Source organism: Diabrotica undecimpunctata, chromosome 7, assembly GCF_040954645.1.
Source record: "Diabrotica undecimpunctata isolate CICGRU chromosome 7, icDiaUnde3, whole genome shotgun sequence".
In the NCBI taxonomy this organism is placed as follows: Eukaryota; Metazoa; Arthropoda; class Insecta; order Coleoptera; family Chrysomelidae; genus Diabrotica; species Diabrotica undecimpunctata.
This window is the reverse complement of record NC_092809.1, coordinates 20,148,790-20,220,878: the sequence shown is the minus strand read 5'-3', so window position 1 is coordinate 20,220,878 and position 72,089 is coordinate 20,148,790. Positions and strand designations below refer to the sequence as shown.

General features: G+C 33.3%; 3 protein-coding genes across 3 annotated transcripts; 2 read left to right on the top strand and 1 right to left on the bottom strand.

Annotated features, from left to right (window-relative positions):
• Nucleotides 1–18,601: 18,601 nt before the first annotated feature.
• On the bottom strand, nt 18,602–43,302 carry LOC140446303 (CCR4-NOT transcription complex subunit 6-like). The gene is made up of 4 exons (XM_072538840.1): nt 43,174–43,302; nt 22,609–22,927; nt 18,861–19,036; nt 18,602–18,618 (listed from the first exon to the last, which is right to left on the bottom strand). Exons 2-4 carry the CDS (start codon nt 22,917–22,919, stop codon nt 18,602–18,604), a joined length of 504 nt encoding a protein of 167 aa, XP_072394941.1. The 5' UTR covers nt 22,920–22,927; nt 43,174–43,302.
• On the top strand, nt 39,689–46,724 carry LOC140446302 (uncharacterized). Its single transcript, XM_072538839.1, has 2 exons — nt 39,689–40,421; nt 46,456–46,724. Exons 1-2 carry the CDS (start codon nt 39,689–39,691, stop codon nt 46,722–46,724), a joined length of 1,002 nt encoding a protein of 333 aa, XP_072394940.1.
• A 4,537-nt stretch (nt 46,725–51,261) lies between these two features.
• LOC140446206 (uncharacterized) lies at nt 51,262–61,033 on the top strand. The gene is made up of 3 exons (XM_072538743.1): nt 51,262–51,540; nt 55,069–55,540; nt 60,243–61,033. Exons 1-3 carry the CDS (start codon nt 51,410–51,412, stop codon nt 60,513–60,515), a joined length of 876 nt encoding a protein of 291 aa, XP_072394844.1. The 5' UTR covers nt 51,262–51,409; the 3' UTR covers nt 60,516–61,033.
• The last annotated feature ends 11,056 nt before the right edge of the window (nt 61,034–72,089 follow it).

Below are 72,089 nucleotides of genomic sequence, written 5' to 3'. Positions count from 1 at the left end.
TTTTTATGTGTTTAGATTTGTGTCATTTGTGAACAGTACGTTTATAAAATGTAAATCTGAATCTGTCAAATATGCCATTGAGACCCAATGTTTATTTTCGCTTAGAAAAAAGGTAAAGATTTAAATAAAAGCAACTAGTATTTCAGGAAAAAACGGTTCTCTAGAATGACATACCTTTAAACGAGGCAAGTTATTTAAAATATCATCAAAGACCTTATTTTTCGTAATCGTTAAATATACTAAAAAAAACTCCTAAAACGTAATCTTCCTTATTCTCTCTCGACGTTTCTTGGTTGTCCTTCGGAAACATAATCGTTAAAAATTAAAAGGAAAACCTCCACAGAATTTTAATAATGTTCCTTTCATCTCGACAAAATGCGAAATTCGGAGTTTAAAAAAAAGTTAACAAAGCGAATCTCTGCAGACCGTCTACAAAGCATTCCTTATCTGAAAATCTCATTCCCTTCAAGGATTCCATTGTCCTGTTGCGCCGGTACTCGCTCAGAGTTTCTAACGGTCAGATGGACCAAGAGAAATTTATAAAAGTGTTTGCCTGATATCATTTTCTCAGTAAGTTTTAAGTAGATATTTTATTATTCTTAAGATGCAATATTAAAATAACGTAAAAAATCATATGTCAAAATAATTATGGGTATTTCCAATTATACGAGAAGAGGAATTATAGTAAAGTATGTACAACTAAAATATAATTGTACAGTTTCACAATTTACGTTAACATTGAACTTGTGCTATTAAACAGTACCGGCTTGATATATTTGATTTTTACGTTTTAGAAAACGATTTTAGTAAAATTTAATAACCCTTGCATGCTCAATAATTGATTGACTACTTTTTAATATTGTTTAATGTGTAAAAATAATATGATGTTGGGAATATGTAGTTCAGGAAATGAAGCTCGAAAAAAGTTAAAACCTCGCAATTTTTTCGTCCTGCATGGATTGAGTTGAAATTTTAACAGAAGGTAGCTGAAGGGTTTTAGGGGTGAAAACTACCCCTAATTGTCAAAAATTATAAAATAACATATTAAACCTGAATATGGGTAAGGTTTGGTTTGAATTAGTTAAATAATGATTATTTTATACTTTTGAATAGAGTTCCATCATATTTCAACCCTTAAAAAGCAACCCTTGTTAGAGATTAATGTAAAAAAATTACTAATTCTAAAAAAATGATTTCGCCTTGGATCGATTTGGATAACAATTTGGATTTAAGCTCAATTCACCCGCTGCTTTATAGTTTATGTCATGTCGATGAACCCTGATTGTTCTTAGGGGTAAAAACTACCCCTAATTTTGAAAAATTGTAAAATAACATTACAAATCTTAAGATGAGTGAAATTTGGTTTGGATTAGTTAAATAGTGATTTTTTTATACTTTAAAATACAATTTCATAAATTTTCAACCCTTAAAAATCTATTGTTATGAGTGCTATAGGTGAAAACAATTTTTTGCCAAAATTTTGCAACTTTTCAACTTTTGAAAATCACCCTTTACAACATTGCAGTTTTTATAAACTAATTTAATAGATATAAATTGAAAAAAGTAGAATTAAATGCAAAAAAATTTATCAACATAAAAAGGCACCATATATTCTTATACATTTACATAAATAGTTGAAAATATTTACATTTATAGGTAAAACAATTATAATATTAAAAAAAATTAATTGGTTTTTTACCGTATTTCCTTCATTTTTAACGATAGAGTGTTTCTTCAAAAACGATTTTGTAGAGGTTTTTAAGAGCTACAAGGATCTGTGAATGAAATCTTTTTGGAACCCTTGGTTTTTAAAAGGGGTGAGTTTAAAGGGCTCGAAAAAGATGGTGCTTGATCGTAAATCGATGCTTTAAACGGCTATATCTCTCCAAATATTCATTGTACAACAAATCTAAATAAAGGAAAATTTTAGTCATTAAAAAAGCTACAATTTAGTACATTTTTATTTTTTTTCATATATTCAGTATTTTCGGGGATATTTAAAAAAAGAAGGGTAAAAAATATGAAATTGTAAATCGTTTCTCGCTTTAAGCTGTACTTTTTCTTAAACTAAGCATTTTAAATGGGTCAAACTTCTTGGACGTATTAACAATACATGTACAAAGAGAATTGCAGAAGGGTGAAGATCGATTTTAATTATGGGGTTAGTTAGGGGGTTGTTTTTATCGATTTTTTCGTAAAAAAATGAGGTATTGACCTTATTTTCATCATAACTCACTCAATTTTTGAGCTAGAGTTTTTTTTTTATGATAGGTCTATTTATGCTCTTTAAAAAAGGTTCTATGAGTTTTCTTCAAAAAATGCATCATTTTCCCGATATTTGACTTTGAATCTTTCAAATTTGGCATTTGAAGAAAACCGCTGAACATTGATAGACCGTATTTCGGTTCCTATTATATCGCAAAAACATTTTAAAAAATGAATTGTATTTGTCTCTTAAAAGCTACAAATTTGTTCTCTACAATTTTTTTGATAAAATGCACCATTTTCGAGTTATTCGCGAAAAATCGATTAAAAACGTCGATTTTTTCGTCTAAAAGTTGTTACTTTCAATCGCGAATAACTTGAAAAATATCAGTTTTACAAAAAAAATGTATAGAACATTTTTTGTTTAGAATCACTTTTTTAATCGAAACCTGTGGTTAAAACGTAAAAAAAAATTTTCACCCCCGAGATGGGGTGGCAACCACCCCCAAGGCTTTGGCGCACTTTGGTTTGATATAGATTTTGATCCTTAGGCTATTACCTACCGTCTGTTAAAATTTCAAGTCAATCCACGCAGGACGAAAAAATTGCGAGGTGAAATGCTTCATTTCCTGGACTAATGATAACAGCTAGTGTTATGATAGTTGTATAAGAAACTAGTCAATTTAATGTGAAAGTTGAAAAGAGCTTAGGTAGTCCATTGCAACAAGGCCTTATCTATTCTCATACGTTCTGGATGAGACTAGAGGTCAAACCCCCTATGATCTTATTAAGACAGAATTGAAGCCGGCAAGAGGGCGCTATTTTCGGCGAAAAAAATAAGGGGGCAAGAATTTTAAAATTAAACTTAACTGAATACAAGAAAATTTTGAAATATTTCGCTTACGTTAGCTTTATTTATGATTTTTATCATGGAATAATGAAGTTTGGGATTTCCTTTATTAAATTAAACTTGTAAGCAAGCAAAGCAATTGTTTTATATGAAAACAATCATAAAAAAAGGTATCTATTTGGGTACTACATCTGGGACGAAGTTTGTAAGCAGGAAATACTTGTTTGACCGCATTAAAAGGGAAAATTTGATAACTAATTTGAAAACAAAAAACTAAATTGCTTAAAAAATCTTGTCTAACGATGACTACACTAATGACCAAATAGGAATACTGAAAACCAATTTTGCTAATTTCAAGTAAGATTTAACGAAAAGATGGATCGAAGCTCATAATAAAGAAGATATATTTCAAATGATGAAAAGGTTGCCAATATGAGTCCATAATACTACTCACAATCTTAGGTAGTGTTTTATTATTTTTGTTTTTTTAGTGTACCGGTTTCGAGGCTTACAATATATGCCCATTATCAGGCCATAGTACATAGGTATTTGTTCTAACAAAAACTATACGCTAAAAACAACATGAAACAAACAATGAACACCTAATACAAAACAAAAGTTAAAATCAAAATTAAATTACCTCACTGACTCAATTGTAATGTGACAACCCCCTTCTACTTCTTATTAAAAAAGAACTTAAAAACATTTCAAATAAGAACATCCAAGTTCACTTTTTATGGGTGCCTTCTCATATCGGAATTGAAGGTAACTAAATTGTAGATAAACTGGCTAAAAACGCACCAACTAACCCGATGTCCGAAGAAAGTAATATATTGGTACAAAACGATTTAAAACCATACTTAAAACAAAAAATAATTCAAAAATGGCAACAAACTTGGAACAACACTCCATCAAGGCTATACGAAGTCAACAAACATTCACATCTTTGAAAACCAAAAATAAAAGACAGGAGAGAGCAAGTCATACTTACCCGTCTCCGTATCGGCCATACACGACTTACTCATGACTATTTATTACAGCGCAAAAATAAACCAGTATGTGAAGTGTGAAACAGTGTTCTAACGGTAAAACATTTTTTAATACAGTGTCCCAAATATAATAGTGAACGACTCAAATATAAAATACCCAACCCCCTAAGAGATGCCCTAGAAGAAAATACAGACACCCGAAAAATATTTTCCTATCTTAAAGACTGCCAACTTCTTCAAAAAATCTAAAACGTACATTGTAACACACAAAGATATTATTATTATTATTGTAAACTAATGTATATTTCACTTATATATTGTATTAATCTAAATACGCTAATGACCCTGCGTCATTCATTCATTCGTTCAAAAAAAAAAATTGCCAACAACTATAACCTTAATTAAGTAAATTAAATGAGAAATGCAAAATTAATTAAGTGAGATAATCGGCACAATATACAATATATTCAGACATCAGTCGCATTGGCTATAACAACTAGTCTGATGTTGTCAGCACTGTCAACAGAGAATCATTATTAGATGCATGATACACATACTCAGTATCCTCAAAACGTGAAAACGTTTGGGCAGGTGTCATAGGTAATCATATTCATGATCATCATCTAAAGCCCTTCATGGACCTTGACCTGCTTCAGGACGTCGTTCAATTCCTCCCTATCAAATGCCTTTCATCTTCATACTTTAATGCAAACTGTTTTGAGATCCTCTTAGTCGTCAAGATATCTTAGTGTATGGCTTCCTCTAGTTCTACTTCCTACTGGGTTTTGGAACATAGATATTCTGGTAGGGTTTCAAGAGTTCGTTCTTGACACGTGACCAACCCATCTTATACAGTTTATCTTTATTATTTTTACTATATGTGGATTCCTATAGTATACATCCTATAGTATAGATCCTGTACAAGTCAAAATTGAACTGAACTGAACTAGGTGATGATATTATTGGTCCTACATTTGTAGATGGAAATTTGACATCCGAAAAATATTTAAGTATGATTAGAGACGAAGTTATTCCTACGTTGGCCAATTTATATCAAAATCTTTCCCAATATAGATGTACTATAGAGTGGCCAGCTAGATCACCATACTTGCGCCCTTGGATTTCTTTATGTTTATCTCAAGAACAAAGTATATGCAACACAGCCAACTAGCATTGCAGACTTCAAAGAGAGGATAACTAGAGAAATATGGAATATGGCGCTTCAAATTTTAAACAAAGTTGTGGACAAGTTTTATAGGAGACTGTGTTATTACCAAGTGGAGAACATTTTAAGCATTTCTTTTAAAATTTTGAAGGAAATTATAAACAATTTCAAAGTTTCACCTTGTATTATTCACAATAGACCCAACATGATAGATATAACTCGTTGAGATCAGGATGTTAAGGATATTTAAAAACATTAAAATGTACACGGTGTAGCTATAAATGTAAAAATTTATGGAATATGCTTGACTTGCGTGAATCACTCAGTACATTTAAATGTATGTTTAAAAAGCGCATGTTTAAATGTAAAATTTAAGGGGTCCCAGAGTTTTTTACCCTGTTGAATGCTGTAAACAACGAATGCACTAAAAAGGGCTTAACAATCAACGCAAAAAAAAAACAAAATGGATGGTGGTCGGAAAAATTAATATCGAAGACTCAGTACTAAGATTAGATAACAAAGTCCTGGAAAGGGTGGAACACTTTAGATATCTGGGTAGCTGGATTGACTGCAGCGTTGAAAGTGACGAGGAAATTTCGACCAGAATAGAACTCACACGGAAAAACTTTATTAACTGGCGTTCTCTATTATGCAGTAGAAGTCTGTCGTTGACCACACGTCTAAGAGTATTGAAATGCTACGTCTGGTCCACACTGGTCTTTCTATGGATGTGAAACCTGGACAACAAAAATAAAAAATCTTAACAAATTAGAAGCGTTTGAGTTATGGTGTTACCATTGCATGCTCAGAATCCCGTGGACAGCACACATATCTAACGAACGCGTGCTAGAGACCGTGCACAAAGAGCGAGCATTGATCAACATCATGAAAATGAGAAAACTCGAATACTTAGGTCATATAATGAGAGGACCTAAATATCGCTTACTCTGGTTAATCATTCAGGGCAAAATCGAAGGAAAACGTTGGGTCGGAAGAAAACAACTGTCCTGGCTACGTAACATTAGACAATGGAAAGGTCGAACGGTCGAGGAACTGTTTCATCTAGCTGCCGACCGAGAATCATTTCATCAGCTTGTCAATATGACGATAACCAACGCTTGAATACAAGCACGGCACACAAAGAAGAAGAAGAGTTTTTTATTTTTTTTTTTTTTAATTTTATTTAAAAAGTGGTGTTCACACTGTATAAAAAAATTGCTACATTTATAATTTATCTAATGATACCTTTTAATCATCCAATGCATCTTTTTGTCGAAGAATTAGTGCAAGTAGATAGCACACACAAGATACGACATAATTACCAAAAAATTTTGAATTTATCAAATTTGTTGATTAACTGGTTAATTATGAATCTCACTGTACAAAATAACCAGTAGCATCGTTATTAAGAACGTGGGAGATTAGATTTTTTCTGTGGTTTTTCAAAGCAAACTGTATGCTGGAATTTAGCGAAAATTGGATCCACCAGTCAAATTCAGATAGGAAGCAAATAAAAACTATTTTCTAATTATGTTTTTGTTAAAAAATATAAATCTCTAAACAACCTCTTTCGACAAAATTGGTTATCACAATAAAAGCTCAATAAAACAAATAAAACTAAAATATGTAACACTACAAGTAAGATAATTTCTAGTTTTCGCAGTAATGTTGGTTGTCTATTCAATGGGCGATGTACTGTACATGCACACATCACAATGACCACATTTTTGTGATGTAATTATCTAAATATGTACATACTTTCTATACCGTTTATTCATGCAGAACGCGTTTGTGTTTTTACCATGTTAGGGATGGCACAGAATAACTAAAACGATTAAAAAATAAATTTAAACTTATAAACAGGTTTTAAAATAGTTATATAAATATGACAAAATCTGTTTACACTTAATATTGAGTTTCAAAATATAAATCAATTATTTGTGTATCCGTCATCTCTTATATTTTTTAAAAGAATGTTGATCAACTTCTAAGAACATGTCACAAAATTTCGAAACAAATTTTAAAAGTACATATTATGAGATTAATTAAACATCGTTGTAAATAATGTTTAATATGAGACATTTCAGTTCTTTCAAGTGGTATCTGTTTTAATTATAGAAACGATATTTAATTAATTTTTAAAAGACAAAATCATTTGATATATCTTATTTGACCTACCTTAATTAAAATGTATAACATTATATAAAATATATAAAAATGAGAGAATTGAAAATTGAAAATATTAGAGAGAATGGAAATGGAAATATTGTTAGGCTTTTTAAAATAAAGTGCATAAGAATATTTTGGATGCAATTTAAAGGTAGACATACATCTTGATAGTTTCTTCTGAACACTAAATATATTACTATTACACTGTACAGTACCAGTTGATTTGGATGGTAAAGAACTGATATTCTTATTGCACGCGGAAGTATTTGAGTGTGATTTATGTCTAACTTTAAGATCTTCACTTAATTTTTGTATGGGTTTATACAGTATTCCATTTTTATTAAATTCATTGTGAAATTTAACTCCATTAATCTCCTGTACGTTTGTAACACTTTTTATTTTGCTTATGTTATCGAGAGACTTCTTTATTGTACGAGTGTCTTCATTGTAGTTCTTATAATTGTAGAAACTGTAACCATTTTTCAGTTTAACTATATTATGAGGATACTTAATGTCTTCTAATGATAAAGGTCTTGTTTTAAATCCACAACAACTACAATTTTCGTTTGTAATACTTTCTTTTGAATATTGAAATATATTTCTTTCTTTAGAAAATTTTGTTGTATCATTTTTACTCAAATTTAATTCTGTAGATTCAGATATATCCATAGTGAATAGATGAACAATATAGAGATTAATTTCACAAAAATATAAACATTTAACAAAAATAACTATTTTTTACAACATTTTGACTAAATATATTATTTATAAGAGTGGACAAACAGCACGTCAATATGATTACTAATAAATAAAGATAAATAACTTTTATACAATGTTGTCAAACTTGTAAGAGGAACACAAGATGTTTTCCTAAATTTTTGCCGAACCACGATGACACCAAAACAACAGAAAGTGATAAAATCCAGAAAAGTGTCTGAAGTGTCTGTGTGTTAAGTCTAAAATTTTCTGGTCAGAAATAGGATACATGTGAACAGAGGCAAAACAAAAATATAAGTGAGCATAATGACAACAGTAAACACTAAACAAAAATATAAAGATATCAAAAGTATAGCTAAACGAATATCCAGAGAAACACAGCGAAAGTGACGGGAAATAAAGTTAGAGGTGATGGAAAATTACATGGTTAACAACTATATCAATCAAGAAGATAAGAGGAATAATACACAGGGGTCGGAAAACACAACCAAGGAACTAATAAGTGATAAAGCCAAAAAAACAGAAAGATAGATAGATAAAACACTTGGATGAGTTGTTAAATTCACAGGACACCAATATCAAACACTAAAATAATAATGTGCAGGCGACAGGCCGAGCAACTGTCACCGGAGTGAAAATATTATTAAAGGATATGAACATTTCAGTAACTTCTTCTTCTTTTTTTATGTAGACATGACTCTGTTTTTCAATGTGCCTCTAGTAAATTGTCGTTCCATCGTGTTCGTGGTCTTCCTACTGATCGTCTTCTTATTGGTTAACCGTCTCTTGCCGTCTTTACTACTTTATTTGTTGTCTTTCGGCTTATATGATCGTTCCATTCTACTCTTCTATTTCTTATCCAGTGCTTGATGTTCTCCACCTTGCATTTCTAACATCCTTTTTGTCTTCTTTGTGTCAGGTCGTGTTTCTTCCGCATATTATATCAGTATTGGTCTGATGATTGTTTTGTAAATTCTGCCTTTTGTTTCTTTCCCGATATTTTTATTTCTCCATATTGTTTCATTCGGGCAACCTGCGGCTCTGTTTGCTCTATTCACTTGATCTTCCACTTCTGTTTCGAGCTTTCCGTAGCTAGATAATGTCTTCTTCTTAGGGTGCCTGTCGTTGTTGGTTGCCATACGGAATAGCTGTGTTGAGGTCTTTCTATACCATGCTCTCAGGTTAGCAAGCCAGGATATTCCTCTTCGTCCTGGGACTCTTTTTCCTTCAATTTTAGCTTGCAAAATGCATTGGAGTAGATAATGTAATGCCTAGAAATTTAAAATCCATAACTTGTTCTATTATCTGACCTTCCAGCTCCCATTTAGATCTTAGTAAATTTGCTGTTATAACCATGCATTTTGTCTTTTTTGAGGAAATTAACATGTTAAATTTGCTGGCGGGTATATTAAATTGGTGTAACAACTAAATAAAGAAAATATGGAATCAGCAAAAGCTGTTAGACGAATGGAAAACCGTGGGTGATTTGGCCTTGTTTCTATCTGAACTATTGCGGAATAGCTCCCTTAGAAATTCATATAAGGTTGTGTCGCTATTAATAAGAAATACACTTAGCGCATATGAAAATGAGGTGATATGGGACTATCAAGATGGTTTTAAGAACGGTATCCACAATTTATCCGATTTTCGCAGTTGAATAGGTAGTACAGAATAGTTACGAACAAAGGCTAGAACTTTGTGCTTTTTGTGGATTTTATACAGTATATGTATGATTGCATAGACAGAGAAAACTTATATACAGACTGAAAATAGTAGGAATTCCTGCTAAATTAATAATAAACCACACATTAACAAGAAACAAAGACACAGTCGAGTGAGAAATCTCAAGAATGTTTGACTTAAGTAGACAATTAAGACAAGGGAACTATAACCTTGTTTACGTTTGTATTAGAGGCCATCCTCAAGTAAGGCGATATACAGACAGGAGTGTATAAGACAGTTACAACTTTCGTAGACGACTAGCGCTTATCACAAGATCAAAAACTGAATTTGGGAAGAAATTTGGCGCTTAATTAATATAGACAAAACAAAATGCTTGGAAGTAGGTACGCAAGAAACTGGAGAAGCAATCATTAATTATTCATCATTCTATTCTTTTTCGATCTCTCTTTGTTATACCTAGCTCCATCGCTCCATTCACCTTTGAGTATCTTTGAGTTTCGATATTATCTCTTTCTTTACTGTCCATGCTTCGCAGCTGTATGTCATTATTGGTAGTATACACTGATCGAATGCTTTTTTCTTCAGGTGGATTGGCATCTTCGATTTGAATATAATTGCATTTCTACCAAAAGATGTCCAAGCTAGTTTCATTCTTCTGTTGATTTCTGGAAGTAAGGAGCCAGATTTATGTATTAATTGTCCCAGGTATACATACTCGTCTACTGTCTCAATATTATTTTACATCTTAGACATCCACTAACTCGTTGCACATGGTTTTTATTTTTGTTAAGTTTATTTTTGGGCCAACTTCATTTCTAGCTGCATTTAGGTCGGTTATAAGTTCTTGTAGTTCTGCGCGATTATTAGCAATGAGAACAATGTCGTCTGCAAATCTTAGATAGCTGAGGTATTCTCCATCAATGGATATTCCTTTGTTCTACTAGTTCATTTTGCTGAATATATTTTCTAGAGTTGCAGTGAAGAGCTTTGGTGATATTTCGTCTCCTTGTTGGACACTATATATATATATATATATATATATATATATATATATATATATATATATATATATATATGATCCAACATGCACCTTGCAACAAAAATCAAATAAACTTGTATCAACATTGGCTAACAATTGCATAATATCTTCTGGTGAATTAAATTAATTGAAAATTTACAATTCAGCAGCTCCACGATTCTATGCATTGCCAAAAATACACAAACCCCTCTCCCTCAATAAGACCAATAATCTCTTCAATAGATTCTCTCAACAGTAAATTAGCACATTTTATAACATTAATTTTAACAAATGCATACAATTTCAACAACGACTTAGTAATTAAAAATTCTTTTGTTTTTAGTAATTTCATAAATGATAGAAAATTTCCAGAAACATACATTTTAATAAATTTTGATGTTGTATCTCTATATACCAACATTCCTTCTTATTTAATTCTAAACAGTATAGAAAAACCATGGAATAAGATCCAATCACATTGTACCTACTTACATTGAATTTAAATACATTAAAAGAAATATTATATTTCGTTTTTGATACCAATATATGCAAATTTAATAACAGTTATTACAAACAAACATCAGGCATTCCTATGGAAAGCTCATTATCACCAATCATTTGCAATTATGCTCTTGATGATCTCATTGAGGAATGTTTAAAGATAATACCTTTTCATTTGCAATTGTGCTCTTGATGATCTCATTGAGGAATGTTTAAAGATAATACCTTTTCATATTCTATTTGTTAAACGTTTTGTGGATGATTTGATTCTAGAAGTACCCAATGACAAAGCAACTGAGGTGTTAAATATTTTTAACAACCCATGTAGCCAATTACAATTCACTCCAAAAAGAGAACAAAATAACAGTCTTCCTTTTCTAGATATGATTGTCCATCGCACACATGACAGTCTCAAAACAGAATGGTATCGAAAACCAAAAACCATAAATTACTATTCGGAACATCCTACAAGAATTAAAATAAACTTAATTTTGGGACTAAAAAGTACAGTAACTAAACATATAGAGAACATGGTTTGTAAGAGACTAAAAAACATACTAATGGAAAACTCTTATCCCGTAGGCCTACTTAATAAATTAACTTTTAGTACTGCAAACTCTCCAGACTCCATCACATTGATTGGCAATACCAACAATAAAAAATAAATTACAGTAAAAACGGCAAGTCAAGAAATAAACACTAGCCCGACAGTTAACACCTTAATACCAACAACACCACAAACTTTTGGATCTTTACCTTATATTCCATTCTTAACACCGAAACTTCTCAAATTATTTAAAGGATTAGAAAACATAAAAATTGCCACTAGAAATGTTAAAACCATAGCACATTTATACACTAAAACTAAAGATCCTCAACAACCAAGGAAAGTTCCAAAGTAGTGTATCAAATACCTTGCTCAGACTGTGATACGGTTTATATAGGAGAAACTTCTCGTACTTTACACAGCAGTATCACTACTCACAAAAGTGATATAAAAACAAACAAATAACAAGATTGTGCATTAGCCGACCACTCCAATCTAAATTACACATTTAATTTTTCACAAGCTTCAATTCTAGAGAGACAGAAAAAATAACAGAAGCGGTTATTTTTAGAAATGACACCTATACAGAAAAGTAAAAAATGTATAAATAGAAAATCGAATATTGACATATTAATTAACATTTATTGTTACATATTAACATATCAAAAAATACCTGGCATAACATCATAATCTCATTTTCTATCGACATCCCAACATTAGAAAAATTCGTATACGCTTGAGATAAATTGACTGGACTAATTTATTCTTCATCGACAATCAAATTAATAATGAAAACTATTGTTACTGGTTTTGCTTTTTACATAAAAGAACTGGATACTATTCATACATGTATCTTAATCAACCAAACATGATAATAATATAATTTGAAGGAACAATTTAAAGAAAAAATTAATATGTCTGTGATTGTGCGTTTTGTAAAGTAAAACTTAATTGTAACCTCACGACTAGTAAGTAAAAACTCTAATAATTATAACTACATAATTTTTATATTTATTTTTTGTCAACAGATTCTTATATATATATATATATATATATATATATATATATATATATATATATATATATATATATATATATATATATATATATATATATATATATATATATATATATATGTAACTAAACTTTGTTATAAACTCCTAAATGAAGGTATAAAGGGAAAGGTGAAAGAAATAATAAGTTAGACTTACTCACAATCAATTTAATTTAACTAATCGGACGACCGGTTTCGCTTTCTACAATATGCAAAGCATCTTCAGGTCACGATACAAAGTTAAAATGCTGAAAACAATAATCCCATATTAGGGTGTTGTCTAATAAAGATAAAAACATAGGTAGGTGATACAAATTATATAAATTACAGTAATTATGCCAATATTACATGTCTGTGGTTTTATAAATGAATAAAATAATAATAATAAAATGTTTAAGCAGACAAGGTAAGACCCACAAATTGGTAACATCGTCTATTAAACTGTAATGAATCAATAAATAAATGAACAACTAAATAAACATTACTTACATGCCGGTACTCTATTAATTGATGGTTGAAAGAACATGGTTCAAACTATCTTGGATTGTTGATTGGAGAACTCAGGTTAACTATTGTAATTGTTTAACAGTAAACTGGGAAGTTCTTGAGGAGACAGATTTTATCCAATGAAGTAGAGATAAGTGGAATGTATTGTTTGTTTTATGAAAGTAATGTTCTATACCATTAATTTATTTAAAGTTATTTAAGTTTATTATGGAGATATATTTATGAAATATGTGTTATTTATTGAGATTTTATGTTTTGTTCTGTAAGGTGACAGTTGTAAGACAATGAGTAGGAATGGATGTATAGATTGTGTGGGTGTGCAATTGTATAAACTTGAAGTTATCAAAATTTCTTTGATAAATTTGTTGCAATAACTGGCAAATTATTGTAAAGTCGAAAGCTTTTAAGTTAAAATTAAATTAAGACACTTTTACACACACAGAAACACACAGAAAACATTTTAAAAACGGGGGACGAAACAAACATTTAATTAAAAATAAAAGGAGAGGATTTCCAAAGAACTACATTTCTTATTAGGAGACAATGAGTTTTTTATGTGCTGTTTATCAGATTTTAGAGGTAAACTTGACAAATGTAGGTTAAAGTGTGACAGTTCTTCTTCTATTTTAAATGCTGTAAGTTAAGTTATCCAGTTTATGAAACAAGCTGATATTAATAAAATCTAAATTATTTTAATTTTAGATATCAAAGTTATTTGATGTGTTAATATTGGCATACTTTAACAAACTTTAAATAATTGATTTCAATGTAACAATATAAATAATTGTAATACTTATGCTATGATAACTAACTCAGCTAAGTCAAAGTTACAGAACAAACTTAAGTGATTATTTGTTAATTAAATTAAAATATGTACATTTGTATTGAAAATGTATAATGTATAACTAAATTACAAACTTTCTTTGAAAATAATTGTTGGTGTGAGTCATCTGTCATGGTGTGTATAAGTATTTTAAATATTTATTCAAATTCTGATATGTTAATATGGAACTGAAAATAATAAGCAAATAAACCATTGTTGATAAAATTATTTATAAATTAAAGAAAATTAAAGAAATTGACTGAGAATTAAGTATTCAAAGGTTAGTTGGTAATTTTTATATCTGACAGTTGGGACCGGAAATTGGTTATACCAACAGGTAAAAGGTTCACTATTTAAACCGGTGTAAAGTAAAATTATTCTTATTTCAATTTTCCAATACCATGAAGAGGTATCCTCACACCGACACGAACATTGGTGAGTTTGTACAATAATTTCTGTGACACTTTAACAATTTTAAATTTAAAACAGTTTATAGTTAAAATATAATATTTCTATTAGAAAATGTAGATTTGCTAATTATTAGGATTAACAAAATTCTATTTAATTAATACTGCCAGTCTGAACGAATTTACCATGTTGTGTTGGGAACAATCAAACCACGTGTTAATTTGAATTTAAATATTTTGTAAAATGAGTATATGTCGCAACCGGATGGGGTGTAATAATAATAATTAGTAATAATAATAATAAGTTATTATTACACCCCATCCGGTTGCGACATATACTCATTTTACAAAATATTTAAATTCAAATTAACACGTGGTTTGATTGTTCCCAACACAACATGGTAAATTCGTTCAGACTGGCAGTATTAATTAAATAGAATTTTGTTAATCCTAATAATTAGCAAATCTACATTTTCTAATAGAAATATTATATTTTAACTATAAACTGTTTTAAATTTAAAATTGTTAAAGTGTCACAGAAATTATTGTACAAACTCACCAATGTTCGTGTCGGTGTGAGGATACCTCTTCATGGTATTGGAAAATTGAAATAAGAATAATTTTACTTTACACCGGTTTAAATAGTGAACCTTTTACCTGTTGGTATAACCAATTTCCGGTCCCAACTGTCAGATATAAAAATTACCAACTAACCTTTGAATACTTAATTCTCAGTCAATTTCTTTAATTTTCTTTAATTTATAAATAATTTTATCAACAATGGTTTATTTGCTTATTATTTTCAGTTCCATATTAACATATCAGAATTTGAATAAATATTTAAAATACTTATACACACCATGACAGATGACTCACACCAACAATTATTTTCAAAGAAAGTTTGTAATTTAGTTATACATTATACATTTTCAATACAAATGTACATATTTTAATTTAATTAACAAATAATCACTTAAGTTTGTTCTGTAACTTTGACTTAGCTGAGTTAGTTATCATAGCATAAGTATTACAATTATTTATATTGTTACATTGAAATCAATTATTTAAAGTTTGTTAAAGTATGCCAATATTAACACATCAAATAACTTTGATATCTAAAATTAAAATAATTTAGATTTTATTAATATCAGCTTGTTTCATAAACTGGATAACTTAACTTACAGCATTTAAAATAGAAGAAGAACTGTCACACTTTAACCTACATTTGTCAAGTTTACCTCTAAAATCTGATAAACAGCACATAAAAAACTCATTGTCTCCTAATAAGAAATGTAGTTCTTTGGAAATCCTCTCCTTTTATTTTTAATTAAATGTTTGTTTCGTCCCCCGTTTTTAAAGTGTTTTCTGTGTGTTTCTGTGTGTGTAAAAGTGTCTTAATTTAATTTTAACTTAAAAGCTTTCGACTTTACAATAATTTGCCAGTTATTGCAACAAATTTATCAAAGAAATTTTGATAACTTCAAGTTTATACAATTGCACACCCACACAATCTATACATCCATTCCTACTCATTGTCTTACAACTGTCACCTTACAGAACAAAACATAAAATCTCAATAAATAACACATATTTCATAAATATATCTCCATAATAAACTTAAATAACTTTAAATAAATTAATGGTATAGAACATTACTTTCATAAAACAAACAATACATTCCACTTATCTCTACTTCATTGGATAAAATCTGTCTCCTCAAGAACTTCCCAGTTTACTGTTAAACAATTACAATAGTTAACCTGAGTTCTCCAATCAACAATCCAAGATAGTTTGAACCATGTTCTTTCAACCATCAATTAATAGAGTACCGGCATGTAAGTAATGTTTATTTAGTTGTTCATTTATTTATTGATTCATTACAGTTTAATAGACGATGTTACCAATTTGTGGGTCTTACCTTGTCTGCTTAAACATTTTATTATTATTATTTTATTCATTTATAAAACCACAGACATGTAATATTGGCATAATTACTGTAATTTATATAATTTGTATCACCTACCTATGTTTTTATCTTTATTAGACAACACCCTAATATGGGATTATTGTTTTCAGCATTTTAACTTTGTATCGTGACCTGAAGATGCTTTGCATATTGTAGAAAGCGAAACCGGTCGTCCGATTAGTTAAATTAAATTGATTGTGAGTAAGTCTAACTTATTATTTCTTTCACCTTTGAAATGGACTCACACAAGCAACACATTCATGATTTGTATAAAGGGAAATATATCCCAAGAGATTGCCGGACTAAATAGGTTGATAGGTTGAAAGTCTTCATTGAAATTATAAAGCCTTACTGCATTAATACCAGGAAACATATGAAAATGACTACTCCCCTATGAAACTATTGACTTCGCAAAGGGTGAATAAGAACAGTATCCAACTACAGAAAGGTGACGCAACTCGCTAGGAGATTTGGGCATGGCAAAATATAGCCGACGTGCTTGGAAATTATTAAAAATGTTAGCAATGACCACAACAATCTCAAACTAGATACAACCGAAAGGCAATGGAAAGAGCAATGTTAGGTATACGAATGTCAGATAAAAAGAGGAACGACTGGATAAGATCAAAAACAAAAGTTGAGGATATCACAACAAAAATTGCCAAACTCAAATGGAGTTTCGCAGGGCACACAAAAAGACCAACGTTGGAACGCCACAATACAACATTGGAAACCTTACAATAGTAGACGACGAAGAGGAAGATCACAGATGAGATGGGTGGACGACATCAAAAGAATAGCTGGAACAAATTGTTGCTCAGGATAGAGATCGATGGAAGGAGTTGGGAGAGGTCTATGTCCAAAAATGGACGAGAGAAGGCTAAGAAGAATTAAGTAAAAATGCAATAATGAACTAATATGACATAAATAATCTTTTTATTAATAATTATACTTATGAAGCAGCAATTTCTGTAACTAAAGTTAAAAAAGTTACCTAAAGTTAAAAAAACGGGTGTGGCAGTCCAGTGGGACTGCCGGTAGAAGTTATACTTCTATGCACGCATTCGCCATTACAAATTTATATGGGAGTCAATCTGCACAACCATTACATATGTAATGCTATATGTAAGAGAGAGCAGAAAGAGAAACAGAATTAGGTATATAGGTATATCGTGCATCGTTTTCTGTATATAAACAACATTTGACCTGTAATAGGAGTATCGTAAATGAAGGATTGAATCAATATTTTGATGAAAATGTATATTTTTATTTTCATATATGTATGAAAGGAGTTGAATGCAAAAAAATTTTTTTACACATACTCTGCAGTAAAATTCATTGTTTATTTTGTTATTAATATGTATAAAAATAGAATACAATACACTGCAACATAATTCAATATAATAATACAATACAAATTAAAATGCAATATTCATAAGTATTTAAAAATGACAATATACATAACTTACTTACGCATATGTTTAATTTACCATGATAATATTACTAAAATAAAAATATTGTTTCGTGATAAAACTGTCAATTTGTCTAACATTGACAGATACAAAATTTAATTGTTGCTTGTTGTGTATATAAGTACACATTTGAACTTTCTTGAGATATTTACAAGTTTTAATTTATAATTTTGACATGCCTAACGAGGCTCAAGACAAATCTGAACAGAATGAAAAAATAATAATAATAATAAATATTAAATATATTTACAAAAGGAACATTTTTATTCTCGAGAGAGAAAGAGAGAGAAAATATATCTTCTGTCTCTCTCTTACCTATATCTTACATATCTTACATATATCTTACATATGTAATGATTTTGCCGATTCTTTGCCGATTCACTCCCGTACAAATTTCCAACGTCGAACGCGCGTATAGAAGTATAACTTCAAAAACTGAAAGCATATCACTGGATTGATATCAGTGATTGGTGATGAAAAGTTGTGTTAGATGATAAAGGTTTAAAATTTTGTTTCTTTTAAGTCACATTACGAAATAAGACCAACTAAAAATAAATATAGGTGATATGTTTCTTGAGCAGCATACACTAGATACTGCTTACAGTTCAGGACACACAAAACACGAAATCCTGCAATTATTAATGACAAATCTAATTTCATATCTAATCAAAAACTCTAGGTCATTATAAATAAAAATGGAAACAAATAATTAGAATCAACCACATACAATCGAATCGTTTTACAGTTAAAGTGAACATACACTGTATTATAATAAATAAGTGCTTACCTTGTAAATTATCCAGCATAAATGTTAGCAGCTTCACTGTCCCATTTGGTTCACTATAGATGGTAAGAATATCCTTGTTAAGAGGATTCCCACTTAGATTGAGACTCAGGAGGTTGAATAACTTGCCAAGCTCATACGGGAGTATTCTTAAAGAGTTATTTGCTAAATTTAACTCCCTAAAAATAAAATAAAACTTTAAATGCAAGGGTTATAATATTTAGGAAGAAAAATCTTTAATGTATAAGAAAATATATCTGCACCCTACAAATGAATGTCTTTTCATTTTCCAGACTTTTTTAACTTTCAAGAATTAATAAAAGAAATAAACTCCCTTTTTTATTATACCTCAAATTATATATCTTCTGGATCTTGTTCTTTAATTTCCTGGCTTCCTAGATTAGATTAACTTTAGAAGTTTTCATACCATTCCTAACAAAAGCCTGTTAGGTCGTTCCATTATATATTAAGTAGCTGTTTACTTAATATGCAGTAGCCATAAAATGGTCCTGAGATTATCTACAGCTCCTGTCCAGATAGACTGATCATATGTTTCTTCATGCTTTAGAATGTTTCCTTGAAGGTTAGCTTGCTTAACACATTACATATTCTTATTATGTTTCCAATGTTTACACTGTCTTTTAAACATTAACAGTTCCACTGCCGCTTTTAACATCTGTTATGAGGTACCAATACCAGCTCTGGTCCTTAGGATCCAGAACTCTAAAGCTTTAAATACCAGCCCCTTCTTGTTTAAGGATCTTTTACCTCTACACCTTTTTGAATACAAATGATGTAGTTTCCATGTATTGAAGACTATACAATATGTCATATATGACTTTCAGATAAGATTTCTTCAGGATAATTAAAAATGGTGAGCATACATGATTTTTGTAATATTCTATATACCCTTTCTAAAAGTAAAGTTCGTTTAACCTTCTGACTTATAACATTTCTATAAATGCTATTGAAATGTTCTCTCATCTGCTATATACTACCATTCCACGACCATACCTCTATTTAAAGGGTACATTAAGACTACCAATCTGAGCAATAGAGTAGTTAAGCAATAGTGAAAACATGTTTTCAGTGATTCCATGTTATATCTCTAAATATCTCAAATTATTAAATTACTGTAGTTGCACACAATACTCCAGTTATAATATATAACAATCTACATTTACCATTGCAGTACAATGGATTCCATTACTGCAAATAGGGTGGTTTCGAATCAAGCGAATTTGTATTAACCCTTTATAGGTTACTAGTCGATATTTCAACCAGTCTAAAAAAAGTTTCACAAAGAGACACTGGTTTAAAATTGCGCCAATTGCTTAACGTGAATGTTTCTAGTCGATTACTGGTGTAATATGAAACCAGTTCCTGAATTGTCGCGAGATGTCGGCTAACTGGTTGAAATTTCAACCAGTGTGCATAACAAACAACATAGTGCCCACAAGTGTGTAGTGTTTGTTCCTTCAAAAGTCTGTTTGTGTATAAAACTATTACGTGTTTTCAATAATAAATATATGGGTAAGTTACGAGAAAATATAGATTTTTCTGGTCCAATTATTTTGTTCATATCTCTTTGCGCCAAGATAATATTTACAAATTTATTACCTAACCTCCAAATTCAGTTCATCGAAAATAAATTGATGTTATTTTATCCAGTTTACTGTACAGAAACAAATCTTAGCATATGCTGATGATATCAATATTGTTGGGAGAACGGAAAACGCAGCACGAGAGGCGTACATAGCATTAAAGGAAGCGGCTACAAAAATGGGTTTAATAATAAACACCAACAAAACAAAATACATGAAAATAGGTACGCAACCACAAACACTACGGCCACTTGTTATAGAAAATGACGTCATCGAAGCAGTTAACGAATTTGTATACCTAGGAACGCTCGTCAATACTGAAAATGACACTACCGCAGAGATAAACCGCAGAATTTGCACGGCTAATAGATGCTATTTTGGGCTTAATCTCCTTTTTAAATCTACAGTTATATCAAGAAATACAAAAGTAAAACTCTACAAAACATTAATACGCCCAGTCCTAACATATGGTTCAGAAACCTGGACTTTAACAAAAAGCAATGAAAACATGTTAGGATGTTTCGAAAGAAAAATACTAAGGCGCATCTATGGAGCGGTAAATGAAAATGGTGTATGGAGAAGACGATACAACTTCGAACTCTATAGGATATACCAGGAACCAGATATCGTAAAACACATAAAGATAGGACGTCTGAGGTGGGTAGGCCATGTTATGCGGATGGAGCAAACCGACCCAGCTAGAAAAACGCTCCTTGATAGACCTATTGGTCAAAGAAGAAGAGGAAGACCCAGAACAAGATTCCTAGATAACATCGATGAATACATGAGAAATATGGAAATACGTGCTTGGCGGAGGAAGGCGATGGATAGGGACGACTGGAGAAAAATTCTTGGGGAGGCTAGGACCCACACAGGGTTGTAAAGCCAAAATGATGATGATGATTACTGTACAGAAAATGTATGGATGTTAGCGTGAGTTTGTGTTGACTGTATTGTTTGATTGGATGCACTCAAAAACAAAATGATACCTGTGTACACCCACACTATGTTAAATCAACAAACAACCAGACAGCTGCACTACAACTGGCTCATGATATAGTGAGATTTGGGCTGCGATGATTGTACTCCCAATTGTGAGATGTAAAACCGTTATGCCCATGTAATACATGGCACAGGGTAAAAGATATTGCCTAAGCAATGGCACAGGGTAAAAGGTATTGCCTACGCAATGGCCCAGAGATCTAGCACACACTGTGGAATTATAGCCTTGGCGAGGTATGGAAGCAATGTCCGTACCAAGCTTATAGCATAGTCTCAACCCGTGTGAACAAAATGAAGATGGTGACACTGTCATCATTAATCATTCTGGTTTTATAACCCTGTATGGGTACTAGCTTCCTCAAGAATTTCTCCCCAGTCGTCCCTATCCATCGCCTTCCTCCCCCAAGCATGTATTCCCAAATTTCTCATTGATGTTATCAGGGAACCTCGGTCTTCCTCTTCTTCTCTGACCTATCAAGGAGCGTTTTTCTAGCAGGGTCACCTATCTCGTATCTTAATGTATTTTAAGTTACACTAGACACTGGATGTGAACACTGTCTCCATAGCAAATATGTTTCAATGAACTCATTCCTATTAGTAGACCTTTAGTACAGTAAGGCAGTTTCGAGAGATCTTAGTGTTGATAGTGTGATAATGAAAATATGTTTCAGATCTACTGAAATCCTGAGGACTTGTAATTGAAAAGACATATAATTGGCTGAAATACGACCAGACGATGTAGAACAGATAACTTCTAGAGGGAAAAAACAATCTACGCTAAAGAGAATATAATTCAAATATGGCATGAGAGCACAAGCTAATGAAAGTTAAAGATGGCACAACTTCGGGTATCATTAGCCTACATCGGCATTCATGGCCCTGTCGGGAATAATTATCCATTATCTAGCTTCACGTGGAACTGCTGAAGAGGTCACCAATAAGGGTTGAAAAAGATCCATCGAGCGCACACGAGCGGTGCAGAGAGAAATAGACATAAGTACAAAGCACAGCGAGGATAGCCACAAACATAGATGTGTTTTCACAAAAGATCTTCCAATACGCTTATGGAAAGAAGTAACAGACCAAACGACCTCTTTATCTACTATCTAGAATATTATTTATTGCTATCAATGAAATGTACTCACCTAAGGTGTATGAGTTCTCCCAACTCCGCGGGTAACGACCGTAACTTATTATTACTCACATCGAGATGTCTTAAATTCACTAAACTACAAATGTCCGGTGGCAGTCTCAATAACTGATTGTTTTTTATGTACAAAGCCGTTAGATGCGTTAATTGGAACAGATTGGAGCTTAGATTTCGAATAGTCCCTGTTATCTCCAATTCTGTCCAGTACGATTTTTTGCCGCTTGCTTGATCTTCCGCAGACATGTAGGTGTGTGTCCGACGATTTGTAGAACCTCCGTTGTTTTCGAATTTGTCCTTTCGTGGCATAATTTAACCTGAAACACGACATTTTTAGATTAGTTCAACTAGACTTTTGATTGACAATTCGATATATTGACATATTCTCGTGCTGTACGCTGTACCATAGTTATTATACATTTATGCATGATACTATGATTAAGAAGATAAGATATTGCGCATAAGTCGTGACGTAATTGGAGAGTTGCACGTTCGTAATGTCAGTTTTTTGTATGTGTCAATAAATAATCTTTAATAAATAGTTTGGAGATATCTTTTGTGTACGATTATTGTAATTATTAAAGTTTTATTTAATATTATTATTTTGCTAATTGAATAATTTCATCACAGAATGCATAAAAATCCCATTTAACTTTAACAAGAATTCAAATTCTACTCTCCAATGACGGCATGCGCGAACACGACCGATTTTGGGCTACGGAAAGATCCTATCTTGTTAGTCATAGTATCATGCATTTTATGTAATTTTATGACAATTGAGATACAGCATAGAAAAATGTAGAAGTAGAAAAAAAAGTCTCTGTTTTTTAACCAGGAGGAGTAAACTAAAAAGCAGAGCTGTAAAAGATACTTTTTAAAAGTATCTAGATACTTTTAAGATACTTGAGGCAAAAAGTATCTTAAGATACTAAGTATCTAAGATACTTTTTTGTGAAAGTATCTAAAGATACAAAATACCGGTAAAGTATTTAGAGTAAAAATATCTTAGATACTTTCAAGTATCTAAGATACTTTTGAGTATCTAAGATACTTTTAAGTATATAAGATACTTTTAAGTATGTAAGATACTTTTATGTATCAAAGATACTTAGATGTTTTTCTAGTATCTAAGATACTTAGATACTTTTGTAGTAACTAAGATACTTTTAGGGTATAATATAAAGGTGCTCGGTACTCTACTACTCTACAGTAGATTGTCGATACTTTTGTTTTAAAAACATCATTTTAACCCTTTAAATTATCATACAATTTTAGTTTAAGCCAGCAGGTACTCTGGAATGGTATACTTTGGGCTTTGGGGTAGATAAGAAATAAAAGACATTAAGTTATTACAAACTAATAACTATGTATTGAAAACAAAAATCCAACATTAAATTTTCAAAACAATATAAAATAAACATAAATTCGTGTGTTAAAAACAGCATAAGATGCATTATGCATTAAAAACAGAACATTCAACATAATTAAATTTTTAAACACAATAGGATAGGATATAAAAAATAGCAACATTTTGGTAGCTAATAACTAGTTAGTATAACCACTAGCTTTTAGTAAAACTAAATTTTCAAAAGTATGATCAAACAAGGCATGACGTCGGGGTGAATTAATAAAAGTTGCAAAAGAAAACATTCTTTCAACAGCTGCAGAAGAAGGTAATGGCGTATTGAACTTTTTAAATAATTGTTCTATAAATATTATATTTTTTTAACATTTGTATGTTGGTTTCAGAATCGGCCAAATATTGTAATAGTTGCAGCTCAGCTTGTCGTTTATAATCTAAATCAGTATAGCCAGTGTTTTCGTTTTGCGTTTGAAGATCGGAGTATTCGGAGTTAATATCAAATTCAAAGAAGTCGTTTTGCATTTTGTTACTTTTCATTACAGTAGTAATGTTATTTGTACTTACATCAAATTGTTTTAATTGTTCCTCATTTTCCTTCATAATTTTTATAGCTTCTGTAATTACCAAATCCTTAATTTCACTAAGGTCATTTTCGATATTTCTGATTCCTCGAAATGCAGTAAGCCAACGTGTTTTAAATAAAGGATTAGTAACTGCAGCAATTATTGCAGATTGGTTAGTCCAACTTAAGAAGTTTTTCAAATCTGGAGTTTAAAGATACTGTCAGAGCGTTCAAAATAGATTCCACATATTAAACTTATTGGTTTTAAGCTTTTCAATTTTAACAAACAAGCTTACGATTGATGGTAGAAAGAAACCCTAGTACATATTTTGTTCGCCTTGAAGAATGTCAAGTGCCAAAGCAAACGGTTTTAGTATTTGGCATAATTCTGCTAAATAATTTAGATCAGTATCTCTGAGCCGATCTTGTTTTGCAAAATTTAATTTTTCGTATAGAGATTCCAGTTTTTCTTTAGACTTAAGAATCTGGTTCAGAGCATCGAACATGGAATTCCAACGAGTCACACCCGGGTAACTTAAAGTATGTCCTAATACTTTTTTTATCACTTCAGCTGATTACACCTAGCTATTGCTTGTTCATGTTTTGATCTAAGAGAACTGGTTGAATTAATTATTTTCATAATATCAGTAGTTGTTATTAGGGCAAGTGTATGACTTGCACAACGTATGTGTTCAGATAAAGTAGGTATGATCAAATTATTGTCACCTAAATTATTTGGAAGGAGATAATTTTCGTTTTCAAATATGTCAGGAATATCCTCTTTATCCTCCAAAATATCTTCCTGATCTTCCTCAATGATGTCGATATCATCTTTTGGCACTTGTTGTTCATGTTCACCGTCGTCACCAGTGTAGTGTAAAACATTATTGATACCAAAAACACCAAATGCTTTGACAAAATTTGAGCCGTTGTCAGTAATTGTTGCTAACACTTTATTTGGATGTAGATTATAAGCAGTATGTATGTCTTCTAATAGTTCAGCTATACGGTCGTGTGTATGCGCTCCAGAAAATCTTCTACATGATAGCGGTGCTGACGTTCGTAGAAGTTTGTTGTCAATCCAATGACATGTAACACCAAGAAAACTTCGGGTTTTGCATGACCAAATGTCAGCCGTCGTGCAGACGTAACGGATATCATGTAATGTTCATTTTAAGTTTTCTTTGTTCTCAGACACCATAGAGGAAATTTTTTTTTACAGCTGTAGGCCCGGATATGATTTTTAAAGGAGTAATTCCCTTAAATAAATTTAAAAAGCTACGATTTGGTAACAACGACAAAGGTGACATGGTATCTACAATAAACTGAAGAAGTCTTCTTCTCCCGCTAGGGCCGGCGCGACAGGTCGAAGCTTGTCGGATCATGAAAAGTATCTATTTCTCAGGTCCTGAGTAAGTATCTAAGATACTTTTTTGTATCTAAGATACTTTTTTGTATCTAAGATACTTTTAGTATCTAAAGATACTTTTAAAGATAAAAGATACTAGATAGTTTTAAGAAGTATCTAAAGTAAAAGTAACTTTTAAATGAACCAAAAAGTATCTTAAATAAAAGTATCTAAGATACTTTTAGTATCTTAGATACTTTTTTTATCTTTTTACTAAAGATACTTTCAGCTCTGCTAAAAAGACAGATTCACACCCAAGAAAGTTACTAGAAAAGTCACCAAATACATCTTCTTTTTTTGTTGATTATCTCGGCCTTGCGGTAATCCAGTAATCAGTATCGGACAACCTCACACGTCGATTCTAACCTAACTTTGATTGTTTATGTTTGAATAATAATTTTTTTCAATTTACTTCCAATATATATTATTTAGTATTTCTAATTACAATAAAAAAATGTTGGACTGTTATGAAGAAGTTGAAGAATTTTTAGAGTTTATTTATCACATTGTAGAAGAAAATCGTCCGGAACGTATACGAAAGCGATATATTCGTGATCAAATGATATCTAAAATCCAATGGAATTTTACAATATTACTGTTCCAGTCTGCTTATATTCTAATACAAGCACATAAAATTAGCACATTACTTTAGTAAGTCTTGATCTGAACAATAACTATTCTGCAAAACTAACCTGTTGCCTGTTTTATTTTTGCTACCGTGGTTGTTATTTTCATTCCAGAATTATCAATTTTGATTTGTTTATACATGGTTATAATGCATTGTTTCTCATTTGACGATAAATGACCCAAATCTACACGGCGTTTTTTAAGTGGAGAGGAATAATTACCACTAGTACTTGGCATCGAATCCATATTGTTATCTTAATAACACTAATATATCGCTAAATAGTTCTGAAAAGAACTGTTTTTTATAAAAATACAAACGAAATATTTAAAAATGTAAGGAATAACGCAGAAAACACAAAAAATCGTCGATATAAATTTTGAATTTTAAAATTTCACAAATGTCATTAGTGTCAAAATGTCATAATTTAGTGGAGTAAACTTGCCTGCGGTTGGACCAATTACAAACAAGCATTACGGCGCGGAAAATTTGAATTACTCCTCCTGGTTAAAAAACAGACCATAGTAACATTTTAAATTTTCCTGTATATCAAATTTTTTAAGTAGAATTCAATCAAGTAGACCAATATAGTGATCAATTAAGAAATGGTGCATATACAGTACGTTAAGTTTTAAATTAGATATACATACTATAAATGGCAACACTGCGCGCCGTCGACTTTCTACGAACCTCCGTTGCCCCGTCGCCAATAATTTGTCATTATACAGTGGTTGTTTAAAGCAATGAGAGCGTAGATTTTGAATTAATTTTTGTAAAAAATTGTTATACACCCGCAGAAAAGGTTCAAATAATAAAATGGTTTTATGGTGGTAATTCTGGACAGCAGTGTGTAGATTTATTTTCCGTGTTTTTTGAGGGGAGACCAATTCCTTCTTCTTCTTCATGTACCATCTCCTCTAAGAAGGTTGGCAAGCATCATGGCAATTCGCACTTACGATACTGCTGCTCTAAAGAGGTCAGCAGAACTGCAGTTAAACCAAGCTCTCAAATTGTTTAACCAGGAGATGCGTCTTTCGACGCGTCTCTCGACAAATTGCTACTAATTCCTTGCGTACAGTCAATTCATAATTGTTAAACATTTTGAGAGTTGTTATTGCCTCAAAAATCGCAGAAAATGTCACGCTCAAGAAGTGCCATCAGAAAAAAATGAGGAAAGAGAATACCGGGATACACAAATTTGTGCAACATTCGAGATAGATTCAACACGTTCAAGTAGAAGCGTTGCTAGAGAGTTAGATGTTAGCAATGTTACTGCAACGAAAGTGTGGAAAAAGCACGGTTACAAGAATTTTAAATATTCGAAAACATCCTCAAAAAGTTAACGTCTGGACTGGCATTTTAGGAGACCACATAATAGGTTCATTTTTTATTGCTACTCTCAATTTTCCTAATGTAAATCTGGAGAATGTTTGGTTCCATCAAGACGGCTGTTCGGTTCACAACGCTCGAATAATTAGGGAGTACTTACTTAATACTTCCCCGAATCGAGTTATCAGTGGAACAGATGATATCAAGTGGCCTGTGTGATCTCCAGATCTTACACTCATGGACTCCTTTTTTTTTTGGGACATTTAAAAAGCATCATCTACGATCATCCTGATGCTACAGCCCAAAATTTGGATGAATTTAAAAACCGAATAAGACAAGTCTCCAATTCTGTTATAGCAGAAACTCTTACATCTGTCCGCAGAAGTTTTTTATAACAGATTGTGATACTGTTCAGCCGTAGGTCAAATATTTGAAACATTTCTGTAGGGCATAAAGAATTATTTCTTATTTTATTACGAATTATTTTTTATTTTGAATAAGAGTAAATTTTTTGTTTTATCTTTTTAAACAAATGCGCTTTTATTTTTAATTTAACCACAAAAATTGTTCACATTATTAAAAACCGAAACAAATGCACCGCCTTATAATGGTCAGTGTATTTTTATCGAGTTGTCAATTCCATACGATTACGCGTCCCATTTCTTTCCTTGTCTAAGTCATTTGTATTATCATTATTAAGTGTCAACTATTGTATTATTATTTAATACTAAATCAGTATTTTCAAAACCTACAGATAAATTAGTACTTTTTATTTTTTGCATCAAAACTACTTTGACAATGCTATGAAGTATGTTGAACATAATTATAAATCATGAGGTTATCCTTCTCGATTCATAAAGTAGCTCAATCTAATCAATGTCTCAATTCAGAAAAGAGTAAATAACCAAGAAACGTAGCTTTTTAGCCAAATACATAAAGTGTATATGGTATTATCTGTAAGTTGAGTTAGTTCATCGTAAACGAAATACAAATAAAACAGGTGGTATCGGATTTATTGTAAGCAGCAAGGTCAAACAAGTGTAATTGATTTTAAAGCTATTGATCATAGGATATGTCGAATAAAACTTAAAGGGAAGTTCGCTAATATTAGCATCCATGCACCAACGGAAGAAAAAGATGATAATGAAAAAGACATGTTCTATGAGGAAAATAAAATCAATGCAAGACACTGCTCTAACTTATTAGATGTTAGGTCTTTTAGAGAAGCAAACATAGATAGTGATCATTATTTAGTTAAAACACGATTTAAAGAGAGAATATCCAATTTAAAAAAGGAGATCGGGAGAAGGAGAGAAAAAATAGACATTAATAAACTAAAAGATCCCGACATTGCAAATGTATACAGACAGCAAATAGAAGATCAAATACGGACAAAAAACTTAGAAGAAAAGATATTAACCAACTATGGGCAAATATACGAGATATTGTGTTACACACATCCGTTGAAATACAGAAAAAAGAAATCATTGGTTTGATCATGAGTGCAAAATGGACACAAATAGAAAGAACGCAGCTTATCAAAAAACCATTGACGCAGGTTGTATACGAAGAAAAAAAGAAGAGTATAGACGTCTTAGAAGAGACGTATCCATCGACGTAAGAAGAGGGAATACGAACAGAACACTCTCAGTGAGATACACAGTTTATTCGATAAAAATGAAACGAGGAAATACTACAAATCCTTAAATACTAGCCGTTGAGAATTTAAACCACGATCAAAAATTTGTAAAGACACTAATGGTAAAATTTTACATGATAAAAACACAGTTCTTAACAGATGGGCACAAGATTTCAGCGAACATCTAAATATAAACGATATTGAAGGAGGTTACAACATAGAAAATCAACAACATCTACAACGTCAACTATACAGTGAAGACCCAACAAGAGAAGAAGTTTCAAATGTGATCCTAAAACTCAAAGACAATAAAGCCCCAGGATTCGATGAAATCTGTTCGGAAATGTATAAAAAAGGTGGTGATCAACTTTTTGCAGCAATCCATAAACTAATAGTACTTATATGGCATAATGAATGGGTACCAGAAAAGTGGCTGAAGGGAATAATATGTCCGTTGCATAAAAAGGGTGATCAACTGGAGTGTAAGAACTATAGAGGCATTACTCTGTTAGCATCTGCGTATAAAATCTTCGGCAATGTTTTATTGAAGGACTTTTTGCAAAGGGCATTTTACAAAGGATATTGTTGGTCAATATCAATGCGGATTTACTGCTGGAAAGTCAACTACACATCAAATTCAAGCAGAGAGGCAGAATAGACTTTGCGAGCCCATCTAAGTTAGTTAAGTTGACCCAACTAACTCTACTCTATGTTCTTTGACATTAATAATGGTTTAAGACAGGGGGACGCGTTGGCATGTCTCCTCTTTAATATTGCCTTGGAAAAGGCAATCAGACAATTAAATATTAGAATGAATGGAACTATTTTTAATAGATCGACGCAAATTCTCGCATTCGCTGACGATATAGATATAGTAGGCAGAAGGATGAAAGTGTTTTACAAGGCTTGCGGACGCAGCAAGTGAATTAGGACTTGTGGTAAACGAGGAAAAAACCAAATATATGTTGGTTTCTAAAAACCCTCGAAATATCCAACAAAGAATTCAAATTAACAACCATACCTTTGAGCAAGTCAAAGAATTTACATATCTTGGATCGCTAGTAAACGCAACAAACACAACAAGCGACGAAATAAAAAGACGCATAGTAATAGCAACAGAACTGTTCACGGTCTCCAGAAACATTTAAAAAATAAAAATATAAAATGTGCAGTAAAGCTAAATATATACAAGACCTTAATAAGACCGGTTTTGACATCTGGGGCTGAAACGTGAACCTTATCTCAAAATGATAAAAGACTTCTTGGTATTTTTGTGAGAAAAATTCTTAGAAAGATTTTTGGGGCCGTAAATGAAAATGGGCTATGGCGTCGAAGATACAACTTTGAACTATATCAGTTATAAACTGATCCAGATATTGTGAAATTAGTTAAAGTGTAGAGACTTAGATAGGCTGGACACATTGCTAGGATGTCAGATCACGAATACATGAAGAGATTAACATTTTCAAAACCAGAGGACACAAGAAACAGAGGACGGCCACGAATGATGATGAAGACCTACAGATTCTAAGAGTTACAAGATGGAGGGAAGTTGCCAGGAATCGACAGGAGTGGCGACTTCTTTATGAGCAGGCCAAGATCCACAACAGATTAACGAGCCACTTATGATGATGATGATATTTACACCAGCACATTTGCTGTTATTTATTTATTTATTTATTTATTTTATAGTCCCATAGAGTATAGACGACGGTCTAGTTATGACAATAAAATATATGTCTCACAGCCGGGTATCTAGTTCAAGTGACACTGTTGACTTAAGTCTGCCCAAGTAGATACTTTCGCTCCTAGAGCATCTTCAGGGGCATTTCATCAAAATTAGGCTATCCAACAATTTGGTGAATAACATTAAATAATACATTTACACAACATGAGACACAGGACAAACAGTTTAAAATGTTTATAAATTTGAAGAAGCTACATAGTGGATGAAAGCGGGAGAGAGAATGATAATTCTCCATCCATTCTCCAAATACCATTTTCACAGATTGTGCCCATTATTCATCTTCCTTTCGAAGATGAGTGGACTATTTGCGTGTGTTTTGGAGATGGTCCATGTTTCTGACCCATATGTCAGCACTGGTAAGATGAGTATTCTATATATTGTTAGTTTGGTTTTTTGGCTTAAATTTCTGTTTTTAGGTGGTTATTTAGACCAAAATAGCATTTGTTCGCTATCAGCACACGCTATCGATTTATTTTTTCAGATGTCATTAATGCTTGTTATGAGAGAACCCAGATAGGTAAACCTACATATCTTTCAAAGGCTTGTGACAGATCACCTTGTATTTGCGCAGTAAAGTGATTGTTGTTTTTATAAGTCTTATTAATTTATGGGGAATGTTAAGTTCATTCGTGGCTTCATATAATTTACATCTTAGGAAGCTATTGTATGTTAACTTAAAGTCCACAAAGAGATGAAACATATCAATGTTAAATTCATTGGTTTTTTCTAAGATTTGAAGTGACACAAAAATCTAGTCAATTGTTGACCTACCTGGCCTAAAACCGCATTGCTATTCACCAAGGAGTTTTTCCACATACATACTTAGACGGCTGTATAGGGTGTTGGAGAATACAATATTAGTTTATGTGAATGTCAAGGTAAGTCATTAGAATATATGGAATTTTATCATGATTTTGTAAACGCAGACTACAAAGGTCTCAATAACTATCTTTCAATGATACCTTGGGAAGATCATTAGAATTTGTCAAATGTTAAAGGTGCTTCAACAAAATTTTGCAACATACTTAATATGTAATTATCATTGTTTGTACCAGTGAAAATATTTAGACCTAATTATCCAAAATGGTTAATGCCAACTTACGTTATTTAGTGGTATACATGGTATTTCTGATAATTTTCTAAAGAACTGTATTGAGTCATCATTAAAGACATTGGTTTTCTCAACTTAATGGAAGCATTCTTATTATCTACCCAATTTTTAAATCAGGTAATAAACAAGACCTAACAAATTATTGAAGCATGTGTTAACAATCCTCTAAACCAAAACTTTTCAATAGACTACTGCACAATCAATTAATATTTTATTGTAAAGAGTGGCTAATACACAATTGACAAGCATTTTCTCAGAATAAATCAACAGTAAAAAATTTCGTATTCTTTGAACAAAAAATATTAAATGCATTGGAGAAAACAGTCAGATATTTATACTGACTTCTCAAAGACATTTTTAAAATTAAATGCCTTTAGCTTCAATCATCAATCCTTACAACGGTTTAGCAGCTTTTTAAGAGACTACACACAACAACAGAATAGGTTGTTTTAATTCAGATATAATTCATGTCACATCAGGAGTACCCCAAGAAGCACACTGTTCACCTTTGTTATTTAATATGTTTGTAAACTATATATCAGAATGTTTTACAAACTGCGATTTCCTGATGTTTGCAGATGATTTGAAATTATTTAAATCCACAGATTCAAATGATGATATAACTTCATATAATTCAAGAAGATTTAGACTAGTTGAGTATTTGGTGTGAGAATAATATTTTGAATTTAAATGTTGCTAAATGCTTCTCTATAAGTTTTTATAGAGGTATTAAAAAATATGATACTTCTTATATAATTAATCATAATGAATTGTCTTATGTCAAAACAAAAAAAGAGACTTAGAAGTCACATTTGATGAACATTTGAGTTTTGTACAACATACAAACATTGTAACAGTAACTTTATTAAAATTTTAGGCTTCATCATTCGCAACTGTCTGAGACTATCTGTTTGGGCTTTAAGAATAGTTTATTATGCTTCAGTTGTATCTAAAGTAGAATAATAATCGACAATACCAATCTCATTCTACTACATTGGAGAGATTACAGAACAATTTTTAAAGATATTGTGCATATAAATTAAACATATGCATTATTAATCATAATTATAGAGATACTTTGAAAACACTCAACATGAATTTATTAAAAACCTGACGAGACAACTCTGATTTAGTATTTGTGTTTAAATTAATAAATGGTTTAACTTTGTGTTCTGAACTTCTCCAATCTATTAGTTTATATGTTCTCTACAGAGGTCTCAGACATATTGATCTGTTTTATATACCTTTTCACTGTACAAATTTTTGGTATGCATTCACCCATTGAGCGAATAATGAAAATTATACAATTTAGAAATATTTGGTGTCTCCTTGGCTTTATTTAAAAATCAGATAAAAAGGGCTATATATATTTGAATGTTCAACGGAAGCAGAGTTCAACAGAAATTGATGGCTATAATGTCACTGCAAAATGTGCATGAAAGCCAATTCTTTCCAAGTTCCATCTTCTATCAAAGGTTGGAAATCATCATTTCCTATGAGCTATGAGGACCCTGTTGACTGCTGTTTTAAAGCTAAATTAAAGCCAATACTTGCTTCAAATTGTAAAATATAGAAACAAAATACTGCCATTCGAGAAGTGATCTACTTAGATTACTAGAGAAGAGTTTTCTTCCTACTCCAGTAAAAGTAAAACAAACAGTTGGTATTAGATGATTAAGGGCAATTTCTCAATCTTCCAATCAATTTAGCTCTATGCTTAATTGCTTCACTCAAAGATTTCCTGCAAATGACCTATGATTATTTTTGTCCAGCGGTAAAATTGAACCTATTAAGTCAAACATGCAAAACTTGTGGTCTTTATCATGCTTCTGTCAAGTCACTAAATCATCACATCAAGAAGCTCTAAAAAAACGATAATACACACACATTGATATGAAAGTTAGGCCTATAAGAATTGATGATCATTGTGCTAATGAACTGATATGCATTTGTTACGTCCCTCCACATATTCTCAGTTTTTAAGTAATAATTTTATTATTTTATTTTTATATTTTTAATTATTTACTTAACGTGTGTGTATGCTCTGTCATCGTAAATTAATACGGACCTGTACAGCCCCCCTACTCTTAAGGGAGCAAGCGACGGGACGACACGCATATATTTCAATCTTAGTTTAGAGATAGTCCTGTATAAATCGGCGCGTTAAACACTCCAGTATTTTAACCTGACAACGTGACCTTGTGAGATTTTGTTCCCGAATCGCCCAGTGCACTGAGGAAGAAGAAGAAGTATACATCAACATCCCAGCATCACAGGTACCGTAGTTTGATTACATACACACATATTATTTATATTAATTGATAAATTTACATATAACTTATTTTCATATTAAAATTGAGCCAGCACCTAAATAAACATTATGAATGCGTTTCTCTTATAGAACTTAACTTCATTCATTGGTCCTTCTAGCCGCATTAAAATTAGTTTAAATAATTTATTCAATTAAAAACGTGATCAAATTATATAAATTTTTAAATATTTGGGCAAAGTTTCTTACCAAAGGTCGTTTAAAATCATTGAAAAATTTCCACTATCGGTACATAAATTCCACAGCGGTACACATCTTGCAACAGATGCGATAATCCCAAACCAGGGTCTCTACCTGACCCATTGTTAAATCGACGTCCAGCCTTCAAAACTCTCAAAAATCACGTACAATTTCTGTGGGTAGTACAATTTAGAATTCTTTAAATACAAGGGGTTTATATGATTATATATTTTATTTATATAACTTAGGAAATTAAAAAAAACGCAATATTAATTGAACTACTGGTTTTAAAAATATTTTATGGGTATATTTCTAGTTACAATTAAATAAATATATATTGATTTTGTTTAAATAATACTTGGAGTGTTGTTTTTTTTGTTTGCTCGATTATACATACTCATATATAATAAATATTTATTCTTACTGATACTTATTGAGTTTCATAACTTTAAAAGTATTACATATATTACATATACGAGTACATATTGAACTTATTGAGATCATTCTTTAAAGGTTCTTTGTGTTACATAAATTTCTTTTTCTATATCTACAATAATGTCTTCTAGAAGTTCAAATAGAATTGTTCGTTTGCGTGCATTGAGAAACGTTGACATTTGTAAGATTAAACAAATGGAAAAGCTAGCAGAGGAAGTGTTGGTTGATGGTTCATTAATTCCAGGGTTTCTCTTTGCTGCAAAAGATTATGAAGCTATCAATACTAGCTTCAATAATCAGCATACTGAATTAATTAATTTAATTGCTGTCGAGGAAGACGCAAATTTGGATACGGAAGAAATAATTAGGTTCGAATTTGCCAATAGTATTAATAAAATAGCTTCTCTTTATTTTAAACATAATTCTTTATTAAACAATACTTCTAGTGGAACTCAAAATGTGTCCGCTGATCCACAAATCAAATCAAAACGTAACGTAAATCTTCCTAAACTAAATTTAAGTATATTTGCGGGCGAGATTACAGATTTCCCCACTTTTATAGACTTATATAATGCTCTTGTACATAATAATTCTGATCTTTCTAATATAGAGAAGTTTAGTTATCTTCTGCAATCACTTAAGGGAGTACCTTACAATTTAATTAAAAGCATTAAGCTGCAAGATTCTAATTATATAATTGCTTACAACACCTTAATTGATCGCTATGAAGGTAAACGAGACTTATCTAGAGCATTATGGAAAAATATTCAAAATGCCAGTGTGGTTAAAACTGATGATCCTGTTTCACTTAGAAAATTATTAGATATTTTCAATGAAAACTTAGCCTCTTTAGAAAAATTACTTTTTTCTCCCTCTCAATGGGACTTTATTCTAATGAATTTACTGATGGACAAATTGGATGTAGAAACAGTTAGAGCTTTCGAATTACACTTTGCTTCAAAAAATGTACCTTCCTATGAGGAAGTTTATAAGTTCGCATTGCAGCGTTGCACTTCATTGGAGTCATATAAAAGACAAGTCAGCAAAAATGTTAAATCTACTAATTCCGATACTTCTAATAACGTAAGGTATTCATCTCGTCAAACTTCTACATTTTTGACCAGTTCTGTCAAAAATAAGTGTCTATTTTGTGATTCGGATCATGCTTTATTTAAATGCAATCAATTTCTTGCTGAATCACCTCAAAAACGTTTTGACTTTGCTAAACAGAATAAATGTTGTATAAACTGCTTGTCTAAAACTCATGTTACGATCAAATGCCTTTCATCCAAAAGATGTACACATTGTAATAAAAAACATCATACTGCTCTTCATTTTGATAATCTCAATGCGAATGATCATTCTTCTTCTTCTTCTTCTCACAACGAGGTTGCTAGTTCATCTAACGATCCTATGCCTTCTGTTTCCGCCTTATCAAATACTTTGACAAATAATGTCTTGCTAGCTACAGCTACAATCTATGTTCTCGATCGTTTTGGTAAAGCCTTGGAAGTTAGAGCCTTATTAGACAGTGCGTCTCAAGCTAACTTCATTAGTAAAGAATGTGCAGACAAATTAAGTCTCCCTAAATTCAATGCGGCTTTATCGATACAAGGTCTTGATAGAATGTGCACCCCAGCCAAATCAGGCGTAAAATTGAATATTTCTTCGTCTTATGACATAAACTTTCATTGCGAGATAGATGCAATAATTCTTCCTAAAATCTGTCAAAATATGCCAACTGTTCCAATTTCTTTAGACAACTTGCCATATCTTCAACATTTAAGGTTGGCTGATAAAATGGCAAATATTCCAGGTAAAATTGATGTTCTATTAGGAGCAAATATCTTTCCTTACATCTTAACAGGAGGAATTATTAAAACCCGTAATGATCAGCTTTCAGCTCTTGAAACAAGTTTCGGTTATGTTTTGATGGGAAATATTCCACCTACAAATATAACAAATATTCATTCCTTTTTCACGTCATTTTCTGCTAATGATTCTGAGCAATTAGATGCGACATTAAAACAATTCTGGGCCATTGAGGAAGTACCAGAAGTTAAATCTTATTCTCCGGAAGACTCATTCTGTGAGAAGCTGTATACTCATACCACTTATAGAAATTCCGAGGGCAGATTTGTAGTAAAGCTGCCTTTCAAAAACGAAATACCTTCTTTTGGCGACACAAAACGTTTAGCCTTACAAAGATTTAGTTCTTTAGAGCGCAGATTTGCCAAAAATGAATCACTTAAGATTCAATATTCAAGCTTTATCAAAAGTTTCATAGATAATCATTATTTAAATCCTATTCAGCCAAGTACGGCAATAAATAATGCTTATTATCTACCACACCATTGTATTTACAAGGAGTCCAGTACTACTCCATTGCGCGTTGTGTTTGATGCTTCCGCACACGCCCCTAACTTTCCGTCTTTAAACGATACGTTATACTCAGGTCCAAAATTACAAAATGATCTTGTAAATTTATTGCTTAAATTCAGGTTTCATAAATATGTCTTTACTGCAGATATTAAATCCATGTTTACTCAGATTCTTATCGCTCCTGAGCAACAAAGATTTCAAAGAATACTTTGGCGTTTTTCAGAACAGGAATCTATTGCTGAATACGAACTTACTCGGGTTACTTTCGGTGTGTCTAGCTCACCATATCTTGCAATTCGTACTCTACAGCAGCTAGCACTCGACGAACCGGACTTATCTGTGGCCTCATCTATACTCCTAAAAGATACTTACGTAGACGATGTGGTGACAGGAAAGGATTCTTTAGAAAATAGTGTTCTTGCTATAAAAGAATTAATATCTTTATTGAAACGTGGTGGATTTGAGTTACGAAAATGGGCAAGTAATGCCCCTCAGTTATTCTCTCTCGCTAATATTCCTTTGGATCATATTCTGCAACAGTCTCTTTCATTTGACTTAGATCGATCTTCGTTGAAGGTATTAGGACTTGGATGGAATCCATCATCTGATGATTTCTTTTACAAAATTTTACCTCTTCAAGCTTCCTGTACAAAGCGAAATCTCTTATCCCAAATAGCTCGCATATTCGATCCTTACGGTATTCTTAATCCTGTCACTTTGATAGTGAAGACTATTATTCAACGTCTTTGGCTACTTAATTTAGATTGGGATGCAACTCCACCTTTGGAAATTACTTCAAGGTGGGAACAATTTAAAATTGAACTGCCTATACTGTCTAAGTTTACTATACCTCGTCATATTTCTTTAAATGCAATTATTTCCTGTGAGCTTCATGGATTTTGCGACGCTTCTTTACGTGGATCTTCTGCTGTTACATACCTTCGTGTGTGTTATGATACAGGAGTCATCAAAACGTATTTTCTTTTAGCCCGAACAAAGGTATCTCCTACCAGGGTACAAACTATTCCTCGTCTCGAGCTCAATGCAGCAGTAATTCTTAGTAAATTATTATCTTATATACTGCAGACTCTCACTATACAGTTTAGTAGAATTTACGCATGGTCAGATTCGACTGTTGTTCTTCATTGGATTAATTCACAGCCATATAAATGGAAAACCTTCGTCAGTAACAGAATTTCTTATATTCAAGACAGGATAGCTTCAAAGCACTGGCGATATATTCCTTCTTCATTAAATAGTGCGGATCACGGATCCCGTGGACTTTTCCCTGAGGATTTCTTAAATACTCCTGCTTGGTGGGTGGGTCCGGAGTTTCTTCGCACTACTGAAGATAACTGGTCATTCTCTTTGACCGATTCTATTGAACATAACTTAGAATTGAAACAGAAAAGTTGTCTTTTGTCTTTTCCATCTGATGAATTTGTCGATAATCTCTGTAATCGATTTTCTTCCTTTTCAAAATTAAAACGTATCTTTTCCTATGTTCTTAGATTTGTTGGTAACCTAAAATCAGCCAATCAACGAACAGTTGGAAAGCTTTCTATTCAGGAACAAAGTAACGCCACTAATCAACTAATTAGATTAGTGCAACAAAGATATTTGAAGGAGGAAATAGAACAGATTAAAAGTAATTCTATAAAATTCAAATATTTGAAAAAATTAAATCCCTTTTTTGATTCACATGATCTCCTAAGAGTGGGCGGAAGACTTAGCCAGTCAGAATTAGCGTATGACAAGCGATTTCCTCTTCTTTTACCTTCCAAAGGTAATTTTATTAAATTACTCATTTCGGAAATCCATATTGTACATCTACATGCAGGCATTCAAGGTACGCACTTCGCCTTGTCACAAAACTTTTGGATAATTTCATCCAAACGTGTTATTCGTAGTGTTCTTTCAAAATGTCTTTCCTGTTGGAGACTAAAACCTCAAAATTATCAGCCACCTATGGGGGCTCTTCCCGACCTACGGATATCCAAGGCCAAACCATTTTCTTGCGTTGGCGTCGACTTTGGCGGTCCTTTTCTGATACGAGCCAATAAGCTTAAAAATGCTAAACGAACGAAAGCCTATATTTGCCTATTTGTATGCTTTGCCACTAAGGCTTTGCACTTAGAATTGGTATCCGAACTTAGTACCGAGGCATTTTTAGCCTCATTCAGACGTTTTATAGCACGCCGAGGACGTTGCTCTGTTGTCTATTCTGATTGCGGAACAAATTTTGTAGGAGCAAAATCCTATTTAGAAGACATTAAGTCACATTTTGACAAAAACGACATCATTACATGGCATTTAAATCCTCCGGCAGCTTCCCATTTTGGTGGATTGTTTGAAGCGGGTATAAAAAGCGTAAAAACACATGTGTCTAGAGTCATAGGCGAACAGGTTTTAACCTATGAAGAATTCAACACATTACTAATACAAATAGAGGCTGTCTTAAATAGTCGTCCCTTATGTCCTGTCAGTAATGATCCAAATGATTTTTCAGTGTTAACACCTGGTCATTTTCTTACACTAGAGCCTTTAAAGATAATTCCCGATCGGGATTACAGTGATGTTAATTTAAATAGACTAAGTCGTTGGCAATTGCTGCAACGATTACATGCAGACTTTTGGCAAAGATGGAGCAGAGAATATTTACATACTCTCCATCAACGCTCGAAGTGGCATAAAAATGAGGGTAATCCTAATATAGGTACACTCGTACTAATACGTAATGAGACCAAGCCTCCCTTACAATGGCAAATGGGTCGAATTAAAACTTTAATTTTTGGTCAAGATGATATTGCTCGCGTAGCTATCGTACAAACCGCGAAAGGTGAACTTAGGCGACCTTTGGTTAAGCTATGCCCTTTGCCTTATATTGACTAAAAATGCAAATATGCATTTTGGTGGGTGGGAATGTTACGTCCCTCCACATATTCTCAGTTTTTAAGTAATAATTTTATTATTTTATTTTTATATTTTTAATTATTTACTTAACGTGTGTGTATGCTCTGTCATCGTAAATTAATACGGACCTGTACAGCCCCCCTACTCTTAAGGGAGCAAGCGACGGGACGACACGCATATATTTCAATCTTAGTTTAGAGATAGTCCTGTATAAATCGGCGCGTTAAACACTCCAGTATTTTAACCTGACAACGTGACCTTGTGAGATTTTGTTCCCGAATCGCCCAGTGCACTGAGGAAGAAGAAGAAGTATACATCAACATCCCAGCATCACAGGTACCGTAGTTTGATTACATACACACATATTATTTATATTAATTGATAAATTTACATATAACTTATTTTCATATTAAAATTGAGCCAGCACCTAAATAAACATTATGAATGCGTTTCTCTTATAGAACTTAACTTCATTCATTGTGTGAATGAATCTAAGTTCTATAAGAGACATTCACTCATAATTGTTTATTTATATAGGTGCTGGTTTAGTTTTAATATGAAAATAAGTTATATGTAAATTTATCAATTAATATAAATAATATGTGTGTATGTAATCAAACTACGGTACCTGTGATGCTGGGATGTTGATGTATACTTCTTCTTCTTCCTCAGTGCACTGGGCGATTCGGGAACAAAATCTCACAAGGTCACGTTGTCAGGTTAAAATACTGGAGTGTTTAACGCGCCGATTTATACAGGACTATCTCTAAACTAAGATTGAAATATATGCGTGTCGTCCCGTCGCTTGCTCCCTTAAGAGTAGGGGGGCTGTACAGGTCCGTATTAATTTACGATGACAGAGCATACACACACGTTAAGTAAATAATTAAAAATATAAAAATAAAATAATAAAATTATTACTTAAAAACTGAGAATATGTGGAGGGACGTAACAGCATTATTCAAAATTTAGAGCACCACAATGTTGAATGGTTTGATGAGAATGAAATAGACATTCCAAAATCAGATGAAAGTGAGCAGATGCACAACATTGAGTAGCAAACATTAATATCATCAAAAACTTTGAATGATGTACTTGGGAGTCATGGAATGAAGACTGTTAATTGGAATTATTATATATACCAAAAATTTAAAAGAAATTTGTTTTGTTCGTAATACTACTTAAGATTATAATATTTGTGCTGTACTCTATGTTGAATACCCTGTTGAATATTATGTGCGTTAAAGTCCTCTATCCTAAATCTATTTTCGTATTTTGATAATTATAGCTGTTGCCCATGAATCAATAAAAAAACGGAATACACTGAAAGAAAAATGCATGTAACAATGTTTATGTAACATGGAGGGGGTAAGATTACTTTTGCTGACAAGGAGAATAGAGTGGTAAATAACTGTCATAAATCTGCTTACATAATAGTTTGAACGGCTCCTAAGTACTTTTTTGTTTATTTTAATTGATTTTGTTTCATATATAATTGATATTTTGTTTTATTTATAATTAGGATTTTAATTTAATCTAGTTTATAAGTAAATACAGAGATTGATTTTTACACTGTATGTTAACATATTTTTTTGGAACGGGGTAATTCTGTCCATTAATAAATAAATAATTTTTGGTACATTTTCATTTTTATTTATTTCTCACTTTTTAGTGTTTTTGTTTATAATCAAGTGTGTTCCAATTTGAAATAGAGACTACTGGATAAACAACTAATTACATTGCACAAATACAACTATTTTTTATAAAGTATACACATCTAATAAAATAACTTATATGAAGTATATAATTAATATATGAATGAAAAATATATCTTCAATGTAAATAAGTCAAATTATTCTTTATATGGTCAGGTATTCTTAAAAATTGACAAAATTAACCAAAACCTTTTATAAGTATACATTATTACTTATTACAAAATAAATAAACAAACAATAACCATATGGGTTGTATTTATAAATGTGAAGTAAAAGTAAAAATATATTAATTTGCATATTTTTATATATTAATTGCTGATGTTTTATCGTCTTTTTACCATAACAACATAAAAACAAAAAAATTAAACTGCTAACTGTACACAAAGAAAGCTATGATTTGGTAACTGAAAGTCCCTACTTAATGTAATTATGTTAGTGTACGTGCAAAAGAAGTATCAATGCTTTGAAATTGTTAATTTGGCGATTGGTACAATAATTTTGCAAGAGCAGTTCGATTTTGTTGAAAGTTCAAAGAACTCTTCATGACCCTGTAAACAAATGACTACCAAAGCCAGAGGGCATATAAGTAAACTTTGAAAAGTTCGCAAATGTTAGCTTTCGGTATTCCAGATTATTTGGCCTCGCCGAAAATAGATATTTGTATCACATTATGTGAACAAACATCGTGACGTACTGGTTTGGAAAGGTCTTAAAAAAGAAGTCATCAACATTATTGGTTATTATGTTGTATATTATGACACCGAGACTTATTTTAGGAGTGGGTAATATGAGCTACTTTGATTAATGAAGTAAAATCCTGCTTACCTTCATCTAATCCTAAATTAATAAATGTAACAGATATGTACAGTTAATTCGTTTTTCCAATTTTTACACCTTATACACACAACACCGCACTCTCGAAAAGCACACGCAATCCTACCAACTACTATTTTGACAGCTGGTCGTTTTAAAAGTTCCTATTTTTTTAAAAGTACTTTTCATTAAAAAGTAAAAATTTTAAAAATCCTGTGGAAAATATATACAATGTAAAGTATTATATGTTGCCATAATTGTTTACATAAAAAAAGATGTTATGTGATGTAAAAAGGTTATATTATTATAAGTCATTGATGGAGCTATTCATTTTTTATCCTGAGCTTTATTTTATCCTTGTGGAGCCCTCTCACGACCAATAGATAAACTAATAGTATTACGGTGAAAAAATCCGCAGCATTCTTTAGTGTAACAAAATCACTTTTTCCCAAATCATAAAAAAATTAGCAAGTAAAATATGCTATAGGTTGATAAAAACTATTTTTCTGTGCTTTACCCGGATTATTGTACTTTAATTTATTTCTGCTAATTCCAAGGATTATAATTGGCATGCATTAATTCTAATAGATTATTAATTTCATTAGATAATTGTCGTTATTTTGTCTTATATATTTCTTCTGGCGTATCTATCACTTCGTTACTCTCGAGTATTTTGTATCCTAGAATCTATAATGAATAACAACTATGTTTATGACATCTTAAGGCCCCATTACCATCAATACCATCTTTTTGAAGTGAAGCTTCTATACTGGCGTTGTATTACTTTTTCTCTATAGTAAAATGCTGAGGCTAGCGTCACGGAACCAGCGCCACAAGATGGCGTCGTCACGGGTAGCGTCATAAAATAGCGGTTCTTCATAGCTTTCATTCTTGCATTGAGAATCATATTGTTCCTTGATTCTGTCACTGGCTAACTGGATGTGTTGTCGGGAAAGTTCATGAATGTTGTTCATTCTTAACTTCAGGCAATCGACATAATCTTCGCTTGCAAAATGTTCTTCGGAAGGTCTGCAACCAAACTCTAGGTCGCAAGGCAAACGAAATTCACGACCTAACATCAGGCAGGTTGGAGTCTGGCCTGTAGTTTCATTCACGGCCGAGCAGTAGGCCATTAAGAACAAATGAATGTGCTGGTCCCAATCTCTTTGATGTTCTGATACAACTTTGGACGGGTGTTTAGCCATCGTTCGGTTCATCCTCTCGACCATTCCATCTGATTGAGGATTCAGTGGTTCGTTCTGGTCTTATTGACACCAATCAATTTACAAATGTTTTGGAAGTTTACTCGAAGTTTCGCCCTTGGTCGGAGTGGATCTCCAAGGGAACACCAAATCGGCCTAAAGAATTCTCTAACAAGTACTTCTGTAACGGTAGCAGCTTCTTGATTTGGTATCGCATAGGCCTCAGTCAATTTCGTAAAATAATCCATGGCTACCAGGATATATTTATTTCCATCATTTGTCTCTGGAAGTGGACCTGCAATATCGATTTCTACTCTTTCCATAGGACTACCAACATTGTACTGTTTCATTAGTACCCTTTTTTTTACCAACTGGACCATTACTTGTTGCACATAGTTCACATTTCCGGCACCATCTTCTTACATCATCTTTACAGTTCACCCAATAGAACCGTTCAGAAACCTTTTGCAGAGTCTTCATAATACCAAAGTGTCCACCTGATGCACCGTCATGCAACTGACGCAATAATTCTGACAGCTTACTTTTAGGTACAATCAACTGAAGCTTAGATTTTGTACCATCATCGTTCCCAAAGGTTCTATACAGAAGATCATCTTTTAGCACGAGGCAATTTCATTGGCTCTAGTACCACTTGACTTCTGGACTACATGCACTAATGTCTTGCCAAGAAGATCTTTCACTTCGACGCATTAAATCCAATACTCTTTTTATACATGGATCATCTGCTTGGGCGTCTTGTAGCTGTTGAGGCTGCCATTGATCATTAATGACGGTGGTTCGTCTCACGGGGCAAAGTCGTTTTTCTAAATTAAGATAGTGTTTACAATTTGAACTGCATGGCCGTCTTGACTGAGCATCAGCATTTGAATGACTTTTTCCAACCCAGTGTTCGATCTGTTCTAGCTTTCTGACTGTTTTATTATTTTCTTGCAATTTACGGCGAATGCGACCAACGTGGTCACCATTCCAATATCTAGGTTCGCGTCTCTTCGGCATCGTGTTACGAACTACTTTCCGTACGATTTCGTCCAGACGTTTATCGTTTTGTTCGTCACTCTCTTGAGAGGTTCGTACTCGATAGCTCCGTGAAGCTTGACCAGCGATTTCGTGTTCCAAGGCAATGGCGAGCGCTTCGTCTAAAACTTTCGGTCTTGCTAGTCGTAAAGCTTTCTGTAGTTCACTGTCTCTCAACCCATTGATAAAGGTATCTACAGTAATTTCTTCCAATATGTTGTCTGGTTACTCTGGATAAGCCAACAGCACTATATGAGCAATATCTGCTTCAAACTCTTGCAAATTTTCACTTGCTCGTTGAATTCTACTTCTTAGTTGCGCCTTGTACACTTGTTGTAGATGGGCATCTCCGTAACGTTTGTCCGTAACATTTTTTAAGTTGTCTCACTGTTTCCTTATAAAATAATGTTATTTTCCTTTTGGTAAAAAATTAAACTAACTAAACTAGTCACTGTTTATTTGCAGTATTGTGCGTCTCAAGAAAACTGCAAAAACCGTTGGTCGGTTCACGGACGAACAAATGAGGGAGGCGGTACTTTTAGTTATAAATGGTATGAAAATACCATTTTGACTTGCTCAAAGATATTTTATGGGCTAACTGTAACCGACTGTCGCAAGTTAACCTATGATTTGGTAAAAAGCTAATAATATTAACTCACCGGACAATTGGGAACAGTCTGGCCAAGCATCAATAGATTGGTACAAATGACTTCAAAAACAGCATCGAAATGTGAGCCTACGAACCCCCGAAAATTTAGTTTAGCTAGGACAGCAGGATTTAATCCTGCTAATGTAAAATTATTTTTTGAAAAACTGGAAAATTTTTTAAGAAGGCATGAAAATTTCTCAAATGGTCTGAGAATTTATAACCTGGATGAAACGGGGACTTTGACAGTCGCAAACAGTTCGGCTAAGGTTCTAGCCCGAAAGGGCGTCAAGCAAGTTTCGACAATTCAAAGTGGTGAACGAGGAACATAAACGCCTGTGGTAGTGCACAGTGCAGTGCCACCTGTGATGGTATTTCCACGGGTGCATTTTAAAAGTTATATGTTGGTAGGAGCTCCTCCGGGCATTGGCTACGAAGCCGGCTGGATGAACACGCAGTGCTTTGTAGAAGTATTGAAGCATTTTAGTAAACACACCTTAAGTTCAAAAGAAAACTCTACGCTCTTAATAATGGACAATCATAAGAGTAACATCTCAATAGAAGGAATTAATTTGTGCAACAAGCTACAAAAAATTAGAATAAAGAAGACGGCGATTGAAACTGTTAAGGTAAATATATTATCAAAGGTTAGTGAATCCAAAGAGGAAAAAATGATATAATCTGATGACTCTTCTTCTTTAAAATTTTCAGTTTACGATTCAGATAGTTCAATGGGGCTTGAAAATTCAGATGATGACGAAGAAGATTTTACCAATTTGACAGTTGACCCAGTCATAGTTTCAAAGATTCAAGTCAAAGATTTCATATTGGTTAGATTTGATTATGATGTCAAAAATAAAACAGTGACAAAGCATTTTGTGGGACAAGTTGTAAAACACAATATTATGTTTTGTATTTCCTAATGTCACGGACATTTGTACTAATTCTGCAGGTCAAATTGTTAAAATATTTAAAAAAAACGCATGTTACCAAAGGGCGTCATTTTTTTTGTTAATTTAGTAACTGATACTATTTCTTAAAGTATGTATGAATGATAAAAAATGGGTTTTCTTCTCTTTTTGTAACAAGTCTTAAAAAACAGCAATAAATTTCGATTTAAGAAGACCGTCTATTAGTTTGAACAATAATAAATCAAAAAGGTACTGTTGTCTCACTGTTCCCCCAAGGAAGGGTACAGTGAAACAATTGCACGTATTATTTTGTTTGAGTGAAACTTTTTTCTATACGATATTTTTGGTACTTTGTGTTCATTTGTATTACCAATTAACCTAGTCATGTCTTTTCACCATACTTTAGTAAATAAAAACATTTTGAAAAAAAAATGAAGACCTAAATTTTTTCGTCTCAGTGTACCCCCGTTTCCCCTACATTGATTCCTCTTTGTCCAAGGAAGAATTCTATCGAATTTATGATCAATAGAGGAAAGCTCACCAATGTTACAGACAACCCGAACAGAAAGAACGCGGAATCTTGAAACTTCAGACACTATAGAAAATGTCACACCGAGAGTGCAGTACGGCTAATATAGGAATGCACAATTGCCGGATTTCACGCCTTGTGCTTGGCGATACAAACAGGTGCAAGTGGTAGTGCACAGAACCGTACCCAGATCTCTACGCCGGGCTCTGTTATTTATTATAAAATAATATATTGATAAAATAAGAGGCACGAATTTGAATAAAAAGACCTTAAGTTTTTAGCGAGAATTTTATTATAAAACTGTATACTTTATTAAACTAACAAATGTATTTTAAATTTCATTTCTTGATAGCTATAAATATACCGGGTGGAACCTCCGGTAACTCGATTTCCGTGCACCCAGCCCAATATCCAAGAAAAACTTTTTCTTTTGTAAATATGTGAAAAATTATCAGGAACGGGAATATCGAAAAAGCTTTGCATATTTTTTAATCCCGGCGATGTTATTAAAAAAACAAGTTGCGCACTTGAATCACTGCGAAATTTTAACACCTACTATGAAATTTTTTTTTGTGGAAATCTGAAGTGCAGTTTTTGTCCTTGTTAAAACATAACGCAGTCTCGCATTTTTTACACACAACATAAGTTTACCTAGTTCCTTGGCATAGCAACCTGGTAATTTTCAGCGAAACCTTGTGTTATTCCATATGGGATAATGGTTTTCCTTGCTCACACTTGACCAGATGAGCAGGTATAAGGTTTATAGTGTAAGTTATTTAACATTATATTATATTTATACTTTATTAAACTAACAAATATATTTTAAATTACATTTCTTGATAGCTATAAATATACAGGGTGGAACCTCCGGGAACTCGATTTCCGTGCACCCAGCCCAATATCCGAAAAGCCCATACTCTGATTGGACTGGTAAATGCATTTTATTGGTTATACAGTGTAAAATAATCGAGGTTACTCACAGATATTCAATTAATTATACTAAAGTCGTGCTCTACATCCGAGATGTCGGATTCGCTTTCGCTACTCTCCCCTGTGTTCGCGTATATTATCAATTGGTCTACGTCATCTTGCAGGTTGTCCGCAGTCCACATCTCAGTTTCCGTTTTCTCAACAACATGAGTGACATAATTGCGCCAATTTTGCTCTGTGACGCGTGCGAAACCGTCGTCGATCAACTGGCGTACCTCGTCGTTTTTAAAAGTGGTATTATGGGTACCTACATATCGCTTAACTTGGTTCCACACCATTTCTATAGGATTCAATTCGCAGTGATATGAAGGAAGCCTTAAAATATAAACATTATGTTGTGAAGCATACTCCTCAAGATGATACTTATCGTAGTGATCTTTAAAAGCACGCGCTGCTTCTAATAGCTCGGATTTCAAATAACACTCCAAAAAAATGTCTTTTTCCACTAGCCATTCCTTGATTGCAGCTTTATTCCAGGAATTGTTAGGGAATCTCTCTTTACGGGAGTGGTACGATGCATTGTCCATTATAATGACATTCCTGCGACCATTATTTGGTAAATTTGATATTAATGTCTCCTTAAACCACACTCAAAATATGCGGCATCCATTTCATCGTGATAGTCGCCATCATTTTTCTTTGCCAGAAAAACACGCTGTGTGCCAGGAAGGAAACCTCCTGAAAAACCTGCATTCAATAAAACATATCGTGGACCTCGTTTAGTAGGTGCTTTTAAGCCAGTACTTAAACCTTTGAGAAAAGCATCACGACTGTTTTGTATCGTAGTATCGCACCATTCGTAATTTATAGATTGGCCAACATTAACCCACGATTCGTCCAAATATATGATATTGCAATGGTCTTTTCGCAAACGTCGTATAGTTATCAAATAATTATGGCGCCAATGAATAATATCCTCTCGCTCCACCATGATGCTTCTTCGGCCACGTTGCTTATAAACAAATCCAATATCTTTCAGAAGTCTGTATAAAGTAGAAAGAGACAACGGCTGTATATTCTCATTACCTTGTATGAAGTTATGTATATGCTTTAATAATGGCGGCAAATTTTTCATGAAAAATTCACAATGAACAATTCTCCGTAGAATACTTCTTACACCCTCGTCATATGTGAATATTTTAGAATTTGATTGACACACTCGTTTCTTACGTTTATTGGCGATTTCAACGTTCCACTCTGTTCTTTTTCTTTTTTGAAATTGTAAATGCTTCTTTCGCTAACACCAGTCATCAACGAAGTACGTCTTACAGCAGCACTAACATTAAGTTGTTCCGTATTTTGTAAAAAACACAACACATTTAACACTACGAGTTTAGCGCAACCGTTAAATAATTCACCGGATTTAAACTTATGGGACTCCATGCTCTCTGTTGAAACTCGGACTAAATTTTGAAGTGTAGTTTCGTTTTCCAAAAGCACTTTCACCCCCTACCCATCCTTAGGATGGGTAGGGGGTGAAATAGGGAAAGCTTGGAGTTTATCAAATACTAATTATGACAAACAAGTTTATGGCCATATTTAGGTGATTATGTTAATGATGGTAATTTGTAGCAGAAGTTTTACAAAAGAAATGAAGACCTATTTATAGAAACAACATAACTGTATTTTTAATATTTTACATACAATAGAAAAAATCTAATTTCTATGAAAGAATTGGAAATTTGAATATTATATATAATATCTATAAATAATATCATTTCCAAGTTTCCAAATTCTTTCCTAGAAATTATGTAGGTTTTTTCTATTTTATGTAAAACATTAAAACTACAGTTATTGTATGTTGTCCTTGTAAAGAGGTGTTCAAATGTTACTCTTATGAATATGATTCAATTGTATATCTCATGTTGACGTTTTATATGCAAAATTCATAGTTTTCGTTGTCAATAACTCATCAATGCCTTTTTATTCTACTGTATACGTATACATGATATAAAATATTTTACTCGTACTGCCGGCAGATGCATTTTATCCAAGCCGGTCCTGTGAGACAATGAGCAATCAACAGCTGGAGAAAACCGACAACCCTGCGCGTTTATTCTCCATAAGAAAAGCATTGCCGTATCTTACCCGTACTGCACTCTCAGTGTGACATTTTCTATAGTACACTGTATGTCAAATTTAGCCCATTAAAACGCTTACCCAAACATATTTTTTGAAAAAAAACTATCTTTACTTTGAGTTGGGTTTGAGATAAAATTGAGTTTAAATAAAAAATTAAAAGTTTATAGAAACTAAGTCATAACTTTTCCTATTGGTTTGTTTTTCCTAAGAATGCAATAATAATTCACCTATAAGAATGACTTGGGCAGAAGTATATGAAAACATAAATATAATATTATATTTCATGTCATAATCTAACGTTATCGAACCTTCCTCTAATGCATCAATTGTTTGATCAAAATTATGTTTATATATCGTGCTTTGTTAATTACAACCCTTATCAACTTTAATTTATCTGTAACTTACGTTATTACATCTGTTTGTTTTATAATACAATAAAAATACCAAGAAAAATGAACGTGTTTAACCCTGATAAATTGTCGCACGAATCTCGTGTTTTTAGAGCCAGTAATCGACTTTTCAAGTAAACATGTTGTTGCCTTCTTACTGTTTTAGAAAATTCTTATGTTTATATACACATATATTATGCTTTTTTGGATTATTTTTACCTTACGAAGAATTTTTGTACTGGAAGCGACACGAAACGTTGAAAAAATGTTTTTACTCTTCGGTTTCATTTTTACTAGTGCTGGGATATATTTACTTGCAATGGTACGGATCTCAGAATACCTACAAAACATCAAGAACATCTAATGTTATTCTTATAAGTTTTACTGATACGCTATTGACAATAATATGCATAATATCTACATTGGGAAACGTTTTCTGGAATAAAGGGAGATGGTCACAGTTTATGAAGCTTCAAAGTATACTAAGGAAGAAGTTGCAGATAGAATCGTTTTGGAGAAACCAAATTTATATGATTCTAGAGGTCGTGTTAGGCCATATTATTTTTTTGTTTGTCATTGGTATTGCTCAATACAGGTAAGATATCCATTAAGTATTTATTTTGCAATAATATTTACAATAAATCCTTCATATTTGTTTTAAATAGATATTAAATTCAATGAAGGATTCATTTTATTATTTACCAACTTAGAGTGTGTTAAAGTATTCTTTCTAAGGTAAGGATGTTCAGAGAGGCATAAAAATGCGTTAGTGCAGCGCTAACTTAACGCAGTTAAGGAAATGTTGTTCCAAATAAAGAGCTATACTCAACCCGACAAAAATGAAGCCCTGTTTAAATCAAGACAAAAAAATATCAAGTAATTTTGAAATACTTCGCATGTGACATTAGGAAAGAACGGGGGAATTCCGCGCAGTGGATAAATCCGCGCAATGAGTAAACTGTTACATAACATAATAAACTGTGCAAGCCTAAAGTAACGTATTGCTTGTTAAATTTAACGTGATACTTGGCCGATTTGAAATTAGGCTCCACCCACGATGCGCATTCGACCACAACACAATTCGTCCTTATTATTTCTTGGCCCTTGGAAGTGCAAGGTACTTGTATAGTCTGCGACAAAGTTTTTTTATTTTACTTATGTTTAAAGTTACTGTGTGTTGAAGAAATATCGTATTACAATAGATTTGACTTTTTAAATAATTATTGTTAAGTATTTTAAATTATAAACATGGATTTTCATTCAAAATTAGAAGGCAAAGTCTTGTCTGGACAAACGAGGGAGGTAATAGCAAATGTAATTATTTTTATGCAGAGAGAAGCGATACAAAATCCGCATGTTAAAGATTTTAAAAAAGTTCAAGAGCGTGCTTCCTTAGCAACGGGAGTAAGTATAGCCACTATAAAACGGATCTCTCGTGAAATGAAAAATATAGAAGAAGGTGCTTCTACATAATTTTCGACGCCTAACAAAAGAATGAGATCTGCCCCAAAATCCAACTTGGGCGATTTTATGCGTAATAATAAATTATGTCACGGAAATGCCTACCTCCCTACCACCCAGACTTAAATCCAATTGAGTTAGTGTGGGCTGCTCTAAAACAATATGTGGCAAATAAAAATGTAGATTTTAAATTAAAAAATGTTGAAACATATTGTGATGAGTTTTTCTGCAAATTTTCCCAAGATGAGTGGAAAAAATATTGAGACATGCTATTTCTTATGAGCGTTATTAAATGGAAAAGGAACCAGCTCTAGACTTAATTGCAGACGATTTAATAATACATTTGCAGAAAGATAGTGACACTGATAGTGTGGATTCTCTAGAAAATAGTAGTTCGGAGACAGAAGACGAACTTTAATTTTAATCGTGTCTTTTGTGGTGAGTTATAAATTAAATTATCTCAAGTGTCTTGTGTAGTCAAGTAATTTGTATCTAAAAGTAGTATTAGACATCAGACTAATCAGTGAGTTTGAACGCCAGCGGCACCGAAACACCTTTCTGAAGGACGCGTAAACTGAGCATTGAGGTCACGTACCGACAGACGTAGGCGTATGGACAGGCCTTTTGGGCACCCAGTCGCCGAGGAGAATAAAATTCATTTTGCCAATTCGACGACTGAGTGACCGAACACACACAGTTTGGACAGCGAGACATCGACCCAGGTCGATGGGCGATGGCCCACTGCCTGGAGAACACATTTAGGGAACATGAGTCCTAAGTAGTCATTCAGTTTTTAGTCACCCAAAGGGAGAAAAGCTTTTCTAGCTACCCCTAAAATTAGGTGGCTTAACCACATACGGAAGATATTCTATTAAACAGGGTCTCCAAATTAAAAAATGAGTACAGTCTCCTCTGCGAGGGGGAGGGGTGGAAGGATAGCTTGTGGGTCAGATAGGTACCACTCGAAAGGAGTGTGACCGGTTTGATCTTCAGACATGTGGGTCCCACTATTCCATTAGAACACATATCTCTGTAGGAGCTGGGTTGTACGCCTGTGTGTGTGTGTGTGTTTTTATTTAAAATAAAAATTATTCTTAGGCTATTTTCTTGTGGCATAATAATGTAATTTACTATTTTTATTGGGAATAAGCCACAATTTTAGTTTAAAATAAAAAATAAAATATTACGACAACTCTAGTATAAAAATTAAGTAATAAATGTTTCGTCGGTATGTTCCAGGTATAAGATTAACTACGGTTTTTTTATTCTTATACAGTTTACTGTAACGCAAATGTAAAGCTTTTATCTCTGCCAATATTCCTCTTATTAAATTACAGAACGAGACATTTATAGAAGTGTTCGAAAAAACTGCCGCTTTAACATGACTGAATGGTTAATATTAATGAGTCAAATAAAATATAATTATTAGAAGAATTTTTTTACCAAGTAACAAAACAAAATATTTCGTATTTTGAGAAAAATTTCCGAAGGAAAAATTGAAACGTCAAAATAACATAAAATATAGACATATCATAGAAGTTCCATTAATAAATAAGGCCACTTTCTGTAAACTTGTAGTATGGAGTGTACCAACGAGGCGAAGAGACCGAGCGCATTATGTATCTCTTTTCCTCCGAATGCGTTCTCACTTAATTTTCGACGCAAGTGGACAAATTTGTCAAGTATCACCTTAAATTTGACAAGCTGTAACGTTTGTCTAGTCGAGTGAACAAGATCTGATAATATTTTCTAGGCCCTTAGGAATCGATCTTAGAATATTCGCAGCATCACCTTGTAAATCAGCAGTCAAGGAAATGGTGGCAATTAGTAGCACTTTTTGTATTGGTTATCATGCTCTCTAATTGTTTGATCTGCTCTTCTACGCCGGTCGTTTACATTTTTCTGTATCTTATCGAATGTTCTAGAAACTGTTTAAAATTTCTCATTGTTCTGAGTACATACTTCTTTAATTATTTGAGAAGTCTCGTCCAATCTTCTAGAAACGATTTCGGATTTCTCGTCGTTTTGTCTAGCTGCTTCTTTAATAATTTGAGACGTTTTATCGAATTTTTTGAAAACATTTTCAAATTTATCATCATTCTTTTTAGAAGTTTCTTCGATCATTGGAGGAACATTTACGAATTTATTATCATTCTTTTTACAGAAGATTCTTCAATCATTTAAGAAAAATTTTCAAATGTTTCCTCAATCATTTTCTTTATAACTGCTTCTTCTGTTGACTGAAACTGGAATGTCTCTGGATCATCTCCATTCCTGTTGAGAACATCCTTCAGTCGTTCTTGTAGGATCTTCTTGGACACGCTGCAGTCTTCATCTCGTTCTTCTAGTTGTTCACTTTGTTGCTTTACGTAAAGTTCTACTAGCAGCATCTTTGGTTAGGCACACACTTACTTCCCAAATGTTCAAAAATCACTACCGAACTACGCAGATATTGCTGACGAACAATACTTTTCAAAAGTATTTTTCAAAAGTCACTGTTTAATTTATTTTTCAAATTATTAAATTATCTCACACTGTGACACCACTGTAATGAGTTTAAATATAAAACGATGGATTTTAATTTATATAAACTATTTATTTAAAATTGACAGTACGATATTCTCTTACCAACTAATTACTAATAACAATTACTTATTTTTAGGGATTTTACTGCAAGTTTAAATTCAGTAGATCAACTAAAGCTACTGATAGCAAAATTTATTCAAAATATAATGAATTACTATATCTTTCTCACCGTCACCGTAATCTATAATACGGCTTTATCTCTGAGATACAGTTTTCAAGGATTAAAAAACTATCTTGTTAAAACCCTAAAAGTAGAACACAATATTTCCTTAACAAGATGTAACTCAGTCGGACAATTACTACCACAAATCTCAATAATTGAAGATAATACTTTTTGTAGACTTTTAGAAGCATCCAAAATATTTAACCTTTTATTCGACTGTGTAGATATTTTTAATAATATTTTTGGAGTAGTTATATTGTTTATAAATATCGCAACTGTTTTAAAAATTTTGGTTTCGCTAAATACCCTACTGATTACAGGAGAAACTGATCAATTGACTGTAGAAGTTGCCTTAAATTCTATATGTGAATTTCTTATGTTTGTGGTAAGTAAAAAAGAATGCACGCAATTTCTTTATTTATCTCTTGTTTATTGAGCTTATACTGATGTTTACCAATTGGCGCAAATTTGGTTATTATAAAGCTCGATTGGCAAACAAAAGTGTAAGCTTAATGAACAATTGGTAAACATGACAGGTTAACAATTTCCTATTTATAATATTTTTTGAAAACGATTTCCGGATTAGAAAGGTCAAAAACAACTATAAAATGTTCTCATTTCAATCAATTCTTGCTAATAGCCTAAGATCCCACTAGGTTCATAATGTAGTTAATCAAACTTACATTTTTACATATAGTCCATCTTATTTACTTACCGTTGCACGTCATTATCATTGACAGAGATAGAAGTTGACATAGTTGCCAAAGTATAAAGAAATCCTGAATCCATTTTAAATGAAATAAATCATATAATTATTGCAAAAGTGGATTATACAACAAAACAAATTATTATTTAATGCAAATAAATAGAAACAAAACAAGAGTTAAAAAATATCCTTGTTAAAAACAATTTGAGCCGCTTGTATGCGTCGTATAAAGATGTAAAATATAATACTTAAAAAAAACAACACTTTTTTCATTACTTATTAACATTAGTCAACACCGCATCTGTCAAATAATTGTTACCAATTTATGTCAAAATATCACCTTCGTTCGATTAAAGTTACAATGTGTTCCGAACAAATGTTCTTCATAAAAACGCTTTATAATGCATTTATACAAATTAAATTAAACGTATTATTGTTTATTTATTTAAGTTAACATTAATAGAAATCTTTAAATATTATTTCTACGCATATATAATAAAATATGTCTAGTGGCTGTAATGTGTACTCGGCAGAGTGATTCTAAAAGAGAACACACCTACCGCCTAAATATTTCGTGTTGGTATCATGTGACCTCACGAACTATGACGCGGATGACGTGCAACGGTATGTAAATTAGATGAAGTATACATTTAAAATTAGGAGAATACATTGATAATAGGTTGCCAGTCAAAAAGTGGCCGCAAATATTTTTAATTCAATATATAATAATTAGTTTTTGACAAAAATTTTCCTTCATCATAATTTGTAATTCCTCGAATGTGGTAGCTATAATCACGATGTCATCAGCGAATCTGAGGTGGTGTAACTTGTTCCCATTAACGTTGATGCCATATGTTGACCAATTTGTAGTTTGGAAGACGTCTTCTAGGGCTAGATTAAAAAGCTTTGGCGATATTACGCCAGCTTGCCTAACTCCTCTCTTAATAAGGGTGGCATTTTTGTCTAGTTGTACTGTCAGTTATGTTTTCATACATATTATGTATTAGTTGCCTATATATCGAATCTATTCTACAATTATTAATAGTTTGTTCTATGGCCCACATCTCGATACTATCAAATGCCCCTTTTCATAGCCTACGAAGGCAAGAAATATGGGTAGTTGGTACTCATTTGCTTTCAATATCAGTGTTCTCATTGTCCGCAGATGGTCTAATGTACTATATATTTTGCGAAAGCCAGTCTGTTCACCCGGTTGGTAATTATCCATTTTTTAAGTCAACTGATTGTTAATAATACTCATAAGCAGTTTGTATACTTGACTGACCAACGATATAGGTATATGATCCTTTAGGTCACATTTGTTTCCTTTTGTGCAAGAGTATTACTAGACTCTCGTTCCAATCTTCAGAGATTTAACTATTGAGGCATAATCATCACTAAATTAAAACCATCCAGCTCTTCCTTGAAAATATTATAATTGATATGAAGAGAATGGATACCTATAAATACTCGGAAACGTGGTCAACATTACCAAACTCAAAACAAACATCATGCTCTGCTGAAGCTTCCTTAATGTGCTGAAAGTTTGCATGTAGGATTGTGATTAGGGTCATTAAGACTTATTTAGAGATAAAACTTTTCCCCCTGTACCTAGCAGTCTTGGTATATCTAGAAAAATACTTATCATCAATAGTAGATCTTCTGACTCGTATGTTACAATACTATCAGGGACAAAACTATCTCTTTTTCTCCCGCGGAACCGCCGTAAAGCATTACTTCACCTAGCTATTGCTTTCTTTCAGGCTCTTCAAGTTGTCAAGGGACCTGGAGGGCTCACATCGTAAATGTGGTGATTACATCCCAAGCTACCATAGATAAAAACATTTTTCCTACTAAGGTCTCTGTTCGAAAACAGTTTCCAGAGTATTATTGCTTATTAAGTTGAAACGAGGACACACGAAGAACACGTACTTCGCGTCTTAAATTACTTCGGGACAGGACGGGCACTCTAGAAAATCGTCAGGTTTAAATCGATAAAGATATCCTCGAAAGTAGCCATGTCTTCGTACCATCTGCGTCAGATAGTAGTTGACCTCACCATGTTTGCGGTTCAGCCAAACATTCATCTGTGGTATAAGACAATGCGTTCAAATGCCCGTTATTGCGAAATCCCACTGCATTTTTAATCGATGCATGCTGTTTTGCCGTGGACTACGCTGGCGCACACTCAGACGATATAGTGATGAGATCTTTCTTCGTAAATCCTGGGTTTCGAGGGTATCAGCCCAAACTATATTCCGTAGGTTAACCCTTCTGCTTTATTTTTGTCCATCTACATTCGGAATTAGCCGCGATAAGGCTGCTCTAACTAACAGGCTTTAACACTGACGTGCTCTACCCGCTGCCTGAAACTAAATCGGATATCAACCATCACTCTCAAGTACCGAAGGAATGGTTGCAATGTAATTTCATGTTCTTCAACTCCCAGGGTTTCCACACATTTCCGACAGTAATAAACACTGCCTCAGTTCTGTGCTGCACTAGTGTTAAATTGACTGTGTTCATTCACTGGTAGATCCTCTCGAAGATAATGTAGAATGTAAGATTTATTTCTGCAAAATGCTTTGCGACAATCACCATGACCACGTCATCATCATATGCCACCATATAAGTTAGTAACCCATCATAAATAACATTCCACAAGAGAAGGCCTAGCTTTGCCAGAGCCTTATGGTACTTCTTCAGTGGTATTATATTCCTTCGGACCAAAAGTGGATACTTCAAAAGTTGATCACTGAAGTAGCTAGTCGCCATCATCCTTAAATACGCCGGTACCTTCATTTTGGTGAGAGTTCCAATAATGCAGTCCCAGTTAGTGGAGTTAAAATCATTTTTGATGTCCAATATGGCCACCAGACAGTACCAATTCGTACCCCTCTTCCATCTGGTCCCTGCGGCTGCCTCCTTGCCTGTATTAACGCAAGGTTAATCGCATCCAGTCTTGACTATTCTTTTTGGAATATATAATCGTTGCTGTTAAGCAGCGAGTTAACTGCTGCATCAATTCTTTGATAGACTATTTGTTCCAATATCTTGCTCGCTGTAGCCAGCATACCTAATTAGATCGGTACCCATATACGGAAACCTAAAACATTAGCCACCTATGAAAAAAAAATCTTAAGACACATATAAAGGTACAGAAGAAAATGAAATTTGGCGAAAAAGATACAACTTTGAACTACATATACAAAATATACCAGGATCCGGATATCATAAGGTTCATTAAAATAGGACGACTGCGTTGAATGGGACATTTGAAAAGAATGGAGGATAGGAAGTACATAAAATAAATAGAAAATGATATAATAACCTTAAAAATAAAAAACTGGAGAAAAAAGCACGAAATAGATCAGAATGGAGAAGAATTTTGGAACAGGCCAAGTCCCAAAAAGGTTTGTCGAGTCATAGATGATGATGTATCCATCATACAGAGTGTTGTTGAGGAAACAACGCAGAAACGACACTCTCTACGAGTTAAGTACATATAGAAGTCGGAATTGACATGGCAATTGGCTTTTCAGGTGAGCCATGACCGCTATACATGGCCTGCCCTAGGATCATTCTCCACTTAATTGATAAGCTTTATGCAGCATTGTCTTATGCTCTCTTTGATTATCTTATTTAGTCTTTTACGTGATTTCTTACACTCTGTGACCAGATCCGCAGAGTTTTGCCGTCTCCATCCACACTGAGTTGCTCTTCTACTTCTGAAGCACTCTTTACGGAAAGTAGTTATGTGGTCATTTCACCAGAGCGTACAGAAAAACGCTGATTTGTTCCGTGTTTAGAGCGATGATTGGATTGTCATCGAGAGCTACTGTTAGGCAATTGGACTAACATATTTCCCCCTTCAATCAAATGCATTAGCCGCGTGTGTGTTCTTCAGGTACTCTGTCCAATGGATACTTTCAACAGTAACGCATTACTACACTTCTATTTTGAGTGTATCTCATGTAATGGCATAGCTATGTCATGTTATTAGTTGATTCACGGTTGATTATTTGATTATATCTTATGCAGGCCAGTCGTATGGTCCTATATATACATATAGAACGTTTTCCATAATACGTTGGAACGTGCAGTATTGGGGATGAGATTTTTTTCCATCCAGTCTTTCCCGCGTAGTGTACTAGCGAGCTGGTACTCACAGTCTGACACCGTTATGAACTTAAAATGTTTCAATATTGTCTATATATTTTACTTAAGATTACCAACGGCAATAACTAACCAATAATTAAACGTTAGTTCATATTTTCGCTTAATTTGTTTCATTTTCTGTATTTTCTGATTAGGCTTATTATAATCTTTATTTGGGTCGCTTATTAGAAGCTTTTGCCAATGTACATTTGTGATATTTTAGGCATGGAACTGGTTAGTTATAGCTTCGTGTGGGCTGATTAAACGAGAATCAGCGCATATCCTCAACTTATGTTGCAAGTTACAACATTCTCTTCCGTACAGTTCAAAAGAACGACAGGAACTGTTATATCTAGCCAGACAAATCAATAGAAAGTTTCCAAATATATCGGCAGCAGGATTTTTTGAAGTGGATTTTTCATTAATCGTATCATTATTTTCATATGTGGGAACATATATTGTAGTACTTATACAGTTTAGTCATATAGATTTTTAATAAAAATTAATATTCAAAAAACATTTTTTTATTATACCTTGTTGTATTACACACATTAAAAATATTGTTCCGAGGTTTTCAACAAAAGCTACATTACAAATTGCTGCTACCCCAGTGGATGAGCCGATCTCCTTTGATTTAGACACCATTGCTGATAGCAAGAAACCTCCTGAACTAGTAAATCCTAATAAGGTGCTGCACAGCAAATATAGTGTCTTTTTTCCTACATATAGAAGTACAGAAGATAGGAAAGTTGATGAAAATGGAAACGCTCTCCATTAAAATACCAACACAAAAACCAAGAAAAAGAAAGCCCAGACAGATCAAAACGTCGTCGTTCTTACAGCTGAAAGTGTTGAAGGCCATCTAAGTGACATAATAAACGATGTCGACAAATTGATCCAGTACATCGGTGGTGATAAAACTGATACGCCTTCAGGCAAAAATTCAAAATCGAATGTTCACAAATCTAAACAATTACACAAACAACATGCGTCTGAAGATTCTGGTCGAGGAGGCAGTGGTAAATAATCTAGGTCTGAAATAAACAAGAGTAATTCGTTAGGTGAAATATCGACTGCCAAGTTGGACGATTTCACCTGCTGTTTAGCTGCTTTCAGCTGCTCCTGAAAACGATGATGAGAATAAAATCGTTTTGAGAGAGAACAAGTACCAAAGCGATAGACCAAAGTAAAGAAGATCGTGGAGAAATGTTGAGGCGCCATCTTTTCAAATTTTGTCGAGTAACGTCTCCACAGAGAACACATTAAAAAATCTAGAAATATTTTGATATAAGTAAAACTAATAAAAATAAAATTCGACGGTTCTTAGAGTTAAATTGTTTTAATAAATCCTCACTCTGTATTTTTATTATTTGGCAAAAAAAAACAAATATCCGCAATCTAATGTTTTAAAAATTTTATTGTCACAACTAGTTTTACTGCTTACAATTTGCTCAGATATCAATAAGGCAAAGAATTTAGTCATGACACATACTTTGGTTTGGTGGTTTGGTTTTAAAGCATATATTATGTAGTTCTATCCAATTCGCGGTACTCGCTACAATTTAAAACTCTTGAAAGAGCCCCGTGCACTAAAAAGGTATCAAAATTACCTTGAACATGAAAGCACAACAGATGAGAATTTAACAGCTAGCGAGCAATGGGATATATGTAGAAGAACAATTAAGGAAGCGGCAAACAACGTCCTAGGACCAGAAGAATCCACTCCACGCAACAGTTGGTTCGACGATGAATGTGAAGATATCACTAAAAGAAAAAATTATGCAACAAAGAAGAACACGGGATAAGGAGCAAATGTACAAAGATCTTAGGAAGGAGGAAAAACGCATACATCGAAGGAAAAAGCGGACCTTCGAAAACCAAATTATGCAAGAGCTTCAATCATTAAAGGGGCAAAATGAAACTAGAAAGTTCTATAATATCCTAAATAAGACAAGAAAAGAATTTAAACCACGGCTGACGATGTGTAGAGATAAAAATGGACATATAGTCAGTACCGCTGACGCAGTACAAAGCAGATGGGTTGAGCACTTCAAAGAACTACTTGGTACCGAAGTGGAAAATGATGCGTCACCCCAAAAACCAAAAAATAACACTCACGTAGAACCTCCTTCAATATTTGAAGTGAAAGACGCAATCACACGACGTAAGTCAGCGTATGATAGCGTCCTAAGAGGTAAATTATACGAAGCCATGAATGAACTTAACATTCCCCATAAATTAATAAGGCTCGTAAAAACAACTATGAGTAAAGTGATCTGCAGAGTGCAAATACAAGGCGATATGTCACAAGCGTTTGAAACATATGCAGGGTTAAGGCAGGGAGACGCGCTGGCGTGCCTTCTCTTTAATATAGCGTTAGAAAAGACTATAAGAGATGCCGAGTTACACAATAGGGGAACAATCTTTAATAAATCAACGTAGATTATGGCTTACGCTGACGATCTGGATTTGATCGCACGTACTACACGAGGACTTAAAGAGATGACTTTCACCTTCTTGACAGCCGCACAAAATATGGGCCTTAAAATAAACGAGGAAAAAACCAAAATGTTAGCATCTATTCCAAATAACAGAGATAGAGCTAGAAACGCCGAAGAAAACTTCAGTATAGACCAATATAATTTTGAGGTAGTAAATAAGTTTACATATTTGGGTTCTCTCATAACAAACGATAATGACACATCTGAAGAAGTAAAACGGAGGGTACTGCTAGCAAACAAATGTTATTTTGGACTAAGCAAGCAGCTAAAAAACAGAAATTTAAGCCAGAAAACCAAACTAATAATATATAGAACACTCATCCTACCAGTGCTGACATATGGGTCAGAAACATGGACCATCTCCAAAACATGGACCATCTCCAAAACAGACGCAAATCTTCTGCTCGTCTTCGAAAGGAAGATACTAAGAAGAATAATGAGCGCATTCTGTGAGAATGGTATTTGGAGAAGGCGATATAATTTCGAATTGTACGAGAAGTATAAAAAAATAGTAAATGGTAGAGATGTAATATCCTTCATAAAAATAGGTAGGCTTAGATGGGCTGGACATGTGTCAAGAGCAAATGAAAATTACCCACCCAGACGAACTCTATTATCGGTCCCAGTGGGAAATAGGAGTAGAGGCAGACCACGACTGAGATGGAGGGACGGTGTGGACGAGGATGCAAGGAAAATCGGCGCGGCAAATTGGCAACGGTTGGCGATGAACAGAAACGACTGGCGAAATAGACTGGGGAAGGTCAAGGCTCAACTAGAGCTGTAGCACCACTGATGATGATGATGATCCAATTCGCGGGTGTGCACACTTACGTGAGTGGATGCATAAGCACGGGAACGCTCGTCCACACTTTTCGACTTAATCAGTCAACGATTCGGAAAATCACATTTTTCAGTTAAACAAAAATATAAAAATGACTTATAAAAATTCAAAAATTAGAAACCTTATTTTCGAGATCCAAAAATTACGGGCCGTAATTACGTGTTTAGGTTGCCTAGGCGTTAGTCCGCCCCTGACTTCTGATTCTAGTTTTGAATTATTTCTGTTCTATAATTATTGTATATCTATTTAAAAGCAGCATGGCTGTTCAAATTTCGATTTTTCCAACCGCCTTTGTGCATGAATTTCATTTATTTACAAAACCCACTTTTTGTACATATATGTAGTGAAGAAATAATCAAAGTATAAACACTAATGCATGTTTTCAACTATTATTTTTAGTGATTAATTGAAGGTTGTAAATACTTCTGTAACATTGTAAACACTGTTGTTGACTTTAGTCTCCCTAATAGTTATCTGTCTATTGAATTGTAGCAAAACAATGGAATAAGAAAACATATAAGCAAAAAATCTGCCTAATAAACTACGATCAATGTTATAAAAGCCAGCAGCATTGGTCTTCGTCTTCATAAAATTGACTACATCGCTTAGAATACTTAATTCCTTTCTTTCTTCTGACATGGGATCCACAGTTTCTTGTAGCTTGTAACAAATGGTGAGGGTATTCCTTGATTCCTTATTTACGTTTTCGCAGTAAAGAACGATCATTGCTTGGTAACACTAAAAAATAATAAATAAGCTAAATCTACAATTTTTTTCTATCATTTTTTTCTATTCATTTAAGAAATTTTGATGGAATCAGCCAAATCCGGATTATAGTCTCTGGATTAATAGCTTTGTTCGCGGAGATAGTCCCTGACTAGTTTTCGACAAGTTTCGGACGTTGCGCGCGCAACACATGGAAGCTACTTTGATCGTGTCACCTGTTCATCCAAGTACACTTGTATCAACAGGTTCTATCCAAGCTAAGTAGGACGTTGACCAACTTCCTTGGATCCAAGTAGTGTGATATTGTAAAACTAAAATGGCGTCGGTGTTGAAAAATCGAAAACGGAAAGTAAACACAAAAAGAAAATGGTCTGAAAGGGAGAGTGTTAGACTCATGGAGTTATACGAAGCTGAGGAAGCATTATGGAATGTACGAATAAAGGAAAATAAAAATAAGTATGCTAAAAGTGCGGCATTTTTCTTTTTTATTACTTTTTTCTGGATTTAAAGCTCATGTATCAACATGTCAGCAACCACTAGAACACATTCTACGATCACTTCCGCCATCTTTACAATGGTTATTTGACATCCAAGCCATTTACCCGAGGCAACCAACTTGGTACGGTACAAGTACACTTGTACGAGTCCACTTGGTCCAAGTTGGAATCGCAAACATTCTTGCATCGTGTCAACTTGCCTTAATGTCGTGCGCTGGCGCGGTTAGGTATTTCTTAATTTACAGTTTTAATTCTTAACTAAAGGACATTGCTTACTGTTTCTAACCTCAAAATACACAAACATTTCTAACATTAACAAACAATATTTTATGGTTTTCTATTATGTATAAGTATATGAGAAAAAGTGTAGTTACATATATTTCCATAAAGTTTATGCTAAATTTTATTTTTTATACGAAATTGTCGAAATGGGTAGGTTAAAAATAAATTTAAGTAGGTTAGTGATTTCGAAAATTAACCAGTTGGTTAGGATTAATGAAACAACAAACACAAAACCTAACAAGTTACGGTGTCTGTGCACATAGCGCTTGCGTTGACTAAAAATCCGCACTCTAATCGACAGATCTAATGGACCGGTTTATGTCTGATCATGAACAATTTAGAAAAACTCCGCGAACATCAATCTTCCTGTCAAAGTTTCGGATTTTTAAAACCACGAACGCTGAAAACGCAACTGCGCATGCGAATCGGTCAAAAACCGGTCATGGATTGTTCCGCGAACAAAGCTAATATCTTTGGTATATTTTGAAAATAACTTTTTATAATCCCCCCCTTTTAATTTATTTTTAATCTATTATAAAAGTTATTTTCGAAATATACCAGAGAAATCTGATTATACATGAGCTTATAAAATGTTAATATAGAGATGTCATCGAGTGCCTTAGTCTGTGTACCAATGAGCACGTCGATGAACATCGCTCCGCCTTGAATGTCTTCCTATTGGCCAATTGTCCTGAAAATTCCTAAAATATTATATATAAATATTAGTGAATTTCAGGCTAAAGGGAAATCAAAGAGGAGTAGCCATATTCGTCAAAAATAACATCGACGGATCCAGGTGGTACTAAACACAGAACAGTTCGAAAATGTAGGTATCAAAATAGGGACAACCAACATTTTTTCTGTTTACAGGAGAAAAGTCAACGACCTAGCTCTAGAAGAATCGTATGCCATGATAAACTCAGCGGAGACCGTACTCATAGCAGGAGACTTCAACGCACAACATACAACATGGGGATGCCACAACATCACAAGAGAGGGTGAAGACAGAAACAAGATGATGTTATTCGCGCCAGACGAACCAACAAGGATCAACTCCAATCCAAGACAAACCAATTCTACGTTGGACTTATTCATCACCAAAGATGTTATCATAGAAGATGTAAGAACTCACTTCGAATGCAGCTCCAACCAAAAACCAGTGACAGAAAGAATGACATCGAGAGTGGATCTACCAACAGTGGAACCAGTAGAAAGATGGAAATGATAGGAAGCAAACGGGCAAAACTACAGAAGATAGCTTAACCAAATGGAAATGAAGAGAGAATCAGAATCAACAGAAGAAGTGGAACGAAAAATAGAAGAAATAACAAAGAAAATCCAGCAAGCTATGAAGGACAACATCCCTAAAGGAATAACGAACAATAAAAGACTAATCATACCGGTCGAGCTGAAGGACATCATCAATGACAGAAACACGACCAGAAGAGCTTTCCAAGGTAAAAGAAGACAGGAATTTAATGAAATTTCTTTTCTAGACGAACTTTCCGAAGAAATAAGAATAACACTCAGAAGTCTCACAGAAAACAAGTGACACTTGAAAACAACATCGGGAAAGCAGAAGAAAACCATGAAAACGTGTAAAAAATGCTGAAAGCCAAACGAAGAGGAAAACTAAAGATGCAGCACATAATAGACGACGAAGGAATTCACTTCGAAACCCAAGAAAAAGTGGATGCAATCGCAAGAAGAATGGCAGCAACACACAGGCAAATCCAAAACATGTCGGATGCAAGAACCATCGCGGAGGTTTACACAGAATACGAAAGAATAAAAAGAAGCAACGAATTTTTAGTAGAAGAAGAAGACTACATCCACCCAACAGAAGTTGCCAAAATCATAGGAAGATTAAGGAAGTAGAGCACCAGGAACAGAAGGAATCCACAACATTGCCCTCAAGGAACTACCAAAGAAAATAATAGTACAACTGGACTATTCCTTCAAATACTGCCTGTAAAAAGCGCATTTTCCGAACAACTGGAAGCATGGCAAGATCATCCTTCTACTAAAACCAAGGAAAGACGGAAGAAGACCGGGAAGTTAAAGACCAATCTCACCACTGGAAACATTAGGAGAATACTGGAAACCAGATCGTATTCAGAAGAGGAAGAAACTTCTAACTTCAACTAGCAAGAGTCATCAGACAAACAGGAGACAGGAATGGCCATCCTAGACATTGAGAAGGCATATAACACGGTCTGAAAGAAGGCACTAATCTACAAGATGGACAGAACAAGATTACCTTATTATAATATATGCGACACATTTATAGAACCTTTCAAGTTTCAGAGAACCAAAAGACGTCCAGAATTCAAGAAATCCAAGACGGGACGCCTCAGGGTAGTATACTCTCGCCCATTTTATACAACATTTTTGTTTCAGACCTACCAACAGAGTCAAGAACAAGTACTCTCTACGCAGACGACACGGCAATATATGCAACAGCAAAGGACGAAAGAAGAATAGTCCAAAACATAGAAAACCACCTCGGAAGAATCTCAGAATACACCGAAAAATGGAAGATCAAAATCAACGCTTAAAAGACGCATCATGTCAGGAGACAAGTCCACCAGTAGTAGATATAACAATGGGAGGAAACACGATCCAGTCAGAAGATATTCAGTCAAGTACCTAAGGGTCCATCAGAACAGGAAACTCAACTTCACGAAGAACACTTAACAAATTAAGGTAAAAGCAAATGCTGCCAAAAAGCTAATACTGTCATATATTTTTAGGTTCAGTCCACTAACGTAGGCCAAGAAGATCCAGTTATACCAGGCCTGCGTTAGATCGGTTATGCTATAAGCTGTCCCAGTTTGGAGCTCCACATCGAAAACCAACTAAAAGAAACTGGAAGCTACAGAGACGTCATACTACGAGATCATCGATGGATCAACATAGAAAATAAGAATAACAAATGCAACCATCAAAGAAAGGGTCCAGTACACACCACTGAGGGAAGTGGCTGAGGACAAGATACTTCTTCCACCAAGGCACAAGAAGACTCTTTAAGACCAGAGACATCCTTGCCAAGAATCGGACCCAGAGGATGTCCAGACCAACACAGACTGATCGACCATATGATCAGGGTCTAGCCGGATGGTTGCCGAAGACAGCCAATCAGGAAAGTAGGTACAATGCTGAAAACAAGAACCTGCAGAAAAAGAAGCCAAGGAGTCCAGGACAGAAAAATTCAAGATCCGAGAGGAAGCAGTCCAACCAGTAGGCGGTGCAGAAGCGGGACGTCAAGAAAGAAGGCGTCGATATCTTAAGTTGAAATATCCTAGGTGTGAAATGTAATTATATTATCCACAATAATCGTTTTTATTATATTTATATTTTTTTATTTTATTTTATTATGCCAGAGGGAAGAGCCTCTCCTAGAGCCTCTGAGTTCCTCAGAGAGGAACTCCATGTGATACACTTACACTGTGATACACTTAGTTCGACAGCATTGGGGCTCGTGTATCCCGTTGCCGAGTACTGTGCACTGGTGTGGTTCAACAGCCCGCACAACAAACATGTGGACACCCAACAAAACCAGGCTTTACATATTATATGGAGCACAATTAAGGCCACTCCAACATACTGGCTACCAGCACTGAAACACGTAGCCCCCTCACAAGCCCGCCGAGAATATACCCTTAACAGAGAGAATAGAAAAATTAACGCCGATCCTGTGGTCCGCTCTCACCTGCAATCATATCACCTGGAAAGACATAAGTAGGCTTCGTTCCAGAAACAACCCTCTAGATTCTGCAAGAATTAAATGTTTGTAAAAATGTATTATTCTTTTTTACTCTTTGTAATGTCTTGTCCTCTTTGCTTATACACCAAACTTAACTGTGATCTAGCCGTACGCTAAATAAATAAATATAGGTACTTACTATTGTTACAAATGAAAATAAAACCAGCGAAAGAACGGTCCTTAGATCGTGGTAGACTCCAGATTTTTGTGCAGGATCTAAACTCAACATAAGTCCATTGGAAAATTCCAAAAAGAACAGCAGAATATATTCGGTCACAAAAAATATTTGCCAGCCAAACAGTTTGTTAAACATCTCTACTAACTCAGAAAGGAGCAGATAATAGTCAGTTACTTCTTTGATAGACTTCAAATTGTTTAATTTTTCTTTAGATCCTCTTCCTATTAAACTGTTGAATATATTATGAAAATCATTACTTTTAATAAGCAAGTTGTTTATTTTTTTGTAACGATTTGATAGAGCAGAAGCGAAATGAACTATAACGAGCATCATTACGTTACAATGGATGAAACTTACATATTTAAAAAGGAAAAACTTAAATAGATCCCAATGGTAATTAGTGTACCAGACGTAAGCGTCGTACCCAAAGATACTGAATAGCACTAAGTGATACATAGAAAGTTCGAGTTTTAGAATGTTATTATCGCTCCGAGACTGGTATTTTAGCTTCTGGTCCAAGTGTTTAAACAGTTTCAGGAACATGTTCCAAGTATCAACGTTGCATGCTGCTACTAAGACAGACAAAACATTCAGAATTGCTATTACTATTACACATATAAGTCGCAGGGTTGTACTGCTCCCATTGAATTTTGGAATGAAGTAGACTATAATACCATACGATGAATAAGCTGCAAATATAATTGTTAGTACAATCACTATAATATGGTAATACTTGTAGTTGGTCAGCTCTTGTTTCTTGCGATTTAGTGAAGGAGTCACTGCAGCTATTTCAGCAAACTTCAACAAGTCGTAGATGTAATTTATATCAAAGTCTCGAAGATAGAGGCTCATATTTTTATTCCTGCTAAAACCAACTTCTAACGAACAATTGTAAATGGGAAATGGATTTCTTGGAAACTAAAAATTACCTTGCGTGATACATCTAGATTAATGGAAACAATGGAAATGTACGTGTTACTTGTATCGTAAAAAGAAATTGGAATTTACGGCTAGAAATAAATTAAAAGGGTCACCCGAGGTTACTAGTAACATAAAACACTTAAAAGGGACGATTATTCTAAGTTGTTTATCTTGATGCTTTAATATCATTTAGACCTTATTATCATGTATGAATAAAACGTATATTTTAAGCGCGAAGGATCTATTTTTAAAATCATTAAGTTTGTATTCTATATTTATAGGACATTTATAATACGGCACGGAATTTCTCTTTTGATCAAATCAACAAATTCATAATATTAATTTTAAAATGACAATACTTTATAAGACATAACGATCGTAATGGAGGACTTAACTCGCTCATTTTGCTTTGTTTTTTTAAACAATCACAAAAATTAAAAAATTTTTTTTTTTTTCTATAAACCGTTACTTATATCGGTACCTCGGAGGTAAAGGACACTATGTCCATTTTCTTACTTTTTCAGGAGAGCAGTTTTAACATTTTTTAAATTTGTAATCAGTAAATACTCCAATGTTTTTTTATATTTAACCAAGATTTTAATATATTATTATTGTGGTGTGTATAATCGTTTTTCATTCCATGAATTGTTATATACCTGAGGTTTACCGTTCATTATTTAAAATTTTTTTAAAAATGTGTAGTTGGACATAGTGTTGTTTACCTCTAACAACTTTTTTTAAATAATGTGGCATTGCATGTTAAGGTATTTACACGAAATAAACACTACAAACACATTAAACAGCCTATACTATTATTTTATTAGAGGTAAATATTATAACGTTATAATAATTAAGTAAAATTATAGACGACAAGTTTCAAAAGTGTTAAAGATGCTCCATATCATCTTCATCTTCTTGTGGGTAATCGTTTGTGGCTACATCGCTATGTGTTAAATTTTGATAAAACGCATGACAAACTGACGGAACAAAAGTCATTGTACTTTTGTTTTGTGATTGGTAATGGGATTACTGAGACTTGATTTAAGTGGGCTGGAAACGTTACTTGCTGTCTTCGATACCTCATGAAGTCCACTTCATACATATTTTGATTATTGAAATCGGTCTTATAAAAGAACTTTCCAATGTGTTCTTGTTGGACTTGTAGGAAAATACATGTTGACAGTAGAACAAGGTCTTTATTAACATTTTTTTTTCTACTTACAAAAGGAGGATTAGATGACAATTTCTTATCGAACAGCGTTTTGAAGTTTTTGAAATCTGCAAGTTCCATATTGTGCACTGTGTATTTACCTGATGTTTGCCTAACTAGTTGTTGCCAGTCCCATGGTGTTAAAATGGCCAAATTGAAGAGTTCCTTTCTTTTTCTTTCGATTAAAGCATGAACAGTGTCTGCTTCCATATGTGTGTGCCCTTTCAGTAAAAACTTTTGAGTGATCGCCTTTATTTGCAGTATCCAAAAATAGCACATTATAATACTTATATTTTTATTTTGTCCATAGCAGTTATTGGTCCAAAGAGTGATGTCCTCTACTTGACTACCTGGAATTGTATTGTCAGCCCATTTCAAAATTGACGAGGCAATTTCATTTGCACCTCGGGCCCCTTTCGATTCGTCCCAAATTATACATTGTACAGAAGAATCACTGGCATCATGTAATGTAAAATTTAATATCCAAAGCTTCCTTTTGTAGAAACTAATACAATTGTTTTTTAGTGGTGAAGGCAAACATTTTTGCAAATCACCAGATAGTACTTTGAATTTTGGTGACTCTTTAGCTATTATAAAGTCCAATTGTTTTAAGTTATACCGAGTTTTAGATTTAATTAGGTGAGCATCATGATCAGCCTGTACACTGGTTAGTTCATCTGCAGTAAGATTATTTTTTAATTGAGCGGTGAATGTACTGCATGTATCGCAAATGTCTCTTTCGGGCGGTTTAAACGACAACTTGAAGTCTTTATTAAAAATATCTGCGTACAACCACCTTTTTGCTCTGAGCTTTGGATCTACATGTCTTTCATTGCATTCATCAATGTACAGTTGATACATCTTTTCTATTGTAAGTTGTGTGCCCAGATAATCTCTCTTACTCCTTTCTCTGGAATAATGACTCTCGTATTTTGGGAATGATTTAATATGTTGATGTATACTATTTATGGTTTCGGTAGAAGTTTTATTGGTTGGCGTGTGTCTACCTCTTTGATCAGCTTTTATTAAACCTCCTGGCTCAATTTTTTTCAACATATTTACTACTACTAAATTAGATATAAAAAGTGTGTTTACAAACATAACCTTGCACACCTTCAATAGCTGATTGTTCACTGTAAAATAGTAGT

Bases quoted from the DNA above. Each gene is read 5' to 3' on its own strand.
- LOC140446303 (XM_072538840.1), bottom strand. From the start codon at position 22,919: ATGCCACGAAAGGACAAATTCGAAAACAACGGAGGTTCTACAAATCGT. The intron at 19,037-22,608 runs GTGAGTACATTT...TTTTATTTTTAG, and splicing joins GGAGAACTCATACACCTTAG to GGAGTTAAATTTAGCAAATA.
- LOC140446302 (XM_072538839.1), top strand. From the start codon at position 39,689: ATGGGGGCTCTTCCCGACCTACGGATATCCAAGGCCAAACCATTTTCT. The intron at 40,422-46,455 runs GTAATCCTAATA...ATATGTTGGTAG, and splicing joins GAAGTGGCATAAAAATGAGG to GAGCTCCTCCGGGCATTGGC.
- LOC140446206 (XM_072538743.1), top strand. From the start codon at position 51,410: ATGAAGCTTCAAAGTATACTAAGGAAGAAGTTGCAGATAGAATCGTTT. The intron at 51,541-55,068 runs GTAAGATATCCA...ACTTATTTTTAG, and splicing joins ATTGGTATTGCTCAATACAG to GGATTTTACTGCAAGTTTAA. The intron at 55,541-60,242 runs GTAAGTAAAAAA...GTGATATTTTAG, and splicing joins GTGAATTTCTTATGTTTGTG to GCATGGAACTGGTTAGTTAT.